This window comes from Chenopodium quinoa, unplaced genomic scaffold, assembly GCF_001683475.1.
Source record: "Chenopodium quinoa cultivar QQ74 unplaced genomic scaffold, ASM168347v1, whole genome shotgun sequence".
NCBI classification, from domain to species: domain Eukaryota; kingdom Viridiplantae; phylum Streptophyta; class Magnoliopsida; order Caryophyllales; family Amaranthaceae; genus Chenopodium; species Chenopodium quinoa.
Genome location: NW_018744304.1, coordinates 4658403 through 4730491, shown reverse-complemented (window position 1 = coordinate 4730491; position 72089 = coordinate 4658403). Strand labels below are relative to the sequence as shown.

General features: G+C 39.3%; 3 protein-coding genes across 8 annotated transcripts in view; 1 reads left to right on the top strand and 2 right to left on the bottom strand.

The window, feature by feature from the left end:
- Positions 1–51462: 51462 nt before the first annotated feature.
- On the bottom strand, positions 51463–52494 carry LOC110695669. Its single transcript, XM_021872895.1, has 2 exons — positions 51928–52494; positions 51463–51836 (listed from the first exon to the last, which is right to left on the bottom strand). Exons 1-2 carry the CDS (start codon positions 52087–52089, stop codon positions 51528–51530), a joined length of 471 nt encoding a protein of 156 aa, XP_021728587.1. The 5' UTR covers positions 52090–52494; the 3' UTR covers positions 51463–51527.
- Positions 52495–52615: 121 nt separating this feature from the next.
- Positions 52616–57327, bottom strand: LOC110695668. The gene is made up of 5 exons (XM_021872894.1): positions 56944–57327; positions 55807–55892; positions 53824–54129; positions 53653–53736; positions 52616–53289 (listed from the first exon to the last, which is right to left on the bottom strand). The coding sequence occupies exons 1-5, from the start codon at positions 57157–57159 to the stop codon at positions 52932–52934; spliced, it is 1050 nt and encodes a 349-aa protein (XP_021728586.1). The 5' UTR covers positions 57160–57327; the 3' UTR covers positions 52616–52931.
- A 14652-nt stretch (positions 57328–71979) lies between these two features.
- The window catches only part of LOC110695666, a 4771-nt gene continuing 4661 nt past the window's right edge, over positions 71980–72089 (top strand). For all 6 annotated transcript variants that reach the window (XR_002506164.1, XM_021872891.1, XM_021872893.1 and 3 more), the window contains exon 1: positions 71980–72089. This exon is cut by the window's right edge and continues 61 nt beyond it. The gene's annotated coding sequence lies outside the window, so the exon portion shown is untranslated.

The following is a 72089-nucleotide window of genomic DNA, read 5'->3' as shown; positions in this document are numbered from 1 at the left end:
ACTGGCTAACAGGGCTTCATATTCAGCTTCATTGTTTGAAGCTTGAAACTTGAACCGTAGTGCATACTCGAATGTGTCTCCTTCCGGAGACTTGCAAATTACACCTGTACCACAGCCGTTCAAGGTAGAACTTCCGTCTACGAATAACTTCCAAACCTGGTCGGTATTCTCCGGTTATGCCAGCCTCGTCATTTCAACAATGAAGTCGGCAAACGCCTGGCCTTTCATTGCCCGCCTAGGCTCGAAAGTTATCTCTAGGCTTTGCATTTCAACAGCCCACTTGATCATTCAGCCGAATGACTCTATAGTAGTCATTCGACGCTTAAGTGGCTTATCAGTATAGACAATCACCGGATGAGCCAAGAAGTAGGGCTTCAACCGCTTGACTGCTTTGTAAAGAGCCAGCCCAAATTTTTCAATCATTGGGTACCGGAGCTCAGCATTTCTAAGTATATGGCTGATGAAATACACCGGGAGCTGTTTGTCGTCTCTCTCAGCAAGGAGAACAGCATTGAGGGAGTGATCTGAGACGGCTAGGTACATGTAGAGAACCTCCTTAGGCAGGGGACTCACAAGCCTTGGCAAAGAATGCAAGTGTTGCTTTAACCTCTGAAATGCCGCCTCAGCCTCTTCTCCCCATTCAAATCTAGACCTCTTCCTGATTGCTTGGAAGAATTAAAGGCACTTGTCACCTGACCGGCTGAGGAATCTTCCTAATGCCGCCAGGCAACCGGTTAGCTTTTGGGCCTCCTTGACAGTGCGGGGTGACTTCATGTCAATCACCTCCTGTACCTTTTCCGGATTGGCCTCTATGCCTCTTTGATCAATCAGAAACCCGAGAAACTTCCCAGACTCAACACCAAAGACACACTTCTTGGGGTTAAGCACGACCTTGTGCTGCCTGAGGGTGGTGAAGGTTTCTCAGAGGTCAGCTAGGTGATCCGCCAGTAGCTTGGATTTGACTATCATGTCATCAATATACGCCTCTACATTCCTTCCGATTTGATTGATGAAAACCGTGTTGATCATTCGTTAGAAGGTAGCAGGCGCATTTTTCAACCCAAACAGCATCACCGTGTAGCAGTACAACCCCTGATCAGTGACGAAGGTCGTCTTCTCCTGGTCCTTCTTCCATAGAGGAATTTTATGGAAGCCTGAGTAGGCGTCCATGAAGCTCATCAAAGCATGACCGGCTGTAGAGTCGACTAGGTTGTCGATCTTAGGAAGTGGATAGCTATCCTTCGAACATGCCTTGTTCAGATCTGTGTAATCTACACACATCCGCCTGGTACCATTCGGCTTCCTGACAAGAACAACATTTGCTACCCAATTCGGGTAGTAGCATTACCGAATGAACCCGGCATCCAGGAGCTTTTTGACCTCGGCGGCTGCCGCCTAAGACCTCTCCTTGCCATGATCCCTCTTCTTTTGCCTAACCGGTTTTATTTTAGGATCAACGGCCAACTTGTAGACGGCTAGATCCGGGCTGGCACCTGGCATCTCCTCCACTTCAAAGGCAAATATGTCTTTCAACTCTGTCAGAAGTTGGAGCAAGTCTGCCCCCAACTTTTCAAAAGCAACCGTCCCAACCTTAATTGTTCTGTCAGGGCGGCTGTCATCTAGGACGACATCAACACTCTCATCAGCCGGCTGGGGTCGGGAATCATCCGGCCTTCCTCCGGCTAGTGATTGCTATTTTGTTTTTCTGACGGGGGCCAATTGGTCCGCCTTTCGCTTTTTACTGGCTACCTTGGGAGCAGGCGCGGCTTCCTCGTCGTCAAGATCGACGAGCTCCTCATTATGGCCAGCTGCATTTGCAGTCGGCTTGACGTCTGAGAGGTAGCACTCCCTAGCCGTCTTTTGGTCCCCGCGCAGGGCACCGACTGACCCGTCATCCCTCTCAAACTTGATCATCATAAGGGATGGGATGATGACTGACTTGGACTCGTTGAGGGTAGGACGACCCAATATGAGATTGTAGGCGGTCAATTCCTAGACCACCAAAAATTTGACGACCATGTGGCGCCTTTCCCCCTCCTCCCCTAGCCGGATGTGTAGGTCAATCCTTCCCACCGGATGCACCACTCCTCCCCCAAAGCCGACTAGGGGGTGGGGAGCCTTGTGCATACTGCTAGGCTTGTACTTGAGCTTTGTAAAGCAGTGGTAGCTGAACAGGTCAGACGAGCTCCCGGTATCAATTAAGATCCGGCTAACTCGTTGGTTGGCTACCTTGCATTCGATGACTATGGGGTCATCGTGGGGCCGCCTGACCATACCCCGATCTTTCTCAGAGATGAAGACCTCAAGGAAGGTGTCTTTCGACGCCTGACCCTCATCCTCTGGGTTGGACAGCTTCGGGATGTTATCCTTGGTACCCCGGATGGTAGGACCCCACCTGCGAAGCCGCCTGCTATGGTAGAGATGTGCTCTTCATTAGTTTCAGAGCTTGCAGTTAGCTTCTTTGACAGTTGTCCACTGCATGATTTGGGGTTGCCCTTGGATTTCACCAGGTAAGACTTAAAGCCCCCTTATCAGCCAGACGGTCCAATAGCCGCCTGAGGCTATAGCAACCATTGGTGTCATGGCCTACATCCTCATGGAACTGACAATACTTGCTCTTGTCTCTATTCTTGACAGAGCTCTTCATTGCAGCCGGTTTTTCAATTTTCAACCGGTCTTTTATCTCCATGAGGATGGAGGAGTAGTCTTTGTTGAACTCGTACTTGGGGACGTACGGTTCCAACTTTCTTTGTGTCTTCTGGGACGACTGACCAATGCGGTCTGCTGCCCAGACTTCTTTTCTTTTCTTTTCTTCCTTTTAGGCAGGCTAGGTTAGGCGGCTGTCTCTCTTGTCGGACCTCTTGGGTTCCGACGAGTGCTTGACGGCGAGGAGTTCTGTCGCCTGTTTATAGGCTTCGGCCTCCATCAACGCCTCCTGGAGGGTAGCTACCCTCTTGCAGACCAGGTCAAATTTGAAAGTTGACCCATCCTTCAGACCCTTAAAGAAGTTTGTATATGCAACTTCGTCAGACAACCCCTGAATCTGAATTCTCATTAGATTGAACCGCCTGACATAAGACCGAAGTCTTTCTTCACCCTGCTGAATAGCCCCTAGGTTGAGACTTGTCTTTTTGGCAGGGATGTTCATGGAGAAGTTGGACGCGAACAGGTATGCAAGCGTCTTGAAGCTATTGATGCATCCGGCTGGCTGGTTGCCAAACCATCGTTGGGCTATGCCCTTCAATGTGGCCGGGAAGCATCTGCACCAGGCGGCATCTCCAACCCCTGTAGGTACATGAGGTTGGTGTATGCCATTAGGTGGTCTTCCGGGTTGGTGGTACCGTCGTAGGTACCGACCAACACATTTTTAACCTTGGCCGGTTGTGCCGCCTCGGTTATCTCCCTGGAGAAAGCCGACGGCTGTTCCCCAAGGTTTAGCAGCCGGAGCTGCCAGTCCATGGGCTGGAATTGATATGCCGCCTAACCCCTAAAAGGAGCCGAATGCATGAATGGAGATCCATACTGTGCGTATGGTTGTGGGGGCACATATGGAGCTTGCTGGATAACATGGGGGCCAGTACGCGCGGATGTGCCGCGTGACTGACTTCCTTGATGCGTCTCCGAATGCTTCATGGAAGTGTTTCAGTAACTGTCTAGATAAGTCAACGTGGAGGCCAACTGAGACATGCTCTGACTTCTCTTCTCCTGGATGAACATCCGGGCGTCAGAGAAAGTCTTCTTTAACCCATCCGGCTGTGTATGTCGGATGGCCTTCCTTTTCCCTGATTTAGGGAAAAGAAGTTTTGAGAGGTCGATCAGGGGCCCATCCATCCCCTTGGGTTTGGGGTGTGGAGTAGGCACCCGGTCTTTGATTTGCTTCTTCCCGGAGGGAGAAGGCTTCTTTGCCGACTGAGCCTTGCTTGAGCTAGTTGACTTCTTGATGATTTCCTTTATTTCCCCTTTGAAACTTGTCATGAATTTCATGAGCTCGTCTTTGGTGACGGGGGCAGCACCCTCCGCCGCCTGGGGTTGACCAACAGGCTTGCCGCCTGGGTTACCGGGACCAGCTTTGTCTTAGCCTCGTTCCCATATTTCCTTGGAACGGGTGCACCTGGATCGAAATGATCCGTCTAGAGCCATATAGGTTTCGACGTCGTAATCGTCACCACTGCCACTTTCATGGTCCGTATGGACCTCACGGTCAGCCGTAGGCTGGCTGCCCTCTGCATTCGGTACAGTGTCGGATGCCATCTCAGTAGTACTCTCCCCACAGACGGCACCAAATGTTTCGGGGGTTTTTAGTCCCTCGGGAGAGTTACAATACTGGGTATGAGCGCCTGACTTCTGTACCTGCAAAACCACGAAACTCCGATTGGGTGGAGTTCCGCCTCCGAAAATCAAGTTAGTATGATTCCGGATGAGTAAGCGAGCGGAAAGTAAAATGGGTGTTTCTCTCTAATTCAGGGAGATTCCGCAATTAATATTGCTCGGGATTTGTGTATGTATTTCTGAATGCCAATAAATGAGGATGATTCCTCTATTTATAGCAGATGAGAATCTGCTCTCCCATTGGGGGTACAATGCCACGTGGCATCCTCCGATTGGATCGCCTTGGGCCTCTAAGAGGTTGACACGTGTCAGCCCCTGATTAGGCCACATGACAGGGGTAATTTTTACCACAAACAATATCCTCTCTAGCTTTGAAAAATCTACCTTAAAAACCCCGTCTCTGAAGGTTTTACCGAGCTTCAAATTGATTTCTGTAGAAGTCAATATACTCCACCAATGTTTAGGAGGATTTAACCATTGCTTAGGTGTAATGAAATATGTCGAACCAATGCTTAGGTGTCATGAAATGCGCCCAACCATGCTTAGGTGGAGTTGACCAATGCTTAGGTGCATTGAATATGCACAACCAATGCTCAGGTGAACATGCTTAGCCAACGCTTATAAAAGAGCACCGGTTCAAACCCCCCCTATCGCACCGGTTTTGAACCGGTCCAGAATTGAGGGATGCCAAAAAAAAAAAAAAATCGCACCGGTGCGAATTATTTTTTTTGGCCCCGGTTAACTGGTGCTAAAAATTAATTGCCACACTTTTTTTTATGTTTTAAATACAATTGGCACCGGTTAACCGGTGCCATTAATGGTATTTTTATTTTTTTGTTTTTTGGCAATAATAATAATATTAATACTAATAATAATAATAATAAAAAACATGTACATTCTGCATTAATTCTACCATTATTATAATATTTTATATTATTATTATTATTATTATTATTATAATAAAAATAATAATAATAATAATTTCTAAATTGAAATAATAACAATACGTAGATTATAATAATCCCAAATGCAATACAATGAAGTGTCATATTTACTATTCCTCAAAATTAAAAAAGTGTCATATTTACAAACAATACTAATTAATAATGTAGTTAAAAAGATAACAAAATCTAAATTCAAATAGAAGTGACATTTACAAATTAAAGGTGATGAAAGAGATCAACATGTCTCGAGTTTCATTAAGTTCCTTGTTTGTCAACGGACCTTCCATTTATACCTTGCAAAGCTTGGAATAAACAAAAATTATGTTAGAATTAATTACTTAGGTTATGCATGTATAAATACATTTTCTAAAAATTAAATACCAAACTTGATTTATTATAAATGGCTCAAATATATATAATGTTTCTATTATTTGTAAGTAGAAACAAGCAAGTAATAGTCAAATTCATGCATTTACAAGTTCACTTAGGCAAAAATTTATTACTTACGCCTATTTGACTTCTATTTTGCCTATTTTCTACATTTCTTACCAAAGGAACTCATTTTTTTCATAACATGTCAATATTACTTAGTTTTAGGCGGATAAGGCTTGAAATCACATGAAAAGAGCAATTTACTAGGTTTTAGGATGCATTTTCATCCAAAATGACATAAATAAGGCCTATATGACCTCTACTTTGCCTATGTTCTACATTTCATATCAACTGAACTCATTATTTATCATAACATGTCAATATTACATAGTTTTAGGCGGCTAGGGCTTTTAATTACATGAAAAGAGCAATTTACTAGGTTTTAGGACGCATTTTCATCCAAAATTGCTCAAATAAGGCCTATATCACTACTATTTTGCCTATTTTCTACATTTCTAATCAAATGAACTCATTCTTTCTCATAACATGTCAATATTACTTAGTTTTAGGCAAATAAGACTTGAAATCACATGGAAAGAGCAATTTAAGGGTTTTAGGACGCATTTTCATCCAAAATGTCCCAAATACTGTCAAGAGGAAATTTCACATGATAAGGGAATGGAAGTCCGAGGGTGAAATCAAAATTTGTAAGATTGGAACAGACGACAATGTAGCCGATCCACTCACTAAACCTTTGCCTCAAAGTGAAACACAACAAGCACGTTGAGGCAATGGGAATCAGGCACGTAGGAGATTGGCTTTGATTTCCCTGTTCATGTGTTTTAATTAAATTTGAGGATTTTAATGTAAAACACTATATCGTTTTTGGAGTAATTTAATTTTCTGCAAAATTATTATACCTCCATTTCTATTTAATTGTGGTTTAGAATAAAATAATGAGTCCATCCAATTTCTGAGAATATTCAAAACAGGGTATCAAGACAATGTCTTGGATAAAGAAACACTTGTTAAGTAAACATTGAATATTTTAATCGAAAATTATCCCTAATCACGGTCGTTTAAATGGTGGACGATTAATGACCACTTGAGATTAGTGTGTAGTATGATTTATAGCACCGTTTCTTGTGCTACAAGGACATGATTGTCATAAATCATTTGCACAAGTATTTGTTTGGAAATATACCGGATTGACCTATGAGAATACTTTAAGAGATTTAAAATTGTCATAAGGGGTATATTTCTCATTATAGCTATCGGAACCTCTTTCCTCGACCATCAGTATTGTAAGTTCTCTTGTTTGAGTACTAGTCTGTTTTGTTGTTGTCAAACGTCAGCCATAAATTGGGATTATAACGGCAACACTCGAGCGGCAAGGTCCTCTTAGCAAGGGAAGCTAACAATACAAGACAGGGAATGTCCCCCTATTAATAATAAGGAACATGTCTTTGTTGTTTCCAAGGCCTCTCGAAGAGCAAGACTGTGAAAATGCATGGTCGTGCTCATATGGATTTTAGAAATCATCTGCTTATTGACAGTCAAACCCAAAAATCGAGAAACACTTCTGGACGTAATAAGGATGACGAAGAATCTTACCTTATAGTTCATTAAGAGACATTACGTGACATAGGAAATAGGTTATACACTAACAGCGCACTTGTCCGGAAGGACAAGTGGGAGATTAAAGAAATGGTGTCCTTCGAACAAGTGTATTATTCCGATAGAGGGTTCAGAATTATTAGAAGGTCAAGTGATCAGAATTCCTAGCTAGAGGCCGCTTTCGATCAGTAATATTAATGTATAATTAATATTACAACTTAATCTTGACTAAACCCTTCGGGTCACACCCAATCAAGTAACCGAACCGAAACGACGAATTAATCCAAGGGATTAAATAAGTCATTAGAGTATTACGAACAAAGACGTCGATTATCGAGTTTGGAGCGTCGAAACCGAGCGTCGCAAGTCGAGTCGAATTTAGAATTCGACGAGACGATAAATCAAGCAAACGATAAATTTAAGCTAAGCCCTAGCTTCACATTGGCCTAGCCATGCGAAGGCTAGACTAGCATAAAGAACCAACGGCATCGCATGGCTATGTCGCAAGCCAAGCATGCATGTGCGTGCTAGGCTTGCTGGCCGAGCATGCTTGCGGGGGTGGTGCGCCTAACCGCACCTAAGCTAGCACCAGCACACATGGCTGGGCTAGTAGGGGTGTGGCAGCAGCTCCCTTGTGGGCAACGAGGGCCTAGTTAGCATGCTAGTCCATGTGAGCAACAATGTCGCATAGCACAAGCCCAGCACGCAAGCTGGCATGTACGTGTGTTGGCTGTGCCGCACAGCACAAGGCCCAGCATGCAAGCTGGCCTATGCGTGTGCTGGTTGTGCCACATAGCAAGGCTGGTATCCAGCTAAGCCTGGTGCCCATGCCAGCCACAGCAGCCTGTATGTGGCAGCTCTTGCGTGCGGTTGGTTGTGCGTGTGAAAGCATGTGTGTGTGGGTTTGCTTGGGGAGGGTGGTCCCACCCCCCTTGTGGTCCTCACCTAACTTCTTGCTCACCACTTGACCCTTGTTGTTTGTTGATTCACTTGCATTTCAATTTGATTATTGAATTAAAATAAATTGAATAAAATGCAATTTATAAACTCTCCCACATTGATGGGAGATTAGAATTCAAGAGCTCCCCTCTATAAATACCAATAATTTAGCATTGGGAAGGGACACTTGAGTTGTTGACGAGGGTTAAATCGGTCGCTACAATCTAACTCTCAATCAAACAATACTTATACGAACACCCTATAACCAAGTACAATGGCAAATAAAGGTTCGGTCCACGAGGAACGAGAGTAATTGCAAATCAATCTTAAACCTAAGCTAGTTCGAAATCAATGGAAAATGGTGTTCTAAAATACTACAAATAAGATGGAATAAATCAATAAACTAAGACACTAGGGAGAACGGGAATCCGCCTAACCATTGGTAACTAAGCAACAAGGAATCACATAGACAAACGGGATATGCAAAGACTATAAGTCTGATCAATATCATGTGATAGGAAGACAACGGGCAATACTAAGCTTGGATTTCTCATGCACTTAATATTACTCGATACATAATCAAACCACATTCAATAATGAAATACTCAATTCACAATCTCTTTTTCAAATCAAGAATATCATGCAATCAAATTCTAGATTCTAGGTTAGCTACTCCTATTATAATGAATTAACATGCAATCGCATATAATCAATTTAATCACAATCCGTTTATCAAAATCAATCCTCAATTACATAGATTACCTAGGCCGGGTTTCATCCCGAAACCCTAGCTAGGAGACTACTCACACATATTCATAATCAAAGCAATAATGAATTCCAAAAGCATAATAGATATAAACATGAATTCTGATTAAGGAATAATAAAGCTTGATTAATAAACAAGAATGAATAATACCAATTGTATTGATGCGAATCAATGGAAAAGTTCATAACTTTGATATCCGTCGTCAATGAATAATACAAAGAATCTTCGCAAATCTTGCTTCAAATCAATCCAAGAAAACTAAAATCTCTAGAAATATCTCTAAGAAAACTAATGAATCTCTAATACTAAGAACGTTCTCCAATAACTCTCTACAAAGGCTCTCAAAAACTATCTCTAAAACTGTCTCTTAACCCTTACAATCGGGCTATATATATATGTTTTAAATTGGAAAGTAAATCGCAGGCTGCCCTTCGTGAATCGGCACGGCCGTGCTGGAAGTGGCACGGCCGTGCAAGCATGGCAGTAGCTGATCCGCAATATCTTCAATTATGGCACGGCCGTGCTGAATTTGGCACGACCGTGCTAATGCCTGGCACGGCCGTGCTGAATCTGGCACGGCCGTGCTAATGCCTGGCACGGCCGTGCTGAATCTGGCACGGCCGTGCTGAATCTGGCACTGGCACGGGCATGGAAATTGGCTTGGCACGGCCGTGCTAATGCCTGGCACGGCCGTGCTAAAAGTGGCACGACCGTGCAGCATAGGCAGGAAGGTTGCAGGCACTTTGGTCTTCTTAAAACAGTCACAACTTCTTATCCAGAGCTCCGTTTGAGGCGTGTAATATATCGTTGGAAAGCTCTTCAAGTCTACTTTCCAATGCAATTAGAATCACTCCATTATCATTTGAATACCGAAAGTTGTGAGCAAAATAGTGAACATGTGTCATATTTGTGAACTGTTCTGCCTTGCCTGCTACTTAACTTGCCTTTCAAGGCCTTGAGAACCGCAGCAAAGCCTTAGCTTGGTGGACTAGGATCGATAATATCCTGATTACGCACCAATGGTTCGGGACTCGACATAACTTGGTCAACTATACCTATTAACACACCAAAAACAGACCGAAACCCGTGAAGCACGTAATATGAAGGAAACGAGTGTAACAAGGCAATAAACGACCAAAACGGGCCTAAATACATCCAAAATCACCCATTTATATGCCTTAAAGCGCGCCCTAATGTGCGCTTGTCAAAATCCCCCAAGCTACACTTTTGCTAGTCCTCGAGCAAAACTAAGGGATACACACACACACAGGATCAAATAAACTATTGCCATTACATATAAATCCAATTTAGTACGGAATGAAGTCAATGGATCCTACTTAGAAAAACCATGCACGGAATGAAAACTCACTCAAACAAGCAACGAGACACACAATCCAAGGTATCGTTGATCAAAATGCAAACAAAACCTAAACCAATCATAGAGAACAAAGAAGTTATGCTTCCCTCTAAACCCAACCAAACCGGCCACGTCCTCCCCTTTTGCTTCAAATCACCACCCTAATTGGCCCCTCGTGATTCCTCGAAGGAACCGGAAAAAGTGATATTTTGAGGAAATAACAAAGGTATCCCGACATCTCGATTACGCATAATCTTTCCATAGGGTTGAAAGGTATCTCCCTCCACCGTTTGAGAACCGAACACCTCTAAAGTCTAAGGGTCTTAAAGGGTTGTAATGTATTGGCAATGGGTAAGGTAGGTGAAAACAATTTAAAAAATGGGGTTAATTCCTAAATGAAGCGCAAGAATCACAATTCTCAAAAACAATAGTTCAAAAGATGCAATTCACATTCCACAATAAACATTGATCACACTTTTACACATCCCAAACTCTCTATGTTATACACACTCAAATCACCTTTTTCAAACTTCAAAGCTTTTATTCATATGTCCTCGCCTTTTTCACAATTCGGACGGCTTTTCTCCTTCTTTTTTTTTTTTTTCTTTTCTTTTTTTTTCTTTTTTTTTTTCAAAAACAAATTTTCATATTACATCTTTACAATTAAGCTCACTTTCAAACTTGCTCAAACCAACTATCGATCATTATTCTTGATTTATACACAATAAGCTCAAACAAACCTTGCGAGGTAAACGCTTCACAACTAAGGGTTGGTAAAACATCGGCCATCGGGTTTGTAACATGGGTAACCAAGAATGGAATTAAAGGCTCAACATGGTTAGCAAGTAAGATGATGTAAAAAGAAAATTAATTTGTAAAAAAACAAAAGGAACAAGAATAAGAAAAATGAAAAAGGTGCCCTCTTCCTCCCTTAAAAGTGTCAAGTCGGTCTTGGGAGCTAAAAGTCAACACAAAGATCGAAACATGCGTAATCAAGGATCCAAATATGCCACTCAAGAAGAATGATGAAGGCTAGAACAATAAAACCTCACGGGATTCAAAAACAAAGCAACTACCAATTAAGGGGATCAAATCCACAAATGGGAAGCGACTCCATCTTACCACAGCCCAAAGGCATAGAGTTTCACATGACAAAAGTGTTCTAACCAACTACCTTCGCCTAGACTCGTCTACATTGATCAACAATAGACTCAAACTGTGTATTCATCACTGGCTTAAGTAGAAATAGATATTCCACACACATTCATTCACGTTTCGAATCCAAATATGAGCATTATTCCAAAAGTTTATGCAATTAGACAAGTTTATCACGATCCAAAAATATAGGAAAAGACTATGAGGCAAATCATATAAACTAGACTACACATTCTCATAACAGAAGCTTTTCCTATATTGCACACAAAAACAAAAAAAAACTAAAGGAAAAAGGGAAAGATTTCACCAAATGCTTCTTGAAAACACACTAAGACAACATGAGATGCGGCGAAGCTCCTAATGCTACCTCCATGAGTCTTCATATCTGCACAGGTTAGATAGAAACAAACCAAAACGAAACCAAAAGAAACTCGTTTTTTTTTTTATTTTTTTATAGGAATATGAAGAAAAACAAGGGAAAATCAACAAGGAAACCATTCACCCCCCCCCCCCAAGCTAGTATAGACATTGTCCTCAATGTCAGGCATCGAGAGACTACCTAGAAGGAAAAAAGGGAAAGAGAAAAGTACCTCATTGACTGGGTCTCGGTTGCCTCCCGGAAGCGCTTCTTTAACGTCATTAGCTTGACGCAACACATGGATTACAGGTTACCCATAATCAATACTTGCCATTGCAGTGGAGATAAGCTCACCATTCTTATTCTTGACAATAGTCACCGCCCCTTTCTTAGGTACTACAAACACAGGGGAAACCCTTCCTTGATGTGTTGGAAGGGGTTTAAGCTTTACCTTTGGTGCTTCATTAGCCTCCTTTGCAGTGGCCACATCTAATGCATCTAGAAATTGCTCCTCCATGTCCCTGTTTTCCTTGTTCTCATTCAACTCAAAATCATGATTAGTATAGAATAATTCGTTACGCATATCAGAGACAATGGAATCAACAGTGTCAACCATCATGCAATTATCAGAATTAGAACAAGGATATTTCATAGTTTTATTTAAATCAAAATCTAAAACCTCCTTTCCTACTTTCAATGAAATCTTGGCACCCTTTACATCAATAAGGGCCCCCGAAGTAGCTAGGAAAGGACGTCCTAGAATTATAGGTATATGAACATCCTCATCCATATCTAGGACCACAAAGTCAACAGGTATGACAAACTTCCCCACCCTTAGGGGAACATCTTCCACTTTACCCTTTGGAAATTTGATCGATCGATCGGCTAATTGAAGGGATATGTTAGTGGGAAGAAGTTCTCCTATATTTAATCGTTGATAAACAGAATATGGCATGAGACTAACACTAGCTCCAATATCACACAAAGCATTATCAATATTCATTTTGTTTATAGCACAAGGGATTGAAAAGCTACCCGGATCTCCTAACTTAGGAGGCATTTTGTTCATTATTATAGCACTACAGTGTTCAGTGAGGTTAACAGTTTCTACCCCTTCACAGTTTCTTCTACCACTCAATATATCTTTTTAAAACCTAGCATAGTTAGGCATTTGCTTGATAGCATCAGTGAATGTTATAGAAAGGTGGACTTCTCTCAAGGTCTCTAAAAACTTCCCGAATTGGGAATCTAGCTTATGTCTCACATATTTTTGGGGGTAGGGGAGTCTATGTAATAGGTCGGGTTCATTGGTTTGTGCTCCCACCTGTTCCTTTGGGACCTCATTAATTTTATCTTTTTCTCTGGTCCTCTCATCCTCACTTCCTACAACATTATCAGTGATAGGTGGAGTCACAGGTTGACTCCTAGGGGGTACTACTTCATCGCTCCCCCTCAATGTCTTTCCACTCCTAGTGGTGATAGCATTTACAGAGTTTTTAGGGTCAATACCTTGAGGCGGTAGTTTTGAAACTCCAACCCCATCTTTTATAGCACTAGCCAACTGAGAAATCTGGGTTTCAAGCATCTTATTATGTGTCATCACTTCACTAAACTTTTTATCAGTGGTGGACATAAAAGTGTTGAACATTTTGGCCTGGGACTCCATCATTTCCTCCAAGCTAGATCTCTGTGGTGGTCCATGAGCATAATAATTATCATTTGTAGCTCGGGAACCACGCACATTAGATTGTTAGGGATTTTGATTAGAGTACCCCTTATTATTATTCCAGTTTCCCCTATTATTAATGTCGTTTCCCCCTTGATTGAATTGCCCTTGGGAATTATGATTCATTTGATTACCCTGTTGGTATTGGTTTTGATTTCCAAAACCACCATGTTGATTATAGGGTCCTTGGGAATTTTGGTCCCTTTGGCCCCTATTTCCCCACTGGTTTTGATAATCAAAATCATTACCTCCCTGATTATAATTGTTCCCTCTTTGATTAGGTGGCAGATATCTATTATTGTCATTCCTAGGTCCGTTATCATAAGACATAGCATTGACCTGTTCATTATTATATCTATTACCATCATTATTATTAGGATCATATGAGGGATCAAAATTACAAGCATTAGTATAATGATCATAAGACCCACAGTTTTCACAGAAAATACATCCTACAGGCATATTAGAAACGGAAGGATTAGGATTCATACCTCTCCCCTTAGATTGGGAGAGAAGATCTTGCAATGGCACGGAATCGAGCTTGGCTTTAATCACTGACATCTCCTTCTCGAGGTTCGTAATTTGTGATGTCAGGTTGCTAATGGCATTGAGGTGGTCCACTGAATAGACCGCTCCTCCACTCTTGTTCACAGCATCTCGCTCGCCGTCTTGCCAATCCATGTGGTGTCGTACCACATCTTTGATAATATCTATGACTTGCTCTTCAGTTTTGTTCATTATTGGGCCACCTGCTCCCGCATCCAAACTGGTCTTCCCTTGAGGACTCAATCCTCCATAGAAAATCTGTAAAACTTGATATGTTAGGATTCCGTGGTGTGGGCACTCTCTTTGGTACTCCTTGTACCTTTCCCATGCTTCATAGATCGACTCCCCACTCCTTTTCCGAAACCCTTGAATCAAGGCTCTAGCATCGGCCGTCTTCTTTTGAGAATAGAATCTTCCCAAAAATGCTGTCGTGACATCATCCCAAGTGTGTAGAGAGTTCGGCTTCACCTCCTTCTCTAACCATTCGAGAGCTCTCCCAATAAGTGAAAAGGGGAAAAGCTTCAATCTCACGAACTCTTGATTCACCCCATTAACCTTGATGGTATTGCAGTACTTCTCAAATTCGTTCAAATGAGCCTAAGGGCTCTCATGCTTGGCACCACTAAACTGCCTTCTCTCGATGAGGGTGATCATAGTCGGCCGGATCTCGAAATCATTGGCCTCAGTAGTGGGTGGAGCAATCCCACTTGAAGCTCTATACGCCCCAGGAGTTCCCAACTCCTTAAGGGGTCGTGGCGCTGGCCGATTGGGTTGGCACGGTATGTCTGCCATTGGAACCTGTTGTGTGTTGTGTTCCTTTCCTTGAGAGTTTGATGACGTCAATCGAGATTTACGATTGCTCTTCAAAGTTCTTTCGATTTCTGGATCGAAGGGTATTAATTCTCTCTGTTTAGACCTGCGCATACACACTACCCAAACCAATTAAATAGCAGGGCTACAAGTGTAGCCAAAAGGGAAAAATATTTTTGTGCTTTTTTATGATGAACTAGACTCAAGAAATCAAAAAGCAATTAACAAACACCGCTCCCCGGCAACGGCGCCATTTTGACAAGGGTTAAATCGGTCGCTACAATCTAACTCTCAATCAAACAATACTTATACGAACACCCTATAACCAAGTACAATGGCAAATAAAGGTTCGGTCCACGAGGAACGAGAGTAATTGCAAATCAATCTTAAACCTAAGCTAGTTCGAAATCAATGGAAAATGGTGTTCTAAAATACTACTAATAAGATGGAATAAATCAATAAACTAAGACACTAGGGAGAACGGGAATCCGCCTAACCATTGGTAACTAAGAAACAAGGAATCACAGAAACAAACGGGATATGCAAAGACTATAAGTCTGATCAATATCATGTGATAGGAAGACAACGGGCAATACTAAGCTTGGATTTCTCATGCACTTAACATTACTCGATACATAATCAAACCACATTCAATAATGAAATACTCAATTCACAATCTCTTGTTCAAATCAAGAATATCATGCAATCAAATTCAAGATTCTAGGTTAGCTACTCCTATTATAATGAATTAACATGCAATCTCATATAATCAATTTAATCACAATCCGTTTATCAAAATCAATCTTCAATTACATAGATTACCTAGGTCGGGTTTCATCCCGAAACCCTAGCTAGGAGACTACTCACACATATTCATAATCAAAGCAATAATGAATTCCAAAAGCATAATAGATATAAACATGAATTCTGATTAAGGAATAATAAAGCTTGATTAATAAACAAGAATGAATAATACCAATTGTATTGATGCGAATCAATGGAAAAGTTCAGAACTTTGATATCCATCGTCAATGAATAATACAAAGAATCTTCGCAAATCTTGCTTCAAATCAATCCAAGAAAACTAAAATCTCTAGAAATATCTCTAAGAAAACTAATGAATCTCTAATACTAAGAACGTTCTCCAATAACTCTCTACAAAGGCTCTCAAAAACTATCTCTAAAACTGTCTCTTAACCCATACAATCGGGCTATATATATATGTTTTAAATCGGAAAGTAAATCGCAGGCTGCCCTTCGTGAATCGGCACGGCCGTGCTGGAAGTGGCACGGCCGTGCAAGCATGGCAGTAGCTGATCCGCAATATCTTCAATTATGGCACGGCCGTGCTGAATTTGGCACGGCCGTGCTAATGCCTGGCACGGCCGTGCTGAATCTGGCACGGCCGTGCTAATGCCTGGCACGGCCGTGCTGAATCTGGCACTGGCACGGGCATGGAAATTGGCTTGGCACGGCCGTGCTAATGCCTGGCACGGCCGTGCTAAAAGTGGCACGGCCGTGCAGCATAGGCAGGAAGGTTGCAGGCACTTTGGTCTTCTTAAAACAGTCACAACTTCTTATCCAGAGCTTCGTTTGCGGCGTGCAATATATCGTTGGAAAGCTCTTCATGTCTACTTTCCAATGCAATTAGAATCACTCCATTATCATTTGTATACCGAAAGTTGTGAGCAAAATAGTGAACATGTGTCATATTTGTGAACTGTTCTGCCTTGCCTGCTACTTAACTTGCCTTTCAAGGCCTTGAGAACCGCAAAAAAGCCTTAGCTTGGTGGACTAGGATCGATAATAGCCTGATTACGCACCAATGGTTTGGGACTCGACATAACTTGGTCAACTATACCTGTTAACACACCAAAAACAGACCGAAACCCGTGAAGCACGTAATATGAAGGAAACAAGTGTAACAAGGCAATAAACGACTAAAACGGGCCTAAATACATCCAAAATCACCCATTTATATGCCTTAAAGCGCGCCCTAATGTGCACTTGTCAGTTGTGAACTTTAAGGGATCTCCAAGAAGAGAATACCTTAGTTCTAATACTCAAAGTTCTTTTGGTTTAGCCCCAACTAAGCTTCGAGTTAGGGGCTGTTCGGGTCGGGTCTCAAAGGTGAGAGTCGTCGGAGGCTTTCTCATTTGCAGATCTTTATGCTTTGAAGTACAAGCTCTTAGAAAGAGCGAAGTACGCATCAAGGGTAAGATCATCTTTTCTTCTTTCTCTCTCCTTGTTAATTAATTACGTGATTGTTAATTTATTAATATGCATGTTTAGTTACTTTAATTTGTGTGCGGATTTTGGGAGGATTTCATTCCGCGTAGTGTCGGACACTACGAAACCCAACATATTGCTCATTAGAAACAGAATTCCAATGTTTGAGTCTGTAAAGGCTTGGCTTGGAAAATGTTTCTCAATTAAGGACTTGGGAGAGGCACAGTACATATTGAGCATCAAAATCTATCGAGATAGATCTAAAAGGATGATTGGATTGAGCCAAAGTACTTATATCGATAAGGTACTGGCACGATTCAATATGGAGGAAGCCAAAAGAGGCCACCTACCCATGTCACATGGCATAACTCTGGGCAAGAAACAGTGTCGAAGACACCTGATGAGCGAGAGAGGATGAGTCAGATTCCATATGCTTCGCTTACTGGATCGATCATGTATGCCATGATATGTACTAGGTCGGATCTATCGTATGCCATCAGTGCTACGAGCCTATACCAATCAGACCCAGAAGAGGCACATTGGACTACGTCCAAGAATATCCTAAAGTACCTGAAAAGGAACAAGGATAAATTTCTGGTCTATGGTGGGGGTAAGGATTTGGTTGTTGAAGGTTATACCGACACAAGCTTCCAGACTGACAGAGACGACTTCAAGTCACAATCTGGATACGAGTTTTGTCTTAATGGAGAAGCATTCAGTCAGAAGAGTGCTAAGCAAAGCACGATTGTAGCTTCTACGACTGAAGCCGAATACTTGGCAGCTTCGGAAGCAGATAAGGAGGCAGTTTGGATTCGTAAGTTCGTTGGTGAACTTGGTGTTGTCTCCTTAATAAAGGGACCAATAGACCTCTACTGTGATAATAGTGAGGCTATTGCTCAGGGAGCCAAGGGAGCATCACAAAGTCAAACATGTCATGAGGCGATTTCACAAGATAAGGGAATGGAAGTGCGAGGGTGAAATCAGAATTTGCAAGATTGGAACGGACGACAATGTAGCCGATCCACTCACTAAACCTTTGCCTCAAGTGAAACACCACAAGCACGTTGAGGCAATGGGAATCAGGCACATTGGATATTGGCTTTGATTTCCCTATTTGTGTGTTTTAATTAAGTTGTGGAGATCTTAATGTAAAACACCATGTTAAACCATTCATGTATGGAGTAATTTAATTTTTCTGTAAATTATTATTCCATATCTATTTAATTATGGTTTAGAATTAAATAATGAGTACATTTGATTTAAACATTCAAAATAGGGTATCAAGACCATGCTTTTGATAAAGAAACACCTATTAAGTGAACGTTGAATATCAAATCGAAATTATCCCTAATCGAGGTCATTTGAAAGTTAGACAACTAATGACCGCATGAGATTAGTGTGTAGTATGATTTATAGCACCGGTTCTTGTGCTACAAGGAAAAAATTGTCATAAATCATTTGCACAGGTATTAGTTTGGAATTATGCCGGATCGACCTATGAGAATACTTTAAGAGATTTAACAATTCTCATAAGTATATTACTCATTATGGCTCGGAACCTCTTTCCTCGACCATAAGTATTGTTAGTACTCTTGTTTGAGTACTAGTCCGCTTTGATGTTGTCAAAGGTCTACCATACAAGGGGATTATAAAGGCAACAGTTGGGCGGCTAAGGCCTCTTAGTAAGGGAAGCTGACAATGCAAGACTGGGAATATCCCCCTATTAATAATAGGGAACATGTCTTTGTTGTTAACAAGGCCTCTCAAAGAGCGAGACTGTGAAAATTCATGGCCGTGCTCAGATGAACTTTAGATCTGCTTATTGACAGTCGAACTCAGAAAATCGAGAAATACTTCTGGACGTAATAAGGATGAAAAAGAATCTTACCTTATAGTTCATGAAGAGACATTAAGTGACATAGGAAATAGGCTATACACAATTAGCATACTTGTCCGGAAGGAAAAGTGGGAGATTGAAAGGAATGGTGTCCTTCGAACAAGTGTATTATTTCGATAGAGGGTTCGGAATTAATTAGAAAGCTAATTATTCAGTAAGATCAAGTGATTGGAAGGTTGCTTTCGATTAGTAATATTAATGAATAATTAATGTTACAACTTAATCTTGACATAACCTTTCGGGTCACACCCAATCGTGTAACCGAACTGAAGCGACGAATTAATCCAAATGAGTAAATAAGTTAATAGAGTTTTATGAATAATGACATCGGATTACGAGCTTAGAGCATCGAAATCGAGCGTCGTGCGTCGAATCAATTTTAGGAATCGACGAAGACGAGAAAAATAATTAAATAATATATCGTGCTAAAATTACGAGGATAGCACAAGCCCTAGCCACGCCTCGGATCGGAGGCAAGTGGCTAGGGGCCGCAAGCATCAAGGCGCCAAGCCATCGCACCCCACAAGGCCCAGCTAGGCTGGCCGTCGCATGTGGGGGGGTAGCTGGGATGCCTCGTAGGCCTGCGTGCCACAGCACACCCCTAGGCGGGCTGCCCAGCAGGCCAGCAAGCAAGTCGTGCTTGCAAGGGGCGCTGTTGGGCCTGCAGTGTTGCTGCTACTCGCTTGCGGGTGCTGCTGCTGGACTGTGTGTGTGTGTGGGCTTGCAGTGGCATCCGTAGGATTGCAACCATGGGCTAGCACGCCTAGCCTTGGGGCGTAAGGCTGCCAGCAAGGCTTGCCTTGCTGCCCAAGGTCGGGCAGCTGCCCAGGCTGACCGAGTAGGTGGGGAGGGCAAGCCTTGCCTTGCTCTCCAAGGCCAAGGTGATCCTCCCGCCTACTCCCTCTTTGTGTAATGTTACTTGGCATTTGATTATTGTTTCATGGCTATATAATTTAATTTAGAATTAAATTAAACTCAATTTTGCATTTTTACCAACTACCCCACATTGAAAGATGATGGGATTTCAAAGGGCTCTAATCCCTATAAATACCAATCACTTGGCATTTGGGAATGATACTTGAGTTGGTGAACTTTAAGGGATCTCCAAGAAGAGAAAGCCTTTGTTCTAATGACTCTAAGTTATTTTTGGTCTAGTCGTGACTAAGCTTCGGGGTAGGGACTGGTGCGGTTCGGTAGCGAAGGTGTGAGCCGTCGGAGGTTCGCACACTTGCGGAACTTGAAGCTTTCAAGTCCAAGCTCGAGGTTGAGCGAAGCACGCTACGAGGGTGAGAATTCTCTCTCTTCTCTCAAGTTTATGTTTGTTCTATATGCCTTTGTTTATGTTGTAATTATTATGCATGCGATCGAGTTATCGAGTTTTGTTCCCGCGCGGTGTTGGACACCGCAAAACCCAACATATTCTTATTGCTAGTATCATGATTAGGGTTATAATTATGATTCCATTTGACTAACGTTGTTATGGCTAAATTGCTTCCAAAGTTGATGTTATATTTATAGATAACCATATTGCATGTTTAAAGGGAATATGTAATTGAATATAACGCTTAATAAGATAATTTGGACGATCGGTTTAGGTTCCTTTTTAATCTTATTATTTAATCAAGTGATCATGATATTTAGAATTATATGTGTGCATTAATATTCAACTAATTTAGCCTAATTTAGTTTGGAGCAAATTGAATCTTTGTTTGTATGCCTTTGAGATCGCAGGAAATACTTTTCACAATAAGAATCGAGTAGAGGCCGCAATATGGGCGAATATGACTCCATGACTCACTTCGTACCATCATCCCTGATCCTCCTTCCATGGTTCCGAACCATATGGAGTTAGTAATCTCATGGATAATGAATGGGGTGTAACCTTCACGGGTCAATCGCTGTTGCCTTTCGTTGTCCCTTATCTTAGTTACCTTATAATGATCCGTGGACAATTTACAAGTTCCTTAAAAACTTGTTGGCGACTCCCTACTTTTCTTTGTCCATAATCGTGTCCCTAATCGTATGTCAATTCCCACTTCCTATGAGTGCCAAGCATATTCACAACATTCTTAGGTAGGCGCACTTCGAATAACGCCTGTAGATTCTAAACGGATTAATAACAAATCCTAGCATGTCACTAATAACGAAATCAAATCGTTAACCTAAACAAGATACTAGAAATCATTATAAGCATCCTAAGCATGATACTAGGAATTAAAATAACATTGTAAACATGATTTCTATTCCAAAATCAAAAGAATGATAACAGGGGTGATTGAATTACTCACTTTGATGCTTTAACCTTCTTGCAATTAAAACAATACACATGTTAGTAAACTTCAAGAAAGTTAAATCAATAAAGTTGATAAATCAAATATGAATTGAAATATAGATTTGGGACCAAACCCTCATAACTATCAACCTTTCACGCCGGGGTAAGGCAACGTTGAGGATGGCTTGGAGTACTCGAATATCGTGAATGAGGTATTGTGGATGATTTGGAAGAGTATCAAGGATGTGTTTAGGCTAAGGCTAAGAACATTGGGATCTAGAAATAGAGTAGATGATTGTGATGATTGTGATGATTGTTGATGATCTGAAATGGTAGAAAACGACCTGTTTTTATTGGAAAAAAAAAGAGTCGAATCGATCAGAAAAAATCAGAATTCAAATCGGAATAGATCAGTATTCATCGCGGGGCGATAGAAGTATCGTGGCGTCCATCACGACGTGATATGACTATCGTGGCGTCCATCACGACGCGATAGGACTATCGTGGCGCATTGATTATGTCGTCCTGTGATGATTCTAAAGATGAAAAAGACCATACGGAGTTTGATTTCAAATAGAATTGGGTTAACGAAATATATCCGTACGTCTTTTAATTAGGACGAAATAAGGACTATCATATGAGATGTTTTATTCGGCTTCAAAATCTTTTTATCTTTATCTTTTCGGAAAGGATGAATTAGAACTTTCTTGAGGATTCTAGAAACTTAAAATGAATCCTAATTGGTTTAGGATTGGAAATAAGTTATTTGGACCCTCACATGACCATTGGGTCGTAGGTAAGGTGGACCTAGGTCCGGTTTGGGCTTTGTTTTAGTATTTTGGCCATAACCTATTCGTTTTTAAGTCGGATTTGGGCTGATAATATATCGTTGGAAAGCTTCTTTCAAGACCCATCCAACTAAACAATAATTTGATTGGGACGTTTTTAATGAGTTGGAAATGAAATGAATGAGGACACGAAACGGAGGATTTTAGGTTTAAAAACACAAAATGAATGATTTTGGATTTAAAAAATTTTAGGAAAGGTGAGGAATATGGTCAAGGCTTAAGGGTACTTCACGAGACTCTTCAACTCTTTACCGAACTCGTTATTCATAGACGTGAAAGGTACTCATCACTGGGTTTGGTTTTTGGGGAGACACAATCAGGTGTCTACAAAAGCCTCCACTTTGACTGAGTTTGGAGAAATGTAAGTTTCGAAATCAAAAGTCAAAGTAAGTTGATAGGGACGGAGAATGATTTAGAACGTTCTGCGATCCTAAATCATCGATTTTAATGCCGATACCTGCAGAAAGAATTAGTTCTATAAATAAAGGAGTTAAGGGAGAGAAACGTGTATCTGGGGATGATGATAATCCACTTTAGGAACAGTTGCCAACACAGATCTTGAATGATGAGCGATAATCCGGTTCAGGGTAAGTTGTCAATGTTGTGTAACAATCCATCATAGGAAATACTACTACGATGAAACGACAATTCGCATCTTGGAACAATTGCCAAAGTCCAATTTGGGAAATGTTGACAACCCTGCGTAACAACCCGTAATAGGAAATATTGCTACGATCGACAATTCACGCCTTGGAACATAACTCTCGAAAGACAATCCAGGTCGGAAAATTTTTCAATGCTATGTGACAATCCTTTTAGGAGAACATTGCCACAATCGACAATCCGTGTCTTGAAACATTTGTCGTACGAGCCAAACGACAACCCGCTTTTGGAAAAATTGCCACTACTGAAATGAATGACAATCCACGTCGGGGGACCTTTGCCGAAATGTTGAATAACGATCTATGACTCTTTGGGGTATTTTGCCATAGTGAATTTGGTGAATGACAATCCTAACTTAAAAAAATTGCCAAAGGAGATGACTTGAGACAATCCATTTTTGGAAAAAATTACCAAATGAAGAAGGTGCATGACAAACCACTCTTGGAAACATTGTCAGTTGAGTGTGACAATCCAATCTAGGAAAAATTGTCAGTTAAGGAAGATGCACGAAAATCCATTCTTGGAAATATTGCCAGAGGAGATGAAAATCCAATCTTGGAAAAAGTGTCAGCGGGGGTAATGTGCCTACGCCCTGCAAAAAAAGTCAAATTTTGCCAAAGGACCTTGACAGATGGTTGGCTTGAGGTTGACTCAAGGCTTGGTGTAACTCGATGTACTCAAATAGACTCGATGTGTTTTGACTCGATAGGGCTTAAGGTGTATGACTCGTGTGTGCATTGTGTAGTGATTGTGCTCGAAAATGCAAAAGCAAAAATTTTCCGTCACTTTTGTGGAGGGTACAGACTTTTGCCCGAAAAGAAAGACGTGAAAAATAGGAGAGGTAGAGCGTAAAGTGTTGGTAAAAACGAAGTTTTTAAACTTCCTCAAAAGGAAAAGGAAGAATCAAGCGATGGTGCATGTTGAATGAGCTTAATCAAGTGTATGCATTAATCGTTGTATTTCATGGTGCAAGGATTAATGAAAGTATTTGGGTAACTTAGGCTCGGAGGCTAAGTAACTCATATTTTGTGATGCAATGATGATTATGATAATGAGTGATTCAAAGATGACAAGGCATGTTTCAGAATTGTATAAAGATTTCATGACAAAGGGTTCCTAAGGGAGAGAAGGATTATTCGGCTATGTATTTGTGATGTGTGTGAAAGTGGCAGTAAGGTTAGGTTCCAAAGGGTAAGGGTGTGGAGAAATATTTTACATAAGAGCCAAATGATGGTGACTCTTAGGCTGGGTAGGCTAATGATGTAGGGATCAATCCCCCAAGTCTAGCGCTAAATGGATAGGTATGAGCATTTGAGATTCCTTGATACGATCATGCATGAATGTATATAATACATTTTTATGACGGTCGTACCCCAATGTGAGGTTGTCAATGTATCCGTAAGGAATCAGGCCGAACGTAGCTCTAGCCGAACCTCGCACAAGTGTATGTGCACCTCAAAGAGGTCTTTCAAGGGTAGTAACGGGGTTAGGAAAAAGGTTTTAGAAGAAGGGATAAAGGCTTAAGACCCAAATTAAGCCCCCAAGGTGCACAACCTTGCAATTAAATCTTAGTATTTGTATGCTTGAGGTTTCTCGCTATTGAATTTCCTTTTTGTTTTTTCATTTCGGATTTGTATTTGAATCTTTTAAAATCTCGATCATGCGGTATATCACTCACTTTCCATTCATGTTTCTCAGGAACGGTGTCGAGCACCCGATAAGAGACGAAATCTGAGACGTGTTCATATCAAAGACATTGGAACACTTGCCCTTTTGTACACTTTTATTGCTTTCTTGAACTTTTGAAATTTCAAAAATTTGGTAAAAATCACTCAAGCTTTTGTACTCGGCTTTGAAAGTTGCATAAGTTGGACACTGTCCCATCCCAAGGTTAGGTAGACATGGGTTGAAAAAAGACAGGTCAATCGTTAGACAAGGCTCGAAGTGGTTTATCAATAAAGGTTTGTATATTCGAAAGAGATAAAGGTGATATAATGTGGCTACAAGGGGTGCCTCAAATCATTGATATACCTTTTGCTTAGCTCAGCAAGGATTTTTTTTTAATGCAATGCAATGACCATATGCAATGAAATAAATGCTCATTTTACTGAAAATGGAAAGGGTAAAAAATCAAACTCATGAAGTAAATCTAAGAAAAATTATAGAGGGTGCTTATGCTAGAGTTATTAAGGGAAAGGGAAATCAAAAAAGAAAGAAAGAAAAAATCATGAAAATCCTAGAAATCTAAGTGTCGTTTTCCTTGTCTCATTATCACTCGATCTTCTTGCCGGCTGGAGGTAATGGAAGCTTGTTTGCATCGATGAGATCTTCAATGAGGTTTTAAACCTATAACACTCATCTGTGGTATGACCATTGCCTCGATGGTACTTGCAATAGGATTTGGGATTCCATCTTGATGATCGCTTTTCTAGTGTTGGATCCTCAATGGGACCAATAGGTTTGAATAAACCTCGATCATAGAAACAATCAAAAGCAACATCATAGGATATTCTAATAGGTGTGAATTCTCTTTTAGGTTTCTTGTCTTTTTAAGCATCTTTATCGAGGGCCCAGTTTTCATCAGCATCAATGTTGTTAATATGATGGGAAGAAGCGAAAGAAGGATTGTCGTTCTTCCTGCTCTTGCCATTGTGATTAGCCTTCAAGAGGTCATCTTCAATATTAATACCTATGTCATAGACAACTTTGAAGGTTCTTAAAGGTTGGTATTTAGATGCTTATAATACTTGTCTTGAAGGTTCTTGATGAATATTCTCACTGAGTCTTTTTCATCTAGGGCCTTGATCATCTTAGCAGAAACTTCCTTCCGCCTATTATAGAATTTGGTGAAACCTTCATTGTCCTTTTGCTTAAGGATTTCGAGCTCTCTATAGTCAGTCTCCACTTGTATGTTTCACTTGTACCTGTCAATGAAAGTATGTGTAATACCATCCCAAGTAGCCATTTTCTAAGAGTCCATAGAAAAGAACCATTATTGACATACTGTTTCTAAGTAAAGAGAGAAAAGTGAGGTGAAGGGTTTCTTATCAACCCCCTTGATTCCCATGATTGTTTCAAAATCTCTCGGGTGGAAATAAGGGTTATCTGTGGGTTTGAACTTGGGGATGTCATCGGCTGAGAACTTGTGCGGAAGAAGGTCTTTTTCCAGTGAGATTCCCTTAGAGCTTAGGCCAATATACTTATAGTCATTAGATACTTGACTTAGGCTCTCTTTGATGCGCTTCATTGTTTCAAATGGAACATTTTTGCTAGGGTCTTTGGCCTTCACCATTCAAGTGGTGAGTTCTTTGACCAGTTCAATCAGATCATCTACGGTCTTTTGAATTCTGTCAACATCTTCTTGTTTGGCCGCCATTGGTTTCTTCTTCCTTCAAACCATGTTTTGGAAAAGGAGTACTTGTACAAAGGTATTATCTCGAATTAAGCGCCCCTCTTTCCTTGACCAAACGCTGTGGAAAGGGAAACCATGGACACTCATTGTCAATCACATAACTCGAACTCGATTCAACATGCATAGATGGGGAAAGATCATAGTGTATGAGGTGAATGATATGTATAGGGAAAGTATGTAAGAGGAGAGAAGGTGGAAAGTGTTATAAGAAGGAAAGTGTAAGGTATGTAATGATGTAAAGGGAAAGAGTGTATTCATGGAAAGAAATGGAAAAATTCGGGAATAGAATGGACCCTCAACTCAAATGACGGGAAGGACGACTCAAGTATGGACCTTAGACATGGTCATGGTGTGAAAAAAGTATGTACAAAGTGTGTGCAAAGACTCGTGAGTGTAAGTGATATATATAAGACTCGTGTCATAACCATGTGACTAGACATGTGGTTAGACTCAAACAAGACCAAGCATGGACATTAGATAGGTTAATTGCAGCAGTGGGACTCGACACGAAGACTCGGAAAGAAGCAGCTAAACCATCGCGTGGCGTTGGCGTCAACGCGGCGCGACAATGATATCGCGATACGCTGGACGCAAACGTCCTGCGCTATAGCTCAAAATGATGCGCCAAAGTTGGAACGTCACCGCAATCTATTTTCAGTGATTCTTTCGAAGGTTTAAGCCTATAGTCTGCTAGGTCGAGTATATTTAGACTTTATGGTTTCGTTTTAATTAACCAAAGTCCTTTGGGTTAGTATATACAAGTCAGATGTACAAGAATCAGGTCAACACGGGAAGTTAGTTCAATCACAATTAAAGGGTTAGTTTAATCACAAACAAGGTATGCATAAGTAGTCAAGTAGTCTTGATATGATGCAATGAGTTTGCAACTTAACCATGGTTCTAGTTCTTTAAGGTCAAGGATTATGGTGTCCAAGAGGGTCCATGGTTAAGAGTCCGGATGCATCGTGCAGAAGCCTTACCTTAGAAGGGTTGGCACGATGGACGGGACCCAGCGAGTTAAAGTCAACTCCATAGTTTGGTGAATTCAACAAACTCGGATGCACCCATTATTGCATAGAGCGTTTATCAGGGTGGACGGAGCGTGAATTCCCAAGGCCTAAAACCATATGTAAAACACATATGGGTTCAGAAAGGTCGAAAAAACTTAATCAGGAAGTAAAATCGTCGAGACAGTACTAGAATCAAGCCAAACACGAAGACATAAAATTGGCGCAAAATCGCCAGATCGTATCCCTATACGGTAGGAACCAACGTGCAGCGATAGCTCTATCGCAGCGTGATAAGGCTATCCTCTGGCATTGGTTTCTGACATTCTACAATAGTTCTGACGCCCTACGGCAGTTTCAATTTTCGATGTTTTTTTCCGATTTTTCGCAGCGTCTTTTTTATTTTAGTTGTGAAAAATATTTCCGACCTTTCCTACGTGTATGTCTTATGTTTTTGACGCATTACGAATGGTCTTTCCAATGTGAACCTTTTTATACTTATGCCACAATGTTAATCAAAATTACGCACATGAATATCTAGAATCTTTCAAGTCTCATCCGATCATTCTAAATCGATTGCTAAAATAATTTTAAGAAAAAAAATCTAGAAATCCTCCCTAGTGGAATCGCCAATAACTGTAGTGAATTTTTCAAACTCATCATTAAGCCCTACTACTACTAGTATTTTTATTATTATTATTATTATTATTATTATTATTATTATTATTATTATTATTATTATTATTATTATTATTATTATTATTATTACTATTACTATTACTATTACTATTACTATTACTATTACTATTACTAGTATTATTACTATTACTATTATTGTATTATTATTAGTTTTATTATTATTATATTACTATCACTATTATTATTATTATTATTATCTATTTAATGGCAATAAAAACAGCAAATCATGAATATAATACAAAATTAATATTATTATTAATATTAATATACTATTGCACAAGAATGTGTGCAAATTCGTAACAAAATACAAATAAAGTACATATTTCATTACTAAATTAGTATCCTAATTCCTAACACCTTACATACAAGTCTAATTAGATAAGATTCAAATCAAAAAATAATAGAAGGGAGTTCCTTCGGTACTTGCTTTTATACCATTTCAAGTCTTTTGCTCCCCACTGTATTGTAACCTGTAAAGCAAGAGACCTGCTAGCATGAACGCAAGCATGATCACATACGTGGTAGAATGCAACCTTTCACCAAAACCAACATGAATTTTCAAAATGTTAACACGAGTTATCCCTCTGCCATATAAGCAGTGTTAGTCATGAATATTTGTTAGCTTCCTGTGTGCGTTCTCCATTCATTTTATCACTTTGAACCTACAAATATCATCATGAATAGCCATGAATAAATAATTGATAGACCAAGATAAAGAAAACGCTTTAATCATAGAAAATACTTTAGCATCTAAAGTAACTATGAGAGTTAATAAGATACATTTAACCTTGTTCATGCCGTATCAGCTATTTATAATTTTATACAATTCAATACAGTAGCATATTAACAACAAAATTGAAAAACAAAGTCACAATATCAACTAGATAAACAAATTAAATCATCCAAATTTTAAGCAGTTAAGATAGGGTATAGTAAGACCCAACAATTAGGATTCTCTTGCTGCAAATCGAATAAATTAGACATGGATTTTTCTCCAAAGCATAAAAACAACTATAAATAGTACAACAATTGATTTGACATATATGAATGGAATTGTTCAATTAATAAATAGCAACATTAGGAAGTTAAGAATAAAGAGATAATAAGGCAATAATTCATTCATTTATATTAATTGATAGTGATATGCATTTTTTCAACAGGTGGAGGATATATCAATACTCACCAACCTTAATTAGCTATATATCTCGATACCACTACTAGTTGTTGGCCTTGGATAAAGTGTTTTGGCCTTCAATCTTGCTCTTGTAAGTAATTTCTCAAAAAGGATCTAAGACTCAAATTTTGAGATATCATCTCATCAGTTTGGAGTAATTGAAATAAAGACACATAATGTAATCATGAATAAAGGAATAGATACAAAGTTAAAAGTCTTAAAATTTATTCAATCAGCACATATAAAGAAGAATAATAATAGAAACTAATAAGTGCAAATAAACATTACTAATCTATTAACTCACGCATGAGAACAAAAGAGAAAAATTAATGAGCGTTTTAACTTAAGCAAATAAGCTAACAACTTGATAACAAATGCATGTGATAACATCTTATGCTCCATATCCATAACGCACTTATCATGATTTGGTAACATTATTACTCATAGGGAAATTATCAATAGTACATCCAAGGTTTGGGTCTTTCTCAATGGTACACCTACTCATTTATTCTTTATCAGTGGTACACCCAAGGTTTCACACAGTTATCAGCAATACACCTACCGTTTTCTTTCCGTTAAAAAAAAACGTTAGTTTTGACTTTTTTCGATTTTTTAACTTAAAAAGTGACACGTGACGGTCTGTGATTGGTACTAAAAAATAAAAAAATAAAAAAATAAAAATTCAAAAAAAAAGTTAGATTAATAAAATAAAATAAGAAATTAAAATGAAAAAATTCAATTTCTCCCTCCTCCTTCTCCAGCCACCCATCCCGGCATCCCCTTTCCCTAACCCTTGCCACTACCCCTCCTCCAGCCACCTAGCCCTCCCTTCTCCTTCCCCTGCCACCCCCTTCCTTCTCCTTCACCCAGCCACCTGGCCCGCCCTCTTTCCTTTCCCAGCCGCTACTCATACTCAAAACCGACCCATACCTACCCCTTTACTCTTAGCTCCGGCGACGACCCAACCTCATAACCACCCCCCCTCCCCCCGTCGATCTCAGCCCTTGAAACCTTTGAAAACCACCAACCTACCATCAAAAGGGAGGATTTTCGTTGGTTTCGTGGGTGGGGTGGCTGTGGATGGACATTTTCGTGGGTGGAGACGTGTGGCCGGCAAGGGGGACTCGACGGTGAGGGTTTCGTGGGTGGGGTGGCCGAAAATCGACAAGGTTTTTGGGTGAGGTGGTCGAAAATCAAAAAGGGAGGGAAGGGTTTTGAAGGATGGTAGGTGGGTGGTCGGTAGTGGAAAGAGGACGGAGGGGGAATGAGAAAGGGGTGGGGTGCGGAGATTGGCCGGAAAGGGAAGTAGGGGTGGGAGATGAGGTGGCCTGAAACATAGTGGGTTTTTTTTTTTTAATTTTTTTTCTTTATGGTTTTTTTTTCTTTAGGGGTTTTTTTTATTTTTATTTTTTTGGACCAATTACAAGTCGCCACGTGTCACTTTTTAAGTTAAAAAATCGAAAAAAAGCCAAAACTAACATTTTTTAACGGAAAGAAAACGGTAGGTATATTGCTGATAACTGTGTGAAACCTTGAATGTACCACTGATAAAGAATAAATGAGTAGGTGTACCATTGAAAAAGACCCGAATCTTGAGTGTACCATTGATAATTTCCCTCGTATAATCATCTTATACTCCCTTCAACTAGCTCCACATACTTAAATGAAATTTTGGGCTCCGCACAACAAGACCAGCCCCTCACAGGTGGTCTTTAAATGATATTGTAGCTAGGTACTGCTATTCAACATAGTTTACAGTGTTCTGTTTTGAAGAAAAAAAAGTTGTTAGAAGATCTTGGTACTGTAATGTATAATTAATTGAGGAAATTTTGCCAAAAATACCAACATTCATAAATGCCCAAATTAAAAGTGACATAAATCAATAAATAGATAAAATTACATATATCTAAATGCAAATTCCAGCAGAAATTAAAATCAAGAAATGACCCAAAATTTAAAAGTAAGAAAAAATAGCCCAAATTTTAACACCAATTAATATAATTCATTAATTCACCATAGTAGCATATAAATAACACAGTTTAAAGACTAAATAACAATATCAACTAAATCAAACAAATCTAATTATTTATCAATTCTTACCACAAAATTCAACTAAATAACTCAACGAAAAAGAGAGATTAAATGCGAAAAATTACAGAAGCAGGGAATGAATCCAGCAAAGATGAAAAGCTCCAATGACGGTGAAGTCGCCAAACCCTAAAACCGGGTTTAGCGTTCCTTCTTCAATGTCACTTCTTTGATATTGAGTTCTTTAGATCTTTTTAAAGATTAAAATGTCGTTTTGAGATTGTTAGAGAGAGAGAGAGGGTGTGTGAATGTTTTTTTTTTTTTCATTTTAATTTAATTTGTCTTGAAGACACTGAGGACGGGAGTGCGGAGTATAGGATTTAAAATTTTGGGGAAAAAAATTAAAAGCAAGTTATCGCGTATTCTTTACCGTTGCATTAGTAGTCTCATCCGTTGCATTAGCTCTGCTAACACAACGGCTCTGGAAGGTCGTCACATTAGCTCCACCTTGTGATATGTAAAAGAAGTGTCCGTTGTATTAGCCTTAATCATTGCGACGGTTTTAAGCATGGTGTTGTATGAGCCCTTTATCAATAGTCGCATTTGATAAAAAATGTACTAGTGTTAATCACCATTTGTTGGCTTAACTCCACCTTAATCTCTTATACAAAACACTACTCCCCATATTCCTTAGCCAATCTTAAAACAAGGGTAGAACAAGAGTTCTAAACCTTGTAAACAGTCAAATTATATACTTGGAAAATTTACCAGATAACACCTTTTATAAGACTTTTGTTGTGAAAAACCAATATATATATATATATATATATATATATATATATATATATATATATATATATATATATATATATATACACACACACACATTACCCCAATTTCAAGTCATTGACTTGGTTTACCGGCGTTGACTCGTTACGTGAGACTCACGTGCTCTGATTAATACCCCTCCTTTCTTTCTTTCTTTTTTTTCTCCTTTCTTCCCTCCAATTGAACATTCTCTCTCTCTCTCTCTTGTTCTTCCAACCAAACCTCAATTTCTCTCCATTGAAGAAGCAAACTCCATTGTTTAGCTTGAATTGCTGCAACGAAACTCAATTAACCTAATTTCCAGGCAGGTAATTTGTTTTAGTTAATGGAATTGCTTGTTAATTGGGTTTTGAATTGCCATAAATTAGGGTTTTTAATGAGGAAGCTCCAGTTTATCTCTTTGATAAACAAAATTTGTTCATCAAATGGCAAAACTGTAAATAATCAACAATTTTACCTAGTCATCATGGCATATTTGTAAATAAATCAACTATTGTGGGTCTATTTTCTAGTCATCATGGCATGATTGTAAGTAAATCAACTATTGTGGGGTCCGTTTCTAATAAAAAGTTGTTGATTTATTTACAGTTTTGCCATTGGATAAATATATTTTGTTTATTAAGGAAATAAACTTGTATTTTCTTGTTTTTAATTGGAAATTAGGGTTACTATATTGGGACTGATTTATGCCCACCAATGTGTTTGGGATGAATTTAGCAGTAATTTCAAGGGGCCAAAATTGCTATTGTGTTCTTTAATTCTTTTTTTTTTTTTTTTTTTTTTTTTTTTGTATGTGCTTGCTCTATTGGGCTTTGATGGAGGAAGGGGGTGAGAAGGCGGGATGGGGATTTTGGGTTGATGGGAGTGAATTAACGGGGTTGGAATTTTCATGGGACTGGATTATTGGGTGAGATGGTGTTGGTGAGGGTTGTTTAGGGAAAAAATACCCCACCACGTGGACCAATCCTAAGGTGACACGTGGCAGCATGGAGCACCTGAATAAGAGAGAAAGCCTCCTTAATTACATCAGGAGGCCCAATTCTCAAAATAAGCGTTAGAACGGCACCCCCTTAGGCCTGATTGCGCCGCCAATTAGCGCCCACCATCCTAAGTCATCAAACCCTAGAGGGCACACTTTCCCATCCCTATAAATACCCCTATAAATACTTTCTCTCTCTAAATATCTTCGTTTTCCGATCACTAACTTAACCGTCGGAGGTGATATTTCGTCATCGAAATATTCGTTGCTTTGCTGGTGTCTGCGGCCGTCTAGACATATTCACGACCAAGGGATTCTAAAAAACCCCAAAACAAAGGTGGTTGGGAGTTGGTGGTGGCGGTGAGGCGGTGGTGGTGGGGGTGGTGGGGGTGGTAGTGAGGTGGTGGAGTTGGTGAGGGAACAGGGAAAAAAAATTAAAAAAAGGTGGTTTAATGAGATCACGTGACCGACACATGCAAAGTCAATGTCGGTGAACCAAGTCAATGGCCTGAAACCGGGGTAAGGTGTGTTCTCGCAAAATTAATCTAATTTTAGGTGTGTTTTAACAAAAAAAAAAGAAAAAAAAAATTGTAAGGTGATTTTTCACAACAAAAGTCTCATAAAAGGTGTTATCTGAAAAATTTTCCTATATACTTCATTAGGGTTGGCAAACAGATCAATTCGGGTCGGGTTTGTGTTCGGGTCAGCTACCCTCCAACTCGAACTGATCCATTTAAGTTTCGGGTTGAGAACTCAACCTGATCTTGATATTTTCGGGTTTAGGTCAACATGAAAGTAACCTGATTTGACCAGATTTATTTATTTTTAAATCAGGTTATTTTTGACCTGAAAATGACTTGATATTAGCCAGGTTTAGGTCAACCCAAATGTAACCTGATTTAACTTGATTTTTAAATTACAAACCAGAATTCAAAATCAATCAATGTTTTAAATTTTTTATCCAGACTTTATACAACAAAGTTCTCAAACAATGTAGAATTGAAGCAAGTTGAAGCAGGGGCGATGTTTGTGGTGTGTGAGGATCCAAATCTGCTTAAAAAAAAAAAAAAAAAAAAAAAAAAAAAAAAAAAAAAGAAGCAAACATCAATAACAAAGGACTCAATCCCTACAATACAATAATATAACACACACATAACACCAATTAAAACAAAAAATACAATATCGTATAAATTATGGTTTGAATAACAATTAAAACAACAAACAACGTCAAAATTAGACTTTGAATAGCCTAGAAAAACCAAAAAGGGGTAAAAACGGTATAAAACAAGCTAAAAAATGCTCAATCTAAACAGAAAAACATGCTCACAAAACTAAATAACAACATTATCAGATTCTCCAAATTAAACAAGTTTAAAGAACAAAAACATCTAACCAAACAACATAAATATAAATTATATGAATAATACAACAACAGACATGCAAGACCGTATAAAAAGAAATTAAATAAAAAATTATATGTACATGACTGTATTATTTTGCAAAACCGTATAATTTATATCACAAAAAAAAAAAAAAAGAAAGAAACAATAGTATTGAACAACATCAATTTTCAGCATATTAACAATAACAACAAAAATCCAAAAGAAAAATGAATTATAAAAATAAAAATTAAAAAAAAAAAAAAAAAAAAAAAAAAAAAAACCTGCATAAAAGAAAAATTCGAAAAAGCAGTTACCTTGAAGGTTAAAGTGGTGAATGTTTAAACACTTAAACCATGAAGGAGAGGAAGATCTAAGGATGGAAAAACCGAGAAAGATTGATTTTGGGGTTTGAAAAGTTGAGAGTTGAAGAGAGAGAAATTGAAATATGAGAGAGTGTATGAGCCTAAAACTGTTGAGTGTGTGTGTGTGTAGGATAAGGCATTTAGGATTTTAGGATTTTAGGGTTTTAGATACTAGTTACATATTTGGGCTTGGGCTTAATTTTATTAGGTTTGTTCATTTTTTTATTTTTTTTTATTTTATCTAACTTACTATGTTCGAGTTATCAGGTCGGGTTCGGGTTGACCCGAAAATATTTTTGGGTTACATGGGTCATTTTCGAGTTGAAATTTTCAACCTTAATCTAACCCATTTAATTATCAGGTCGGGTTTGTATCGATCCATTTAATTTTTTGACCGACCCATTTAAGTTTTCGAGTCAAAAATCTCAACCCAAACCCATTATTTTTGGGTTGGATTTTTGGGTCGTATCAGCTTTTGTCAGCCCTATACTTCGTAAGTTGAAATTGTTTCCTCCAATTTAACGGGAATAATCCAACCTTTGCTCTGTTCTCCCATTGTTTCGGGGTTTTCTGATGTCCTGCGGGAGAGTTACAATTCCGAGACTGGAACCGGACGCCTGTACCTGCAAAATAACGGAGACTCCTGGGAGCTCCGCCTCCAACGGTCAAGTTAGTACCTGATTAAGGAGTAATTAATGCGGAAATTAAAGTGATTTGGTCTCTCTAGGTGAGAGTGTTTAATGTAGGTAATCTGCTTTGTTAGCGAGATCAACCGGTTATTACTGTGTGTAATTAATGTGTTTTTTCCGTAATGTTTCTGTTCTCCCCCTTAATGAGGATTAAGGGAGGTATTTATAACCTTGGAAAACGTGCCCATCCTAGGTTTAGGTAAACCTAGGGCCGATTGGGCTTCCCTCGGAAGTTGGGCCTGGGTGGCCGGTTTCTCCATTAGGCATGAAGTATGCCACATGTCTTGACATAACAGGTCCAAGGTGGACGAATAAGCGCGTGCCACGTGGGAAGCCCTGACTGTTCCAACTGGGGGACACTTGGCAGGACCTGATTGGTCCACGTGGCGCATTCCGATTGGTGGGAGCAAAATCCCCTAACCATTTGCCCCTCACAGGTGGCACGTGATTGGTCACGTGTTACCTGTGACAGGTGTCGCACTGTAACAGGCGACGACCTGCTACAGGTGTCAGTCGGCGAAAGGACGAGAGATTTTCCCGCCCAAATTTTGAATTCTGAAAGTGACCCTTCGCCTTCTCACTTCGCCTATATAAGGGAGAGTTGTCTTGAGTCATTTTCACACTTTGAGAACTTTTTGAGAACATTCGGACCCCTGAACTTGCTCTGACATTTTGGACCTTTTCTGCCTACCGCCTGTTCTGACAAGCCGACTGCACAGGATTTTCAGAACTTCATCAACCGTCACTCGTTCAGGTAACTCAGTTCTCTTACTCTTAATTTTCTTTTTATTTTCTGAAATGGCACCACGGAAGCACACGATACGACCTAGGTTAGTGATCAGCCGGTCACCGGGGACGGCTGAATCTAGGACTAGGAGTGCCGCCTGCCCTTTTCCGGACCCATCTTTGCCCTTTATACAAAGTCCGACTGTATCTGTGTCTATGCAGAGCAGGATGGCCAGAACGAAAAAGACAGCTAGGATCTCAAATTCAGACGGCTCCTCCCACAGGGTGCCGCTTAGTGAAACATCTGACCAGGCGCCAGTTGTGGAAGTGAAACAAGGCGGCCTGGATGCCGGCAATTCTGTGGGGGAGTCATAGTGACCCCTTCCCATTTAACAGTTAACAAATCTGCTTCTTTTCAAAGAGAGGAGGCGGGCCCCTCCGGGAGAGGGGAAGAGTCGTCCTCTTCGGACTCGTCGGAGGACGATTCCGAGTCAAGCTCTTCTGGCCATGCTTCTTTGGGTACAGAAGAGAAAAACAGCTGCCTGCAAGAGGCGAGACTTTCTCACGCAGTTGAGAAGGGGGACAATTGGGCGGAACCATCCGCCTCTTACCGAGAGCTAAATACCCCCTACTACTGCACGGTACCTCGGGGCCAAATCACAGCCATGCAAGAGAAAGTGGAGAGCTTTATTGCAAACCACACCATGGGCCCCGATTTTCTAGTGTTTGTGCCGGATCCAGAAGACACAGTCGTCTGGCCGGCTGGTTTCAGTTATGATAGCGCCTGCTTTGGCTGCTACGAGGCGGCCATCAAGGCAGGGCTTCGCTTCCCATTACATCCGGCTGTTCAGCGGATTTTGGATGGGTATGAGTTGGGGTTATGGCAGTTAGCCCCAAACTCCTGGGTCAACGTACTCGGCTATGTGGCCGGGTGCGAACTGCACGGGGTGGAGCCGAGCTTCGAGGCTTTCGCCCATATGAACTATCTCAGCCGGACCCCTAAGACAGGCGGTACCGGCTGGTATCAATTGACAAGCCACAGGGGCTACCTCATGACAAGAGGTAAAGCAAACAAGTGGAAGGACTGGCGGAGCACCTTCCTCATCATTGAGAGTTCAGACATTGAGCTGAACAAGCGCTTCAATAGGTGGAACAGGAATCCGCCCCTTCTTGCAGGCGGCCGTAGCATGCCGCCTGTTCCCCCCAAGGCTAAGAAAGAGATCCTTGATAAAGGACTCTTTAAAGTAGAGTCGAGGGTCGACTCTACTTCAGGGGTACGAGAGCAAGTACCCCTGCACTGCGTCCCGAGCTTCAAGTGGCTCTATGACGAGTACTTTTTGGCCGCCTGCGGCCTCAGCAGTCGGTGCTCAAGAGGTAGTCGGCCTGTCGAATACCCTGTTGTTCCATACATTTGTTGTTTATCTTTTATTAACTTTGATGTTTGTTTTTGCAGCTGACGCCATGAGCAAAATCACCGCCTCCAAGACTGCGGCGGCCATGTTGCGGGCCTCTATTATGCAACAAGCTTCAACCGACTCCCCCAAAAAGGGGGCACCCTTGGTGAGCTCCGAACCTTTCACCCTCTTTTTGGAGTGTTTATGCATATACTGACTTTTTTCTTCTGTTTTAGACGGGTACTCCAAGAGCTTCATCTTCCCAACAGTCGGACCCCAAGGCCCGGAAGACGACTGTTGGGAGCTCTCCTGGTTCTGCCAGGAAACAGGTGGCGGCTGAGAAGCAGCCGGCCACTTCTTCTAAAACTCCAACTAGGCCGCCTAGAGGTATGAAGTTGTCCTTGTAAATTTTAGACTTGCTCCCTTTTTTACTAAGTCTAATCCGTTTGTTTATGCTTGATGCAGCCGGCCCCCAGGAGACTGACTTGGTAGAGATGGCCAAGTCTATGATCAGGGCAGTTCCTCCAGCTGAAAGGGAGGCGGTCAGGGGTGTCGGCACCCTTGACCTTGACGGGATTGCAGGGGTCCTTGCTGAGGTATACTTAGCATATTTTTGAGTATTTGAATTTCAGGACGCCTGTTTTATTTTTTGTTTGGAAACTGACGCCTGTTTCTTTGTACTTAGGCCCTGCTCCGAGTGAACGGCCTTCGCAAGCCGCTTGTTCGGAAGAACAAAGAGGTAAAGGCTGCAAAAGCTATGGCCGCCTCTGACTGTGATAAGGCAATGTTTCAAATTGCCCAAAATGAAGTTCTGACCATTGATATTCTTTATTATCAGGCGCAGGCTACCGCCGCTGTTCGGGCTCAGTTAGAGGCGGCCCAGAAGAAGAATGACGAGCTGGAGGCGACCATCACAAATCTCAAGGCCGAGCTGAAACCTCTTCGCCTGAAAATGTACTCTTACGAAGCCATGGAGAAATCCTTGGCCAGCGTAAAGGAACGCCTGGTGACCCAGGAGAAGAGTCTTACCCAAGAGCTCTCGGAAAAGGCCGAGCAAGAGAAGAAAGAGCTGGTCCGGGAGATGATGGAAGACTCCGCTCAAATCCAGCGCATGACCTGGGGCCGCCTCTTCCCCAGTGCCGACTTTGCCTCTTGGGAAAGAACGTAACGCCAGTGTTCGGATACATATAATCAAGAGATCCTGGCGGCTGCTGAAGAAGAGGCGTTGGAGGAAGCGTTGGAGGAGGAGGAGCCGGTAGTGGCGCTTGTGCCGCTTGGGGGTAAGGCATCAAAAAAGGATGTAGTTGAAGCCGAGTCCAGCAAGAAGAGTGCTGACCAGGCGGCAGCTGCTAATACTGAACTGCCCCCTTCTTAGGCTTTATGTATTCTTTCCACGGCCTGCATGCCGTTTGCTTTGTATTTACCCGGCCAGGGGGCCGGGGCTTTGAATATTTTGCTGGTCTTTAATGACCGGCTTATTTTTAATGAATTTTTGTTTTGCCTCAAATTTGTCTAAGTATTGAATATTCCAATATCCAATTGTTCACTAGACCGACTGTTTTAAATGGCCGATAGTTACAGACAGGTACGGAAAATTAGTCACGCCGCCTATGCCCCTGGACGACTGGTTGTCTGTTTCCAGGATAGACGATCAGTCGGCCATTTATCCAATCAGTATTCGAACTATTTTAAAGACTGGATCCTTTTTAGGCAGGCGGTCCTGTCTTTTGTAAATTTAACCAAGTAGGAAAGTGGTCTGACCAAGTAAACATGAGTGTTACCTAGTCGCTAAGGAACTGAGTAGTTGAGATAACAAGCGGCGGGTACCGGTTGTTTCCCTTTATTTAATATTTGTTGGCTTTTAACTCGTAATTTGTTAACTTAGCAGGAGTAGTGGTTGAGAGCCCCTGTTTGATAAAAACAAGCGGACGACTCATACCTTTTAGGCTCCATACTAAGTTTGAGGGAGTGACTATAAGTTAACATAGGAGTTACTTAGTCTCCGTCACACTAGATTGAGTAGTAGAGGTTCCAGGCGGCGGAGGCCGGCTGATCCCCTTGATTCGCCAATGTTTGTTGGCTATTAACTCAAGAGGTACCCCCTGCATTTATCCCAAGTAATACAGGCGGTCATCTGACTCAGATGTCAACTGCTACCACTGGTTTGGTTAGTGATAGAGGTATCCTCGTCTCAAAAACGGCTACGTGGTTGTCCTTGGGGACAGTCGTATAGGTGCCGTGTAATTAGTTTATAGAACAATGTTCCACCCAAAAGGGAGCTGCTCTCTGCGACGAATTTCATCTGGAGGGATGCCGCCGGACGCCTGCTATGATGTTGGGACAGGTCGTAGTAGTTTTGTAAATTTGATCAGTTGGCTTGGCGCCTTGTCTGATCATTCGGCCTGTGGCCTTGGTAAGTTCTTGGTGAACGTAGGTGCTAAGTAAAAGGAGGGTAGCCGCCTGTTAGGCACAGGGTCGACCAGGCCCCAATCTTTTTAGCTAAGTATTAGGGGGGTGGCTATGTGTTTGGAACTAGTCGGCCATCTTCTTATGGAGAGTAGCCGACTATATGTCCAGACGACATGCCCCTAAATAGAGTAAAATACTCAATGGAGAGTGGCCGACTGTAAAGGTACAGACGGCATGCCCCTCTGAAGTAAAAATACTCAATGGAGAGTAGCCGACTGTAAAAGTTCAGACGGCATGCCACTCTAAAAATAGAGTAAAACTCAATGGAGAGTAGCCGACTGTAAAGGTACAGACGGCATGCCCCTCTTTAAGTAAGTAAAAATTAAACATGGAGAGTAGCCGACTATTTGTTAGTAGGCGTGCCCCTCTTAGTACGAAATTGAATAGTAAGTGCAAACTTTTATTAAATAGCTCTTGACTATTTACATCATTCAAAAGAAATATTTCTTAAGATTATCTACATTCCAAGTTCGAGGCAACGGTTGTCCGTCTGGTGTTTCCAGACGGTAGGTACCGTCCCTGACTTCCTCATAGATTCGGTAGGGTCCTTCCCAGTTGGGAGTTAGTTTGCCAGACTCATTAGCCCTACCAACTGCTTCCATTTTTCTAAGTACAAAGTCCCCTACTTTGAGTGGACGCCTGTGTACTTTTTTGTTGTATGATCTAGTCATTCTCAGGCGATAGATCTCATGGCGCAAGACAGCATTGCCCCTCTTTTCAGGAAGTGAGTCTAATGACAGGCGCATGGCTTCCCAGTTTGCCTCTTCGTCATATAGCATTACTCGAAGAGTCGGCTCGTAGTGTTCTATTGGAAGAACAGCTTCCGCACCGTAAGTTAGGAGGAATGGAGTTTCTCCAGTCGCCCCTTTTTCAGTCGTCCTAATGGCCCAGAGAACATGTGGTAGTTCATCCGCCCATAGGCCGCCTGCTCGTTCAATCTTTTTCTTGAGACCGTCTGAGATGATTTTATTAAAGGCTTCTACCTGGTCGTTTGCTTGTGGACGGCCGACAGATGCAAAGTAGTTTGCAATTCCTTGGTCACCCAACTAGCTTTTGAGAACAGGCGTCTCAAATTGGGGACCATTATCAAAAACCATAGACATGGGAACCCCGAACCGAGTGATGACATTTCTCCAAATGAATGAAATTACATCTTTCGTCTTGATTCCCTTTACAGCCTCCGCCTCTACCCATTTAGTGAAGTAGTCGACGGCAACAAGTATGTACCTCCTTCCGCCTGTAGCAGGCGTATATGGACCCAGAATGTCCATGCCCCACTTAGCAAACGGTAGTGGGCTGTGAATGGTAGTGAGGTCAGTAGCCGGACGGTGAATTAGTTTGCCAAACCTTTGGCACTTGTCACATTTTTTCACCATCTCCATTGCATCTGCTTCCAGAGTAGGCCAAAAGTAGCCCTGCCGCCTTGCCCTTTGAGCAAGCGTCCTACCGCCTATATGAGAAGCACAGTAACCAGAGTGAAGATCGTCTAGTATCTCTCGTCCCTTTTCTGGAGTAACACACTTTAAGAAGGGTTGAAGGTACCCCTTTTTGTGAAGTTCTCCCTTTATCATTTCAAAACAGGTGGCTCGTTTTTTCAGTGCTGCCGCCTGTTGAGGATCATCCGGCAGTGTACCGTTTGTCAGATATGCCCTGATTGAATCCATCCAGGTTGAGCTTCTGTCTAGGATTCCAATAGGGTTTTCCTCGATGCTTCTCTTCTCCATTACTTCCCAAATAACAGTTCGAGGAGTATCAGAGGAGGCGGATGATGCTAATTTTGACAGTGCATCCGCCTGGTTGTTTTCTGTTCTCGGCACTTGGATCAGATGGAAATCCTCAAGGGAGCCGACTGCTTGTCGGACCGCCTGTAAATACTTGATCATGGCCGGATGGGTTGCTTCGTATTCGCCATTGTACTGACTCACTATCAATTGTGAATCGGAACAGGCGTCTATTTTTCTTGCCCCTGCCGCCTTGCACATGCGGATCCCGGCTAGTAAAGCTTCATATTCTTCCTCATTGTTTGAAGCCTGAAAACTGAAGCGTAGAGCATACTCGTACCTGTCGCCCTCTGGCGACTGACATATGACGCCTGCTCCACAACCATTTGAAGTAGAGCTTCTGTCCACATATACCTTCCATACTTGGTCTGGAACTTGAGAGTCAGGAGGACGAGTCATCTCTACAATAAAATCAGCAAAGGCTTGCCCCTTCACTGCTTTTCTAGGCTCGAATGTAACTTCGAGGCTCTGTATTTCTATGGCCCATTTGATCATTCGGCCTGACGACTCCATGATGGTAAGTGGCCGCTTGATAGGTTGGTCTGTATACACGACGACTGCATGTGCCAAAAAGTAGGGCTTCAATTTTTTAACAGCCATGAAGAGTGCAAGACCAAATTTCTCCACTAGGGGATACCTCAACTCGGCATTTTTCAGTACGTGACTGACAAAGTAGACCGGGAGCTGACATCCGTCTCTTTCAGCAAGGAGAACAGCGCTTAACGCATGATCAGAGACGGCCAGGTACATGTAGAGTACCTCTTTGGGCAAAGGGCTGACCAGCCTCGGCAAGGAATGCAAGTGAACTTTTAATTTCTGGAAGGCGGCCTCAGCATCCGGCCCCCATTCAAACCTTGCCTTTTTCTTAATTGCCTGGAAAAAGTATAGGCATTTGTCGCCTGATCGGCTTAGAAATCTTCCCAAGGCCGCCAGACAACCTGTTAACTTCTGAACCTCTCGGATGGTACGAGGCGACTGCATGTCAATGACCGCCTGCACCTTCTAAGGGTTCGCCTCTATTCCTCTCTGATTGATAAGGAATCCGAGAAATTTCCCAGACTCAACTCCAAATACACATTTCTTGGGATTGAGCATGACATGGTGCCGCCTGAGTGTGGCGAAAGTTTCTCGGAGGTCCGACAGATGATCTTTCTGAAGTTTAGTCTTGACAATCATATCATCAATGTATGCCTCGACGTTTCTCCCAATCTGATCAAAGAACACAGTGTTTATCATTCGTTGGAAGGTAGCCGGGGCATTCTTAAGACCAAACGGCATGACCGTGTAACAGTATAACCCCTGATCAGTGACGAAGGCCGTCTTCTCCTGATCTTTCTTCCATAAAGGAATTTGATGGAAACCAGAATAGGCGTCCATAAAACTCATCAAGGCATGGCCGGCTGTTGAGTCGACCAGGTTATCAATTTTAGGCAGAGGGTAACTGTCTTTGGGGCACGCCTTGTTTAAGTCTGTGTAGTCTACACACATTCGCCAGGTGCCATTCGGCTTTTTAACAAGCACCACATTTGCAACCCAGTCTGGGAAGTAACATTGCCGAATGAACCCTGCATCAAGTAATTTTTTAACTTCGGCGGCTGCCGCCTGACTTCTTTCTTCGTTATGGTTCCGCTTCTTTTGCCGTACCGGCTTCTTTTTCGGATCCACGGCCAGTTTATGTACCGCCAGATCAGGACTAATGCCTGGCATTTCATGGACTTCGAATGCAAAGATGTCCTTGTATTCTTTCAATAGTTTGTGAAAGTTGTCACCAAGGTTTCTCAGAGCAGTCGTCCCAACTTTGACTGTTCGGTCAGGACGTGAGTCGTCTAAGATCAGGTCCGCATGCTCACCAGCCGGCTGAGGGCGGAACTCATCAGGTCGCTCCTCTGCCAATGATTGCTATTTTCTTTCTTTTCTTGCGGCCCCTGTCTGGGATGCCTTTCTCTTTTTGCCGCCTGCTTCTTGAACAGGCACACTCTCCTTGTCAAGGTCTGTTTTTTCACCGCTTGACCCAGTAGCCATAACAGTGGGCTTGACATCCGAGAGATAGCACTCTCGGGCCATCCTCTGATCTCCCCTTAGGGAGCCGACTGTTCCATTATCCCTCTCAAACTTGAGCAACATAAGAGATAGGATTATAACAGCCTTGGAATTATTCAGGGTAGGTCGACCCAGAATCATGTTGTAGGCCGAGAGTTCCTCTACTACCAGGAACCGGACTACCATGTGTCGTCCTTCCCCTTTTTCGCCCAGGCGGACGGGTAAATCTACTCGTCCCAGTGGGTGGACGACTCCTCCTCCAAACCCTACTAAAGGGTGGGAGGCCGGATGTATGCAATCAGTCTGATATTTTAGTTTCGACAGACATTTGCTACTGATGAGATCTGAGGAGCTTCCGGTATCTATGAGGATTCGGCCAACTCTCTGGTTGGCCACTTTACATTCAATAACGAGAGGGTCGTCATGCGGCCCCCTTACCCCTTCTAGATCCTCTTCAGTGATGACAATCTCAGGAAATGAATATTTGGACGGCCGTTCTTGGTGAACGGAATTTACATCTAACCGCCTGATATTGTCTTTGTTGCCCCTAATAGTGGGGCTGCCTCCTGAGAAGCCGCCTGCAATGGTGTAGACGACTGCATCATCTGTATCAGAGTTGTCGGCCTGCTGATTCTTTTTGGCCGACTGCTTTTTTGAGGAAGTGTTCCCCGTAGATTTCTTGACATAAGTGTCAAGATCACCTTGCTCAGCCAGGCGGTCTAGGTAACGCATGAGACTGATGCAGTCATTGGTGTGATGACCAACATCATCATGATAAGCACAGAATTTATCTTGGTTCCGGTTGTTTGCAGAACCCTTCATGGGGACCGGCTTCTCAATTGAGATCCGTCCCTTGATTTCTTTTAGGATAAACTGGTTATCCTTGTTAAACGCATACTTTGGGGAGTATGGTTTGAATTCTTTTTTCTTTTTCTGAGCCGGCTGTTTAGAGGAATCAGCCGCCCAGACCTCTTTTCTTTTCTCATCTTTGTTTGACGACTGTTTCTGTCGTCCTTCTCTTTTGTCGAACCTTTTCCCGTCCGACTGTTTTATCGTACAAAGATCAGTCGCCTGTATATAGGCTTCTGCTTCAATCAAGGCCTCTTGAAGAGTCGCCACCCTTTTTCGAACCAAATCAAATTTGAAGGTAGACCCGTCTTTGAGACCTCTGAAAAAGTCAGTATAAGCTACCTCATCCGGTAACCCTTGAATCTGTATTCTCATCAGGTTAAACCGCCTGATGTAAGAACGAAGCCCCTCCTTCTCGCCCTGCTAAATTGTTCCCAAATCAAGGGTCGTTTTCTTCGCAGGGATGTTCATGGCGAAGTTGGAGGTAAATAAGTAAGCAAGCGTCCTGAAGCTATTTACACAACCAGTCGGCAGGTTGCCGAACCATTGCTGTGCGATTCCTTTGAGAGTCGCTGGGAAACACTTGCACCAAGTGGGATCATCCAACCCTTGAAGGTACATCAGGTTGGTGAATGCCATCAGATGGTCTTCTGGGTTAGTAGTGCCGTCATAGGCACCTACTAGTACATTTTTCACTTTGGCCGGCTGAGCGGCTTCAGTAATTTCCTTGGAGAAGGCCGACGGCTGTTCACCAAGTCTAAGAAACCGTAGCTGCCAGTCCATAGGTTGGACTTTTTTGCTGCAGGTCCACCAAACGGAGGTGGCTGCAAAAAATACTGTTGTTGCGGCACAAATGGTAAGTTTGGTACCGCCTGGTCACTATGAAAGCCGGACTGACGGGAGGTGCCGCCTGACTGACTCTCATGGTACGACTGAGTATGCCTCATCGAGGCATTTCGCAAACTGTCTTGAAAGTTTGAAGTAGAGGCCGACTCTGACAATCGGTCACTCTTCTTCTGCTCTAGCAGTAGCCGAGCATCTGTGAATGTTTGCTTCGACCCGTCCGCCTGAATATGACGAACATGTTTCCTATTTCCTGTAGGATAACGGAATTTTGTGAAATCAAGGGCAGGTGGCTCCCGCTTCCTAGATTTAGGATGAGGAGTCGCCTCTCGCCCTTGAACTGGCTTCCTCTTCAGTGAAGTGGAGGGTTTCTTGGCCGACTGCTCCTTGACTGGAGCAGGCGGCTTCTTGTTGATCAACTCTTGAATCTCTCCCTTGAAGTCCCTCATGAAGGTCATGAGTTCGTTCCTTGTGATGGGAGCAGACCCATCAGTCGGCTGTTGCCGAACAGGCGGTGCGCCTGCTGGCTCGCTTCCTGTTTGAAGATGCTCCCGTTCCCTCCTTTCGGTATGACGGGTACGTCGGGCCCTTAGGGTCCCGTCTGAAGCTGTATGAGCTTCAACTTCAAATTCACTTTCGGTATCATGGTCCGACTGAACTTGAGGGTCGTCTAGGGGACGCCTCTCTTCAGGAGTCGGTACAGACTTGGATGCCATCTCATAAGTACTCTCCCCACAAACGGCGCCAAATGTTTCGGGGTTTTCTGATGTCCTGCGGGAGAGTTACAATTCCGAGACTGGAACCAGACGCCTGTACCTGCAAAATAACGGAGACTCCTGGGAGCTCCGCCTCCAACGGTCAAGTTAGTACCTGATTAAGGAGTAATTAATGCAGAAATTAAAGTGATTTGGTCTCTCTAGGTGAGAGTGTTTAATGTAGGTAATCTGCTTTGTTAGCGAGATCAGTCGGTTATTACTGTGTGTAATTAATGTGTTTTTTCCGTAATGTTTCTGTTCTCCCCCTTAATGAGGATTAAGGGAGATATTTATAACCTTGGAAAACGTGCCCATCCTAGGTTTAGGTAAACCTAGGGCCGATTGGGCTTCCCTCGGAAGTTGGGCCTGGGTGGCCGGTTTCTCCATTAGGCATGGAGTATGCCACATGTCTTGACATAACAGGTCCAAGGTGGACGAATAAGCGCGTGCCACGTGGGAAGCCCTGACTGTTCCAACTGGGGGACACTTGGCAGGACCTGATTGGTCCACGTGGCGCATTCCGATTGGTGGGAGCAAAATCCCCTAACCACCCATAATAATCCAACCTTTCGATTATTCCGCATTAATCCAACCTTTGCCCCCCATTTTCTCCCAGCAACCCTTTTTAACTGGCAGTCGGCTAAAGAAATCAATCTTATTGCCGTTGACATGTTGACTGTTTGCTTTCCCTCTTCAATGAATTAGGCGCCATTACTACTCCAACCACTTGTGTCACCATCACCATCAATTGATGAGCGTTTATCGCCATTACTTCTCCCTTCAAATTACTTTTTTTCCTTACTGTTTTCACTCTCCTCCTTTCACTCTCAATTACTGCTCTCCACTCTGTTCTACCTAAATTTGTACTTGGTGAAAGCAGAACGAATTCGCGCAGGAGACTACTGTGGTCCTCGAATCAACGCATTACACATGGAGGTATGTCATCAATGAACCCTAAATTTTTTTCCTTTTATGGGTAATTGTATGTTAGGTGTGGTAAATTTGCTTTTTTTGGATGCCTATGCTATGTAATTGCGACAATTGTTGTGATGTTTGCTGTAGTGTTATGAATGTGGTGTTTGATAATAATTGATTGTTTTATTGCGAATTTTTTGCTCTGCTTTGGTTTATTGGTTGTAAATTGTTGTGTATGTTGTGGTTTATTGGTAGATTGATGACCCTTTCTCTGCTGTCACACTGAAGTATCGTTTTGGGGGTGTTTTCAAAACCTATGCAAATGGAGAGGTAGTATATAAAAGTGGAAAATTTAGGACTTTTTGCATTGATACTGACAAGTTGTGTTGGTGGTGGTTGGAAGATTTTGCAAAAGAATGTGGGGACTATGATAAGATAGACTTTCTGTTTTATTAAGTTCCTGGTATGACCTTAGCAAATGGTTTGAGAAAGGTTTACTCAGACCTTGAAGTGCTGGAGATAAGGAGTTTAGTTGAGAAAAACAGATGTATTGAAATTTATGTGTGTGATGGAATGGAGGGCCCACATTTTCAACCTAAGCAGAAGTTGCCAATAAGGAGGTGCCCACCCAAAACCTTAATGATAAAAGATGCTTCCAACCAGAAAGATGCTTGTACCTCAGATCTTGTCTCACAAAAATCTAAGCCACCTTACACTCAACCCTTAATAAAGCAAAAAAAAAAGACAGACACACACCCACACCTCTCTCTGCATATACCATTAGCAGTCAATACAGTCAAACAACATTTGCTTCTCCTTTCACATAACCTAACCCAAACTCACCCCAAAAGATCATTGAGGATGACCCTTGGCTAGATAACAGAGCAGGAAGCCCAGTTGAATGGAATGAGCTTATAAAATATTCTGAGCAGACTCAGGATTCAGATCCAGTCTACGATCCTATCACTGATAAAGGAAAAGGGATTGGTGTGGTAGTGGATGACCCTTGGCTAGATAACAGACCAGAAAACCCACTACAATGGAATGAGCTTTTAAACTTTTCTGAGCAGAGTGAGGATTCAGATCCACTATATGATCCTATCACTGAGGATGAGTTAGATGGAAGTTTAGATCTACAAGATGAGTTTGATGAGCAGGAGGAGGGGTTCAATGAAAGTTTGCTTGGGGATGATGGAGGTTATGAAACAGAAGTAGATGATGAAGAGTTCAAAACTGCAAAAGAGAGGGTGAGGACTTGTTCTACTAAGCTTGTTGAAATAGCAAAGCAACTTCAGAGGGAAGCTGCAGAAGGGAGGTTAGGCAACCATGGGGAACAGACTCAAGTAGGAGGAGCAACAGTAGGGACTGGTCAGGAAGGAAATGAGAGTGAATATGATGACAGTGATGATGATTTACTGACTCCAGGAAACAGTGATGAGGATGAAACTAGGGAAGAAAGAAAGAAGAGGTCAGGTACTCTGGTGAAAGCAGACACAGATTTTGATGTGTTCACTTGGAAGGTTGGTCAAAGGTTTGCATCTAGGGATGATTTTAAAGATGCAGTGGCTAAGTATGCTATATTACAGGGAAGGGATCTAGTATTTGAGATCAGTGACCAAAAAAGGAAGCAAAGACTTGGAGTTGGGTGTGTGCCAGGCTGTGGTTTTTACCTGTATGGTGCTTAGGATTCTAGGAGAGCAACATTTGTGGTTAAAAGGGTTGAGTCAGACCATACCTATCAAAGAAACATGAAAAGAAACAGACAACTGAAGTCTACTTGGGTAGCTAGGCAATTTTTAGAGGTGTTCAAAAGTAGACCCCATTGGCCTGCCAAAGAGATCATTGAGACAATCAGGAGGGCTTTTAAGGTGGTAGTGAGGAGGGGATTTGCATATAAGGTGAAATATGCTGCACACAAATTGCTCCATGGGTCAATGCATGAGCATTATCAAAAGGTTGTAGGTACCTGGCTGCTTTGAAGAGTAGTAGTCCAGGGAGTTCACTTGAGTTGGTGACTGTGACAACACTGAAGAAAAAGCCACTCACACCTGTTTTCCAAAGATTGTTTACTTGTTTTGAGGGTTTGCAAAATGGTTGGAAAGAGGGGTGTAGAAGGGTGATTTGTGTGGATGGGTGTATTCTGGAAACTTTTATAGGAGGGCAGCTGTTGACAGCAGTTGGCAGGGATGGCAATGAGCAAATGTATCTCATTGCCTGGGCAGTTGCTGAGGGGGAAAACTATCTGTATTGGGAGTGGTTCTCTGGGGAACTTCAAAAGTGTCTAGATCTTGGAGATGGAGAAGGGATCTGCATCATTTCAGATGAACACATGGTATGTCTTCTGTCTGTTGAAGTTGTTTTCATTGTTATGCATTTTATTGCCTTATTTGTGATATATGGTTATGTTGTTTGTTGTGAAGGCTATCTTGAATGGTGTTAGAGTTGTCCTCCCTAGGGCAGAGCACGGACACTGTGCTAGGCATGTGTTTGCATTGTGGCAAAGAACTTATAAGGGGGATGATTTGAAGCTTCTGTTTTGGACAATAGCTAAGGCATACAACTTAGCTGATTATAATGATGCTTTAGAGAAGCTGGAGACATTAAACTCATATGCTGCCACTGCATTTAAAGGCTACAACCCTAAGCTATTCTGTAGAGCCTTCTTGGACACATCTGTGAAAACAGATGCAATCACTAGTAACATGGCTGAGACCTTTAATGGGTATATCATCAATGCTAGAACAAAGCATTTGATTTATATGCTTGAGGAAATTAGGGCTGCCTTGATGCAGAGGCTTGTGCTAAAGAGGATTGAAATGCAGAAATGTACTTCAGTTCTTTGCCCTATATTCTGAAGAAGCTTGAGAAAGAGAAAGACAAAGTTGCATACTGTGATGTCATGCCTTCAATTGAATCATTGTTTAATGTTAGCTACCAGCTAGATCAATTAGTTGTGAATTTGGAGATCGACAAGAACATGTACTTGTAGAAAGTGGGACATGGTTGGAATACCATGTTTCCATGCAGTTGCATGCATCTTTTTCCTGCACCAAAATGCTGAAGACTATGTTGATAAATGGTACAGGAAGGATGTGTACATGAAAGCTTATGCAGGTTTGTTTTTAGTTAAAGTTAGGCTTATGTTGTCAATGTTGATGTTGTTAATATATGATTATGCTCTCTATTTAAGGGTCAATTCCACCATGTGAGGGGGAAGGACATTGGCCACAAGTGAATTGTAACCTTGAACCCCCTCCCATCAAGATAAGACCAGGCAGGCTTAGGAAAAATAGGATCAAGGATCCTCATGAGAATCCCAAGAAACCAGGGACATTGACAAGGGTTGGCATGGAAATGACCTGCAGTGTGTGTAAAGAGAAGGGTCATAACAAAAGAAGGTGTCCAAACAACAACACATCTACTGCTAGTGAACCTCCAGCAAAAAGACCAAAGGGCAAACCAAGGAATGATGGTCAGGTACCCCATTCAGAAGGGTCTGCTGACCAACAAACTCAAATCTCTACTATGCAGCAACCTACTGGTGCCACCCAACAACATCACCTTGCTACTACACAACCTAACCAGCTTAGGAGAGAGGGGAGGATGATAAGAGGAGGACCTGGTTTAAGAGGAGGACCTGGTTCAAGAGGTGGCAGATCCTCTTCTACTGCATCTGTTAGGGGGAGCACTGGAACAGGACAAGGAGGAAGGGGAAGAGGAAGAGGAAGGAACAGACCTCCTATTGGTGTTGGGATGCTTATTTCAGCTGATGGCAGTGCTATCCAAGGAGTGAGTTAGCTCATTTCACTCTGTTTAGTTTCATGTCTTTATGATCTTCTTTGTTCACTTACATTGTGTTGTCATGTGTTTACAGGGACCTTCTCAAGGCAGGTAGAATGACCCTGGAACTCAAGGCAGCCAAGTTTGACAAGCTGTGATGAGGTGTTCAACACAACAACAACAAGTACCTGGATCAAACTAAGATGGTGACATGTAATTTTAGCCATATTTTGAGTACAATATGTACTCTGAATATTTTAGCCTATCAGTTGCATGTATTGACAATATTTTAACCTTTATTTTGACTTAGGGAATATTTTGTGAACAATGTTTTAGGCTATTAATTATGTATGGTTTATGCTACACTATCAATATGGTGGCATGTAATTTATGCCTATCATTGTTGGCCAAATTATTATCAACTATGTATGGTTTGTCATGCACTGTCAACATGGTTTTTGCTACACTGTCAACACATTTCACCAAGGCATATACATATATATGCACACAGAAAAGATTGAGTGTTTCTAAACACCTTCCTTTTATTAATAACTTCAACACATTACATTCAACAATTCTAACATAACCTACTTCAAATACATCACAATAATCCCAAATAACACCCATGGCAACATTAAAGCCAAAGAAAAATTCTTCGCATTCCTAGAACTCTTCATAAGTTCAATTCGCATTTGAGAAACCTCTGCTTTCAACTCCTGCAAGTCTTCTTCTATGTTCTCCTTTTTCAATTGCAACTTCTTAACCTTCTCTTCAACCATCTGCTTCTGCATTTCCAATTCCGCAATTGTGGTTTCCTTCTCGAACAACTGAAACCGGAGTTCATCCTCTATTTCTCTAACACCACCAATCCACTTGAAAAAACCATAATCCGCATCCTGAAATTGAAAAACACACAACCAGTATTAAATTCCCAAATAAACCCTAAATTGTAATCCCTAATTCAATTACAATAACAACGCAACTCACAGGCCATGAGTGACAGCCATAGAATTTCATTCTAGAATTTGGACCATTCTTCACAGTACGCACCATCGCATCAGTTCCACATTTGCATTTCAAGTTCGACAGACAACCCCTTGAAGAAGACAAACCAGAATTGCAACTTCCTCGATGTTTTGCCCTATCCATAATTACAGATTTTTCTAAATTAATTCGCAACCTCAAATAATAAAGCAGGATTGAGAAAGAATGGTTGTGAAGAATCGAGGAGGAACACACAAGGGGAAAGCTGAACAGAGGAGGGAGGGGGGTTGTTAAATAAAGGGGAGTTTTTTCTATTTTTTAAAAAACCAAAATAATTCAAACAACGGTAAGTGCCACGTCATCATAAAACCGGTTGATACCGATTGTTGACCTACAAGGGTTGCTGGGAGAAAATGGGGGGCAAAGGTTGGATAAATGCGGAATAATCGAAAGGTTGAATTAATATGGGAGAACGGAGCAAAGGTTGGATTATTCCCATTAAATTTTCCTAAACCTTATAACAAGGAACATCGGCTATTGATTTAAGAAGCAGAGCTCCTAAAAATGTCCTTGACTGAAAGCAAAGGTTGAACAAATGTTATTTCCTACCTTCCACAACCCCCAAGCCTCAGCAACCAAACATAAGAGTAATAACATACAAAGATACACACATCAGACAAATGTCGGTCGATGCACAGAAAATCAGTTTCGTTGTTCATATTAGCTAGAAATTGACTAGCAACACAACTAATACAAGTGTTATTTCAATGTAACACAAGGATTCTCCAATCCCCAAATATAAACTGTATAGTGCTTGAGAAGCAATATATTGGGATAGTGAAGTGATTTGTCTTTAAATCCACCAAATCACCCATACCCATCCCACTTTAAGGCTATATTAGCAATTAACTAGTAGCCAAACGCAAGGATTTAAAGATTATTGTTTAAACCTCACTACAAAAAGATCGTAATTCACACATCTAACTGCAAGCAGACATTTTGAGAGCCTATGCCGACCTTCTGAAGATGCTATAAGCCACAGCAACAGTTGCTACAGCACCAACAACAGCGCCGACCATCAGAAGATCACTCTGCTCCCATTTTCCTGCCCAAGCTGGCAAGCATACAGTGCCTTTCTTGCAAGGCTCATCTGAGGCTTTCTTTGGGCTTACTTCTGCAACTTCTCCATTGGCAACAGAGCCATCCCTGCAACAAGAAACTGCATTTGTACCCTGGCAACAGCCTGTTGTACTTTCCTTAACCTCAGTTTCCTGTGATTTCTCTTCAGTTTTCTCCTGAATGTTTTCAGTTGTGGGTTTGTTCTCTTCTTTTTCAGCAGCCTCTAATTTCAAGCCCATTTGACCCCTGAAATTGATCGTCAAGTGTCAAAGATACATGCAGTAACACACCTCCCATTAAACTTCTCAAGGCACAAGGTACTCAAGTTTTTTTAAAGTTCATTTTTTTTTCCAGAAAACTCTTAATTTTTTTTTTATTAAAAATAAAAAGTTACATACGCGTTAAAAAGAAATTTCCTAATTTTTAGGCAATGATCAGAGTTTGGATTTTAAAGGCAAAAATGTCCTACATTATGAAGCCCAAAGCTTAGAGTGCATACCAATTTGGGACATGGAACAGGGTATACCACATTCAAACTTGCTAAAACTATAAACAGCATCCAACAAGAAATAATTTAACAGACCTAACTGAAGCCATAAGACAACATACCTCCATAACTTTTCTATGATTTCTCCTTTGCCAATATGCACATCAAGCAAGTCTGGCACATCAGTTGGAGTGACATAACCATACCTGCAAACCAGCAAGTAACTAATTAGTCCCTGACAACATATCACTGCAAATGTCAAGCAAATGAAAAGAAAGATAATAGTGTCATACCAATCCCCAGTAACCTTTCCCTCAGCATTTGTCCCAAAGATGATCAAATTTCCAGCGTACTTGTGACCCCCAACATGAGAACAAGCACTCATGAAAACCTTATCATTCAAATCCCTTGACTGAATCTCCTCCTTGAACTTTTCAATGAGGACAGGACCACATTCACCACACCTTTTATCCCTGCTACCATGGGAGCAAACAAAAACATATGCACCAACTAAGGATTCAGGTACTTCAGAACCCCATGTCTTACCATTCACAAGAACGTCATCAACAAAAGCATCAACATCTGACTCCTTCAACCCCCTACAATCACCAAAATATTCAATTTAGAGCTGAAGAAGCAATAATGAAAAAATAAATAAATAAAGGTCACAACCAAAAACAAAAAAAATGAAAAAAAAAGGCAAAGCAAAAATATACCGTCGAGAAATAATAAGGCCTACATTTCATAGCTAATCGCTAGTAAAAATAAGGTAAATTTGTCCAAAAAAAAAAAAAAAGGGCCTTTTAAAGTTCAAATTTTGTGAAATACTATTTTGTTTTTTATTACTTTTTAAAGAAAGCTCCTGATAAAATGGAATTTACTAAAAGTAACACCTTTTGATCAGAATCCAGCCTCTCTCTCTCTCTCTCTCTCTTTGATCTTAATCTTTTCTCCTTTTATATTCCATCTAATTCCTTTTTCTCTCCCTGAATTCATCTTAGCCTCAATTTACTTGTTACATCAAATATTAAAAAGGCTCCAGTAGAAGTGGTTTCACAGCATATATACCGTTAAATCTTCTGCTATAATTGATTGAAAAACCCAAATCACCTACCAACAATGTAATATTGTGTGTCTCAAGTGGTTTTGTATTTTTTACAAGCATTACCCCAAAACAGCAAGTATGCTATATTCAATGTTCCTATTCCATCTAATTCCTTTTTCTCTCCCTGAATTCATCTTAGCCTCAATTTACTTGTTACATCAAATATTAAAAAGGCTCCAGTAGAAGTGGTTTCACAGCATATATACCGTTAAACCTTCCGCTATAACTGATTGAAAAACCCAAATCAGCTACCAACAATGTAATATTGTGTGTCTCAAGTGGTTTTGTATTTTTTACAAGCATTACCCCAAAACAGCAGGTATGCTATATTCAATGTTCCTCTATTGAAAATCTATTTCTTAAGGATATCAAGCCAATTTATATTCAGATTTTTTATTCAACACGATTGAAATTCTTGCTATTACAGCTCTCATTCTTTTTTTGCCCCATTAAAAGTTATATTCAAAGAGAACTGATTACCCGTGGAATAGAAAGAATAATACGATTATGGGATTATAGTAACAATCTGATCAAACAGCCTTGCACAACATAGTGATGAGTTATGAGGATGATGAAAAACAACCACCATAGAAAAAAGAAGTGAGAGATAGGGTGTTGTATTTAATTACTCTTCTCTTTGCAATTGAAACCTTGATTTCTATTTAGAATTTTGGTAGACAAAATTAGATTATATGTTATTCAAGATAGTTCAACGTTTATACATGCAAAATGGGGAAGATTCTCACCCAAACATTGAAAATCAATCACAGCTTAAAATGAAAGTACAAGAAACGGAACCTATTGGATTTGCAAGGAGAGCAAAAAAAAGTTAATGTTGTTGATGAACAAATGAAGATAATAAAAGGGGGAAGAGAATCGGCGTGAGAGGGAAAAATTAGAAAAGGAGTGTGCGCTTCACACACCATAAGACACGGATATCTAACTTTATTGGCTGGATTCTGAGAAAATAGTGCTAATTTTAATAAAATTCACATTAAAAGTTGCTTTCACACAAATAATAAATCATAAAAGGTATTATTTCAAAAAAAATTGTGTTTTAAAACGACTTTTTTCTACAAATTTTTCTCAACTCCTAAACGTCATCAATGAGATCAAATAGAAATCAACATTAAATAGTGAAATAATGGAAGTCGTAATGAAATTTGTTTACCTATATTTGACCATCTCTGGGAAAATGTATAAATCACCATCTGAGCACTCATCCCCATTGCAGCCACCACATATGGTCAGACGAGTCTGCATAATAAGAGACGAACATTATCATTAGTGACTGATTCACCTTTGAATAGCACGGACCCTTAAAATAACTACGGGTGATTCGATTCATTGAAACTAGTTAGGCAATTGGAAACCCAAGATATAAAGCAAAAGTTTAGCACGCCATGACTCATAACTTAAATGCCATAAGCATCACAATGTGAAAATAAACCCCATCAAAAGAACTTTACAATCCCGAAATACAAATTCACAGTTTATAGCAGCAAATTAGTGTTGCTAATCACACAAAATTTTCTACGACCTGCCATCTAAACATCAAATCAACAGTTTTATCCCAGAGTAACACATCCATCTACTTTGTATAATTAGAGCCTACAAAAGTTGATTAACATCACCTAACATTATTTTACACCAAACCTCAAAAATATATTTCTAAATCAGAAAATGAAAAACTATAACTCTTCATCTGATATAATACAAAAATATTCTTAAATTACATTCACACAATCAATAAGGAAAAATAAAAATGATACCATAAACATAACAAAAATAATTCATCATATAAAACAGTAATGGATTCTGAGCTGAAACAAAAGGAATTAAACATTTCAACATATATTTTGCTAGTGATAACCAATGATGAACAAACCAAACTATATAGTTCGTAATTAATAAATCCTAATCGTTAACAATGATAATACAGGCTACAGCACACAATAATCTAGAGTCAAACCGCAAATATTAGAGAAATATGACATGAAACAGATCAAAAATCAACAAAAATAATTCATCGTATAAAACAGTAATGGATTCTGAGCTAAAACTAAAGGAATCACACATTTCGACATATATTTAGCGAGTGAAAACGAATTATGAACAAACAAAACTATATAATTAACAATGATAATACAACACACAATAATCTGGAGTCAAACAGCAAAAATTAGAGCAATATACATGAAACAGATCAAAAATCAACAAAAATTAAAACCACAACAAACGATCAAACAAAAACCTAATTTCAGAAACAATAATCAATCAAAAAACACGAAATCAAAGAAGAAGAGACCTTGAGAGGAATATCATCCTTGCGAGCTTTTAGAGCAGAAGCGAGAAGCTTAGGAAGAGGATCGACATCAGAGTTTTCAACATTAGAAGGCCAAGCTTCGGGAGATTTGTAGCAAAGGAAGACATGACGATCGTAAGCTTCGACGGAATTAGCGACGGGAAGAGAATACATCTCAGGACGATCGAATCCGTAGTTGGTGGAGTCAACGGCCGCCATTGTTGGAGCTCGAAATGAGGTTGAGAAGAAGAAAGGGGAAAGGGGACAATAATTGGAGGGGAAAACAGAAGAGACGAGAGAAGAGGAGGTTTTAAAGAAGAAAGAGGAGAGAGAAGGGATGTGAATGTGATGTTGTTGTTGTTGTTGTTTGCTGGAATTGCTTAGTGGTTGTTGAAATTATCTGAAGTGGACGTCTTCCACTTCCAAACGCTAAACGCATTTTTTTTTTACTTTTTGTGAACTATACGGAGTACTTTTATTTTTTTCTAATTTTGACAACTTTTCCTAGTTATTCTTTTTATTACATACTCATACTCCCTCCATCCCTAACGGGGTGTTTGGTTGGAGGGATGAAAATAACAGAGATAAGAAAGAAAGATAAAGATAAGGGATTGATAGGTGGGACAAGGATAAATAATTTTTATTCCATGTTTGGTAAGTATGAGAATTAAATTAGGATAAGTAACAAATTTATAAAAATACACTTACTAACTTCTACCCTTTCTCCTTACCCTTTCAATTTCATTAAGGGTAATTTAGTCTTTTAAAACCCATTTCTTATCCCTTCCCCTTATACCACCCCCTTAGTTATAAAAATGGAGGGATAAGTGGATGTTTTTATCCCTGTTCCTAACCCCATCTAATTCTCATCCCTCTAAACAAACACTACATTTCTTCTATCCCTATATTTTAGTGGATTGCTAAACATCGCCCGCAAATCTCCACATAAAGCCCACAAACTTATATTGAAGTTACAATATTGCCCTTGACCTTAAAAAAAAAACACAACCTCAATAAAAATCAAAGTACGGGGATGTCGAGGCTCGTGGCGGCAAGGTGGTTGGCTCGTGGCGGCAAGGTAGTGGTGGCTCGTGGCGGCAAGGTGGTGGTGGCGACAGGTCCGGCAGCCACGTCCACCGGCGTGGCGTCTGGGCAGGACGCCCAGCCACGGTGAGTGGCGTTTGGGACAGGCGCCAGTCACTGTGGCTGGGCGTCCTGCCCAGACGCCAGGCCGGTGGACGTGGCTGCCGGACCTGGCGCCACCACCAGCCACGGGCCGTCCTGGTCAGGCGCCCCAGCTACCTTAAATTTTTTTTTTTTTTAATTTTTTTTTTTTTTTTTATTTTTTTTTTTGGAAAATCAGAAAATTTTTCTAATTTTTTTTTAATGTGTTTGATTTTTTTTTTTAAATATTTGTTAATTTTATGTGTTATTTTTTATAAGTCTAGTACATATATTTTTTATAAAATCAAATAAAAAACATAAATTTCCACATCCTAAATCAAAACATAAATTTAATAAACATAATTTAAAAAAATAAAAAAAAAAGGCAAAAAAAAAAAAAAATTAAAAAGTAAGGGCGGCGTCCAAACCAGACGCCAGTGCACTGGTGGTGGCGCCTGGCCTGGACGCCAGTGCACTGGTTGAGGCGCCTGGGCTAGACGCCAGTGCACTGGTTGTGGCGTCTGGCCTGGACGCCAGTGCACTGGTTGTGGCGCCTTGCCTGGACGTCCTTGCCATGGTTCCGGCGTCCAAACTAGGCGCCACCTCGTTTTCCGTCGAAGACGACGTATTTCCGGCGACCCTCGCCTCTCCGGCCTCCCTGGGCAACCCAGTACGACTCCACATTTGTTAGATCGAGATTTGTTCACTTTGGGTACGATTTTAGAAATGGGCAAAATTGTCAAACCATGTCTAATTTGTGGGCTTTATGTGGAGATTTGCGGGCGATGTTTAACAAATCCCATATTTTATCCTTGTCCCACCCTTTTTATCCCCCTAAACAAACACCCTCTAAATGTTTGTCACTTTTGTCATTTTGAGTGTCCCTAAATGTTTGTCAAATTTCATATTTTCATAATTATTAAGATATATAAAAAGACTTTTATACCCTCAATTTTTTTTTGTTCTTATATCTTCTTCTTATTTTACTCTAATATTTGCCATAAAAATTGTGCCAACTTTTGACTAATTTAATTTTTTACACTCTTGAATCTCTCAATTTTTATTTCCTATGTACTTTAATTACTTTTGTAATTTGGAATTTCTCTTTCCCATGCACTTTTTATTACTTTATTAGTTGGGAATTTCTTTTTCTCATAAATATTCATTACTCTACATTCTCCACCTTAATTCATGTGAATTTTCATCAAAAGTGACAAATATTTGGGGACGGAAGGGATAGTACAAAACTAACCACACCCGACCCGACTCGATTTAAAATTGACTCGAAAAATATCCGATTCAAATTTCGACTTGCATGGATATAATAAATTATTATGACTCATATTTAAATAGACCTGACCCAACTCGGCCTCATGGAATCCGACCCGAACAATCAAATTGACAACTCCATATAAAACTATACAAGTTACTTCCTCTACTTTTTTATTGCACCATTTTGGATGGACACAAAGTTTATGATAAAAGGAAAAAAATAACAAAATGCCCATGCAATTACAAATACAAAAACTTTTGTATACATTTGTGTACATTACTATTACTGTACACCGAGGTAACTTTTATTGAATTTAGGGTAACTTTTAGTTTTTTTTAGGAAATTTTTACCAATAAAGCATAAATAAATTTTATTTATATCAGGGTAATTTATATATACTAGCTAGCCACATCGTGCGGCAAGCTAACACACACTAAAACACTGAAATATTAATTTGGGGCAATTGTGGTCATTTTTTTTCTTTCTAATTTCGACTGCAAATTTTGATCCTTTAAGGTCATAATGACCCCCTAAACTTTAACCGAACATTTTTTTTTTTTTGCAAAACAATTCGAAATATACAAATCAAGACATTTTCCTTGCACATAAACTGAGACATTTTAAGCATTCTTTTGCTAAAATTGAACCTTAAGGTTGCTAAGGGCTAAAACATCCTCTTAAAACCTTAATCGATCAATTTTTATGACACCTAAATCGAAGAACACATATTATATTTGATAGAATGCTACTCTAAAGAATAAATCGAAAGTCCGTATAGTGGTACCATTTGGAAATAAAAATAAAAATTTGGTACCAAATGGAATAGTCCAAACTATAATGACACCATATAGAAAATCCCAATTAAAAAATAGATATTATATTTGGTAATCATATATTCATGATTATCAAATATAATAACTTTTTTCCAATTTACCAAAGAGAGAAATAAGTAGTCGTTGGTTGTCACCAAACATAATTTTTTTTTTTTTTTTATATTTTTTTTTTGTGAAATATAATCGTTTTTTAAGTTGACATTTTTTTTACTTTAAACACTATATGTTGAGTTTTTAATATATTTCACTTTATATATATATGTTTTTTAATTTAATATTATTTAGGAGTTTTGATTTTTCTTTTCAATTCATTTATCAAATAAATGAGCATTTTTGCATATTGTGATGGTTTTTGACATTAAGCAATGAAAGAATGCCTAGGTACTCACTAGATGAACACTTACAAAATTTGTTGATAATAACGTCTGTTTGAAACGATAACATAAGGATTAATAAGGTATAAAAAAGTTCTTACTTTGTTTTAAAGATATGGAAAAATTGATAAGGTATGAAAAAATTTCTTACTTTGTTTTAAGATATCCACATATTATAATTAAGTAAAAATGGAAAGTAAAAATCCTACTTTGCCCATTCCGTTCAAAACAATCCCACCTTTTTTTGAAATCTGGAAACAATATCACCTTCAACCCCCATGTCCTCAAAATGATCCTTTTAACCTTCAACTTGTTTCGATTTTTATTTTATTTTTCTTTAATTCTTCTTCTCCCACCTCACCTCCTTCATCCATATTACCACCACTCACCCATCCATAACCACCACATGATCACCACCCAAAACCCTAACCACCACTTGATCACGACACCATGTCCAGATGGGGAGGCTTTGCACAACCCTAATTGTCGGTCGAATGTCGAGCATCCGGCTTAATTCAATCACCAAATCAACCTTCTCTTCTTGCTCAAGCACAATGACAGTATTAATTGCAAGTTTCCTTACAATAATTGCACCAGAGAAGTAAGGTGGACCCCATCTATCATGACTCATATTTTTTGGTCGCTGATTTTTTGTTACTTGGGTTAAACTTCTTTGTTCGTGAATGGCGCCGGATTTCTTTTTTATTCTGCATCCGATGTTAGCCTGGCCTTTCTTGTACATGGACTTTTGATGTTGTTCGGGTGATTTCGTGGTTGTTAAGATTCATTTGCGTGGCGCAATTGGTGCTTACAATGCCATGCCCTTGTTGTTAGGTCAAGTAGGTGTGTATTTGGGCATTTTTTGCTTAGTTTGATGTCTACTTAGGCCTTGGTTATGTGGTTTCCTGTTGGTTGTCCTAATGTGTCTGATTAGGTGGTTAAGTCCGACAGGAGGCTGGTCCGGCAAGGGGGAGAGGGGCTTCGATAGGGGAGGGAGGGAAGGGGAAAGGGTTATTAATTAATTTATTTTTATTCTTTTAATTTTTTTACAAATTATATAATAAAAAACCAATTATAAGAACACACGTGACAAGTCACCTTCTAAAACAAGTTACCAATTTCATAAATCGGTAAAGGCTTGTTTTGAGAAAATGAGGGTTAAAGGTAGGGGTGAAAGTAATATGGATAAAATCAAACCGAATTATCAATTTGGATATTTTTTTAAATTTGGTTTGCATTGGATTGAAAATTTAATTTTCGTTTTGGATTCAGTTTTAGGCTTTTCAAAATTGAAAATCGAACCCAAACCGAATTATGCTAGAAATATATGTGTGCAAGCAAATTTAGTTTTAAGCTAGGCCCAAATTTATAGCCCACCAAATACCCAGCCTTAGCATTCCCATATAAATAGAAAATAATAAAACTCTAACTCTTTCAACCCTTCATATCCACCTCTATCTCTCTCACTCAGTATGTCTCTTCCAATCTTTCATCCTCTCATAGTCTCATGGCACATTCTTCATCATCATCTTTTCTCTTCTTGTAAGTTATTTCTCAATTTTCATTTTATTCTTCAACTTCCCTCAACAATATTTCATATGCAACACTTAAAAACAGTGTAATTTGATCTATTTGATTTTCACAATAAAATTGTGATTACAACATACAAGCCCCATGTGAATTGCAACTAGAAGCATAGCATAAATAATTCCATCTATTTGAAATGGAGTACGTTTTTTTTTGGTATTTTTGTCATTTTTTTAATTTTTTTTAATTTTTCAGTAATGTTGAACATAGATCTGAAGTTTTTGATAAGGCAAAGGTAGGAAGAACAATATAGGAAGGACGACATTTGGATATTTTCTTATATAATTTACTTGTCAGGAGTAGTCTTATTAGATTATATTATTATTTAAGGCTTCTAAGAATTAATGTAATAAATTAGATTTTGAGATTGTTTTGTTAATTATCGGATCTTATTTAATTAAAATTATATAATTTGTTCATTTTTCTTTAAAATTTCGCAAACCTTAAAAATTAAGGTCAATAAATTTCGGTTTTTAGATTAGATTTGATTTGATTATTCGAAAATTGATTCAGTTTTTGCTTGGACCGAATTGTAATTTAGTTTGGATTCGGTTTGGAAAATCCAAAACCGAAATAATTCAATCAGTTTGATTTCAATTTGGGCCTTAATTCAAACCGAACACCAAACTTTCACCCCTAATGAAAGATGGGATTGTTTTTAGCAGAAGTGACATAGGTGGGATTATTAGTTCTATGTCCCCTATAATTTCTACCCTAGTTTATATTACTAAGTTGTATCTTTTTACTTTGCGATTCTATACTAATATAATATATAGTCCAACCAACAACTTAGGTCTCTAAATGAAGTCGATGACTTCATTCACCTTGGCTATCACCCGAAGAGGCCATTGAAGGAGGCAAAACCAACCGATAATGTAAGTTTTTCTTAGTTTGATTATTTCTATTAATAAAGTTTATACATGCATGGTTTTTGTATGATTCATATTATTCACAAATATTATATTTTCTTATGTAGTCTGTATAAGCGAGCACATTGGGGGTGTGGGGGGGGGGGGGGGAAGCGCTCAACTAGAAGGAAGCTAAACTGGAATTTAGGTTCAAAGGAAAAATATCTTATGGTGAAATTGTTCTCTATGATATTCATTTTCATGAACCCGGTTCCAACCAATTCAAGATCCAAGCAATGTAAGTATTTTATTTGTGTTGCATAATTTGTAGTCTTATTAATTTCTACAATGCAAATATGAGGTTTAAAATTTGTAGTCTTATATAATACGTAGTTTGTTTCAATAAAATTAAAGTTGTGAATGTTTCATTCAACAAAATCATTTATCAATGTATCAAGTTAATAAGGCCGAGTTTTTTTTTCTTTCATTCATTCCTTTTGTTTCAAGAGTACTTTTTTCTTACTTTTTGACAGACATTATGATAATTGAGCATTGAATTAGTACAACTCTACATCTACGCATTAATTAGTTAAATGTTTATTTAATTCTTTTGAAAGATGTACAAGAGTAATTATAATTTTAATGATTTTTACCATCTGATGTTATGAAAGTAAGATGAATTATAAAAACTGATGAAAAAGATGAAGAAAGTATAATTAAGTGTTGGTCCACAATTTTCAACACATTGAGCACATAAGTATTGTTTTATTATGAACTATAAATATAGTTGTTTTTCTTTATATGAAACAACATGTATAACAAAAATTCGGAAGAAAAAAGTACATCAAAATAATAAAAAAAATACTTAAATAAAGTTAGCGATAGGTCGTAAGAAAATTGGATAGGTTCATCGATCTGACACCAAAAGTAATTTTTGGTTGGTCTAACAAGCAATAGTAGAAATGTGGTGACATATAACATTACAAATGAATTTGATAAAAAATAATTGGGGTTCTTCAAAAAAAAAAAAAAAATAATTGGGTTGATTCGTTGATCTATCTTTAAAAGAAATTAAAGTTTAGTTGATTTAACGCGCAATAGGAGATAGATATGTTATGACATAAAACACTATGAAAAATGTTGGCAAAAAAATAATCAGTTCGATTTGTTGATCTATGATTAGATGAAATATTAGTTTGATTGATATAACATGCAATAGCAAATAAATCGTGACTCAAAACATTACAAAAAAGTTGATAGAAAAACATGGGATTGATTGAACTATTTCTAAAAAGAAAGTAAAATTTGATTAATTTAACATGTGATATCCAAAAACAAAACATGACATAAATATTACAAAATGAAGTTGATAGAAAAAAAAAACAAGGGAAATTCCACTATAGAATTGATGGACTTTTCCCATTGGTACAATATTATCTTTTTGCCTTCTCTGCTTTGCTTAGGCCCTTTTTGGTTCAACATACATTAGTAATGGAAAGGAAGAGAAAGAAGAGAAAGGAAGGAAAATTGATTTTGTTTTCCGATGTTTAATGTAAGGAAATGAAGGGGAAAGAAAGGAAACATCTTTTATTTTTCTCTTTCCTTTGAAATTCCTCCAAGTTTTGGAGGAAAGGAAAGTGAAAATTTTGTAAAGACTCTTTCCTTCCACTTCATTTCCTTTCCTACCAATTCCTATATCATTTATCATACCAAACATGGAAAAATAATAAAACTCACTTCCTTTCTTTTCTTTTCTGGCCAAATTCCATCAACAAAACAAAGCTAGTGTACCAATGGGAAAGTCAAATCTAGAGTGGTACTTATGGGAATATCCAAACAAACAAAAAAAAGCCTTAATCCATTGAGCTATCACTAGAAGAGAGTACTTAATACTGACATAAATCAAATCAGAGTAATTATCAAAGAAGAAATTAACATGCATGAAATAGATAAAACCCCAAACTCTTCATGAACATCATCAATTCACCAACTAGAACAAATGAAAGATGAGATAAGATTAAAAATTAATAGTTAAAAAAAAAAGAAAAAAAGAAGAATATTTGAACAAAGCATGTAGTATAAAATCAACCATATACATAAATAATCCACCACGTTAAATCATCATTTGATTCAAACATGTTATGCAAATATATAACTGAAAAAGAAAATTAAAATTTCATAACAGTTCACTAAGATGCGAATATTGAAGGTTTCAAATTCAAAAAGAGTAAATACAATTGGCGGCGAGTTTTAATCAGGGTTCGCCATAAGTTTTAAAGATGTATAGAATATTCATAAGAGCGAGAGGAATTAAAAAGCTGGATTGAAAAGACTGTGGGAAAGAAGGTGATATATAGAAGAAAAATTTGGACTACTAGAACATTTTGGTAAAATGAGAAATACAATAAATTTGATTGGGTAATTATCATGAGAAAATTATAACATATAATAAATGAAAAATAATACCACCTTTGTATCGTAAATTTTATTAATTTACTCTTGTAAAAATAATACTTTCTTGGTTAAATAAACATCTAATGCTACGGTATAAATTTTACAATCTAATAACTAGTGGCAAACCTAGGTGATACTATTTTATGTTATTATTTTATGTTATTCATTTAATAACATAAAAAATAAATCTTACTTTTACAAGAGTGAGTTAATAAGTGGTGTCATTGACCCCATTATCTTGAATATGGCTCCGCTATTCTAACAACACTAGTGCAATTTGCTATTTATTTAGATAACTTTCAAATAGGATTTGACTAAAATAAAATTTGAAATTAATAATTAATTAAAATTCTATTAGAAGTTAAAATAATTTTAAAAGAATTCAAAAACGTAATTTTCTTAGTCTTGCTAATGAAAAACTCTTGCCTACAATGGGTGAATGGTGTGACATATATGTGACTTAATATAAAATATAATTACGGGTGAATTTAACTTTATCAAGGTGGTATTATTTTTCATTGATTTTATGCCCTGATGGTAATTACCCAATCAAATTTATTATATTTATCATTTAATCGAAATGTACAAATAGTCCAAACATTTCTTCTATGTATCACCATCTCCCTCATATGTCCTTTCTATCCACCTTTTTCATTCCTCCCACTTTTATACATTATCTCTACATCTTTGACACTTATGGCAAGCCTAATAAAAATTCGCCGACAATTATATTTACTCTTTTTGAAAAAATCTTCAATATTCGTATCTTGGTGAACCGTTGTGAAATTTTAATTTTCCTTTTTAATTACCTATTTCACTACAACAAATTGACATTTGTGCCACAAGAAAAATCGTGGCACAAGTTTAAAATTCTCGTGGCTATGCAGTTTAGCCACGGGAATTCTGAAATTTACTCCCGAGGCACAAAAGGCCGTGGCAAGAAATTTGCCACGGGAAAAAGGAAGTCGAGGCAAATATTGGATTTTATGCCATGGGTATTAACGTGGCAAGCAAATTCTTTTTCCACGAATACTAACGAGGCTATAAGAACTAATTTGCCACAAATTCTACCGTGACTAATAAATTTCGTAGCCACAAATATTACCGTTGCTATTATGCTTGTTTGCCACAAATACTACCATGGCAAATAATGTCCATTGCCACAAATACTATCGTGGCTAAACAAGTTGTTTGTCACGAATTTTTATCATGGCTACCAAATTTACTATCGATGATCTTTGTCGTGGGCTCGTGGCATGATCAACATGTGCTAAAAATTTTAAATGATATTTTTCGGTCAAATAAGTCACATTTGGTATTTTTTGAGACCAATATATAAATTTCGTAACACATAATAAATTTGGAGAAATAGATTTTCTAATTGTTGTTTAATATCCATACAATCAAAAATATTTGAAATTAGTATGTTTCATCAGTATTCACATACACACACGAAAATAGGAAAAAAAAACAAAGAGTCATGCCCTTCAATCCTTCTGCTAAAGAAAAATAAAAATATTACATTATATGTAATTTGATAAAAATAATTAGTAGTATATCTTGTGATTTGCATTCTTCTTTTTACCTACAAGAATGAAAAACAAAAAGAATTAGTTATAAAAATTATTATAAAATCCTAATAAACTATAAATTATAAACAATATAACCAACAGATAGAAACCTCTATGCTTTCCTTGCACACTTTCTTTGGAAGTTGATTATATACTTCTATATATGTTTATTTTTACACATAAAGGACCAACATTTTTTGACAGCCAAGGGAAACACTAATTATCATTTAAACTGACTAAGCCCAAGATTACAGCAGGGGTGACACAAGGGGTTTTTTTTTTTCAAACCACACCCTCATGTCATTAAAATCCTTACAAACATGAGTCATTTTGTGAGCTACCACATTACCAGATATGCCAATATGAGAGAAAGAGATAGAAGAACAAAGAGAAGACAAGTGGAGAATGTCAGCTATTAGGATTCCAAAGCTCGATTTTTCCTTCATTTGTGGAGTAGTCTTGGATTGTATAGTCCGCTCTGTAGGGAAACTTCATTTTCTTTCTCAAACTCCCCCACAAGACTAACAAGTCTGAAGATTAGAGCAAGAATTAGCATAATTGGCCTTGAAAAACGGAAGTGGCCTTGCAATTTACTAATACTACTACTGCTATAGGTTGGACTCAGAAAATCATTTGACAGTAAACCAGTCAGATTATTACTCGAAATATTAAGGATATATAATCAGTCCTAGGAGATGTTTGCAAGTGTTCAACAGATGAAGAAGGGTATGATATGAAGTTACTGAAAAGTCAGGTCATTAGGAATACATTGATCATGATTATGTCAAGGTTACACAACATATTATTGTCTAAGTAAATTAACGCAAGAAAACTCTCAAACAAATAACTATAGTTAACTAAATGTGAATTCAGGGAGAAAAACGATAATTCAGAAAGATCGAGCTGTACTTACTTCACTTTTGATGCACCTTCACATCCTGAACCATCATCATTATTTGAAGAACCTCCTGCTCGAAGAAAATCCAGAAGTTGACTAAATTTATGAAGGATTTATGTCTTCGTCAAGTGAAATTACTAGATATATCAAAGATCATTATTATGGAGATAATTAGTTCATTCTTTTGGGTCGTCATTGTCTGTTGCTAGATATGATAAATGATCTTTAAGCTATTCAAATAGTCCAAGCCCAATAAAATGGATCCTATAAAGTCACACACAAGGGTGACGTATTGAACATAAGAAAGAAGCCATTTATTAGGCCTCATGGAGTGGCCGGCCATATGGGATTAAAGAGGGAGTAATTTAGGCTTGGTTTGGACTCTAATTATACATGTGATGTATAAATAGAGGTCTTGCCTAGGGTTTGATATACAACACAATTGGCAGTCAATTGAGAATTGAAGAGCTAGCTGTAATACCCTGTATTTTTATACGTATTTTAATTTAAACTATTATTTTATAAAATATTTAAATAATTCGAAATGAATTATTTATGGTATTGTATTAATTTAAAAAGGTTTATTTTAATTAAAGGTTCATTTTTATTTATTTAATTGCTTTGAAAATATTTTATTTTTTTATTTAGAAACTTTAGGGCATATTATTTTATAAAAGGAAATTCAAACTCAATTGTATTTAAAGAAAGTTAAATGACTAGTTTGAATAGGAGAAGGAATAATTAAGGGTAGAAAGGGAATTTAAGGTTAGGAGGGTTTTGAGAAGGGGTATAAATACCCATTTATGAGCAAGTTAGATCTTGCCCAAGGTGGAAAATACCCAAAGGTAAACTCTCTCTCTCTCTCTCTCTCCTCTTGATTTCTCTCCCTTAATTTTTCCCCCTCCCCTTTATTTTTACACACCCACACCCACACGCACACACAAGGTGGCCGACCGCCACCACCACCTCCCACCGGCCGGCCACCGCTGCAAGCAGCAACAACCCCCTCCCTGTCGTGTGGTGCGGCTTTTATAAAAAAACAAAAAAACTCTTTTTGTTTTAATTTATAATCTAGCCTTAATTCTATTATTATTTTTGGGTTTTGTGATGATTTTTATGATGTTTGATTATGATTATTATGTATATAAATTTCAGATTTGGTTTTTGAATTTAAAATCCCCAAATTGAAAACCTTAGGTTTCTAAATTAATGAATATTGATGGAAATTGATTGGGGTTGGTTGGAATTATTGAAATAGGTGTTTTTAAACATAATTACAACAATTTTACATGTTTTTATAAAGCTGGAATTTTTATATAAAGGTTAGAATTATGTTTCTAGAAAGGATTTTTAATTACCCATTAATTGGGAATAAAAGTAGGGGTTTTATATTAATTTTCAGCTTGTTTTAGAGGGTTTATAAGTGATTTAAAGAGTGTAGATATTGATGGAAATTTATATTGAATAGGTATTAATGTCTCTTTGTAATTTTGGGTTGTAGGAGATTTCCAAGTGAGTGATTTCGTGTAGTCGTGGCGATTTTGAGATCATATTCGAGGTATGTTCGCGTACTCGGTAATTACTTAAGTGTATAGAAGCATGCTAGGCCTTTGTTTAATTAATTCCAAGGTAGTATCATGATAGGTATTGGTTGGAATTGTTGATTGGATTGATGTTGGTGATTAATTTGTGAAGTATGAATTATTTGTGGTGAATTGATGATTGGAATTAATTATGTTGGCATTTTGAATATGAACCACACTTTTATTATTGGCATGATTGAGAGCATGTTTAATTAAACTAATTGTTTAATTTGGTTTGGAATATAAAAAGAGAATTTTATTATGGTTCATATAACTTTTATTGATGCTTTAAGCATGGAAGTTAAGCTATTAAGTGTCCTAGTACACAAGAATAAAATGTATCGCGGTTCCTAAGTGCACTTAAGGTGTTCTAAACACCGAAGGATAGGATTTGCGTTGCTTTATGCGCTTAAGGTGTTATTTAACGCCGAGGTAGTTTAAAAAGGATTCAACATTAAATTTATGTGGTCACTAATTATTAAAGAATTAAATTGGCGTGTTTGATTGCTTGACTGATTTATTATGATTGATTGTATTATGGTTTGAGAGTCATCACTAAGTCTAAAAATATGTAAATCACGTAAAGTGAAAGAGATTACGCACCAAAACTCTTGGAACGTGTATACCTTGAGTATGAACATATAGGGGGAGTTATGCGTCTTTATATTTGACCATAACTTCTACTGGAATTACAGGACGCTGTATTTTTCTTTATTATTATATGCGCAGGACATCCACTCACTTTCATGTGGCATTTGCTTACCCGGTTAGCTTCCGGTGTAGTTTACTTCAATTTATTTAGGGCAGAGATTTGGTGGGAAACCTATTCGATGCGTAATCAAATTAAATAAGAAATTTATTTAGCTATTTATTGGTTGGTCGTGTTGTATGCTTGTAATAGGTGCAACAAGGTAAGTTGTGTGTTGATAGGATGAAAGCATGTTAGTGTGTACTGTTTACGCTTATGTACTCAGCATTGCTGATTGTGTGTTTGTATGTTTGTTTGGCCTTGTCTTTATCTTGGCCCTACGGCGACCCATTTTTAATGGCGAGTAGTGGGGACAAAGTAAAAAAGAAGCTTTTCAGGTGATGAACCATATTCATGATGGACATGAGTGAAGAGCGAGTCATGCTTAGTTTCTATAAGAATATGATGTGGTTTATTGTTTTGATTATCATATATTTTGCTTGTGAGACTAAAACAATGGTTTTTTTAAAATTTGTATTGGGTTGATAAGGGCCTACAATGGTTCCAAGTTGTAGGTTGACTTCGTTTAACTTTGGTTTGACTTTACTTTCGTTTGGTTTGACTTTTTAAGTTAACTTGTTTTGAATGATTTTTGAAGTGAGTCTTCCGTTGTGAGTCTTTGATAATTGCCTTATCCGTTTTCACGGTGGCGGTAATGTCTTAGAATCTCCTAATTCGTATTTTTAAAAGAGTAAAACAGGTATTTCAAAGGAAAGGAATTTCTATGATGTTACACTAGCAACCAAACCCTAAAGCCTCACACATTCACTCTCTTCTCTCCCCTCACGTCTGCACACACCGGTGGTGCGTGTGGTGCATGATGAGTGGCGTTTACGCCACCATTTCACCCTTTTTCACTAGAGAATTCCCCCTTATTTGTCACTAGTTGAACACCCAGTTTCTAGAGATGGCTGGGAGATGGCAAAGAGAGGGCGCGACTCTATTAGCCGCGGGTGCGGCATAGGTGGCCGCGGGCGCGGCGAGCTGGGTTTTGGCAACTACGTACCCACAACAGAGAGGGCGCGGCAGCCTTGCTGGAGAGGCCTCTCCCTCACCCATTTCCTTTGTTTTATCAAGAAACTATATATAGCCTTTAGCTTGAATTTCATGAGAACTTTAGGGACTATCATTCACTATTCCATTGAAAAACATTGTAGAGAGAGAGCATCAACATTCTAGAGAGAGAAAGTAGCTTAACCTTCAAGTTTTCATTGTTGTAATCAAGATATTTTCAAGTTTTCTTCAAGCTATCATCTCTTCAATACAACTAGTCCATGTTTGCTTAATCCTTCAAGTTTAACAATAGTAATCTCTTTATCCCTTATCTTCTATTTGGTTTTATTGCTCTTAATAGTGTTTATTTCCATAAAGATTCTTGCTTTTACTTATTTTATTGCCTTTCCTTTGGTTTTGAATCATGTTTAGTTTTGTTGGGATTGAATACATGTTTAGTGTAGTTGATATGGCTAGTTTCCTTTCTCTACACTACTACAAAAAGAGCATTTTCTCGACGCTGGACCTTCGACGCTAGGCAAGCAGCGTTAACTATTAATTATACTATGCGTATTATCTCGACGCTTTTGCATGTCGAAATTATTTTCGACGTTAAAAAGCGTCGAGAACATAACACGTGCCCCACACGTGACTGCAAGAAACCCTCAATGGTAGAATTTAGGGTAAATGAAACCACCGAACAAGAACACAAACACAAAAACAAAAACCTCTAGTTACAATCCGAACTCTACTCTTCTCTCTTTCAATCCGAATTCTACAAAGACACTTATGGAACCATTGTTTCCAATCTCAGATCTTTGTT

Coding starts and splice junctions, on each gene's coding strand:
- LOC110695668 (XM_021872894.1), bottom strand. CDS start 57,159: ATGGCGGCCGTTGACTCCACCAACTACGGATTCGATCGTCCTGAGATG. Junction 55,893..56,943: donor AGGATGATATTCCTCTCAAG/GTCTCTTCTTCT, acceptor CTTATTATGCAG/ACTCGTCTGACCATATGTGG. Junction 53,290..53,652: donor ATCATAGAAAAGTTATGGAG/GTATGTTGTCTT, acceptor GATCAATTTCAG/GGGTCAAATGGGCTTGAAAT.
- LOC110695669 (XM_021872895.1), bottom strand. CDS start 52,089: ATGGATAGGGCAAAACATCGAGGAAGTTGCAATTCTGGTTTGTCTTCT. Junction 51,837..51,927: donor ATGGCTGTCACTCATGGCCT/GTGAGTTGCGTT, acceptor TTTCAATTTCAG/GATGCGGATTATGGTTTTTT.